At 34.5% G+C, this 60,948-nt stretch overlaps 3 protein-coding genes across 3 annotated transcripts; 2 read left to right on the top strand and 1 right to left on the bottom strand.

Annotated features, from left to right (window-relative positions):
* Window positions 1-457: 457 nt before the first annotated feature.
* Window positions 458-6,715, top strand: LOC145635844 (translation machinery-associated protein 22-like). The gene is made up of 7 exons (XM_081687211.1): window positions 458-686; window positions 1,020-1,082; window positions 2,556-2,620; window positions 5,077-5,158; window positions 5,661-5,728; window positions 5,818-5,901; window positions 6,346-6,715. The coding sequence occupies exons 1-7, from the start codon at window positions 539-541 to the stop codon at window positions 6,400-6,402; spliced, it is 567 nt and encodes a 188-aa protein (XP_081543337.1). The 5' UTR covers window positions 458-538; the 3' UTR covers window positions 6,403-6,715.
* Window positions 6,716-26,786: 20,071 nt separating this feature from the next.
* On the top strand, window positions 26,787-30,335 carry LOC145634580 (cytokinin dehydrogenase 3-like). The gene is made up of 5 exons (XM_081685999.1): window positions 26,787-27,540; window positions 28,063-28,190; window positions 29,033-29,326; window positions 29,436-29,704; window positions 29,932-30,335. Exons 1-5 carry the CDS (start codon window positions 26,850-26,852, stop codon window positions 30,257-30,259), a joined length of 1,710 nt encoding a protein of 569 aa, XP_081542125.1. The 5' UTR covers window positions 26,787-26,849; the 3' UTR covers window positions 30,260-30,335.
* Window positions 30,336-34,549: 4,214 nt separating this feature from the next.
* LOC145636662 (uncharacterized) lies at window positions 34,550-35,194 on the bottom strand. Its single transcript, XM_081688227.1, has one exon. The coding sequence runs from the start codon at window positions 35,192-35,194 to the stop codon at window positions 34,550-34,552; it is 645 nt and encodes a 214-aa protein (XP_081544353.1).
* Window positions 35,195-60,948: the final 25,754 nt, after the last annotated feature.

Genomic DNA, 60,948 nt, shown 5'->3' with positions numbered 1-60,948 from the left:
AACTTGATGTGAGCTTATGATTTGAGATAATTTTTATCAGGAATAAAACTATTTTAGTTAGGAATAAGATAATTTTTATTTTCACGTGAGTGGGGGAATAAATGTGTGCATTATAGACTGGACTCACGTGAGTCCGTTCTACGCAAAACCTGATTTGCATCCGACTTGTCCTATTAACATTCCCTACTCCCTAACTATGCTGATAAATATATACTAATCCGACTTCGATTTTTGTAATAACATGATCAAATTTTATGTGACCCGATAAAATCCGAATCTAATGTAACTCGACCCAAATCACACACCTGATTTGACCCCAAAACTTAAAAAAGATTGGATCCTTATTCAGTTATTCCTTTATTTGTGCGCAAGTATAAAGATGCACCAACAGTCCAACACTTCTTCATCGAACCCACTTTGGTGATTCCTTGCAAAACACAAACCCAACACAAAGAGAGCCCTTTTTGGCAGATTCCTCTGTGTGCTCATCTTCCTTCTTTTTACGCGCACACACAGAAAAGGAGAGAGAAAACTTTCAATGGCGGAGAAGCCAGAAGCAGTGAAGGTTCTATACTGCGGTGTATGTGGTTTACCTGCTGAATACTGTGAATTTGGACCTGAATTTGAAAAATGCAAACCCTGGTTGATCCAAAATGCTCCTGATATCTACCCTGATCTTATTAAAGGTATTAATTTTCTCTAATTCCATCATTTTAACGCCCCCAATTGATTGTTCTTCCCATTAATTTTTTAATTGAAATTTGATTATGTTCTTGCTATAATCAAACCCCACAAAAACCCATTGATTGTAAGTAAAAAGTTTCAATCTTTTGATTCTGGGTGTTTTCAATAATCTAATTTCTGGCAATAGCAAAAAAAACCCAGAAAATTTTGGGGATAAAGTTTTCAATTTTTCATAAAATAAAAGAAAAGAAAAAAAACGTTTTTGATTGTGTTCTGTCTATTTTAATTGTCAATTGATAGTCTTGTTTTTTTCCCCCTTTAATATGATTATTCAGAGAGCGGTGGCAATGAAGTTGATAAGGTATCTGATCAGATGCAGTCCACTTCAATTTCTGCTGGTAACACACTGTCCAAGCTACTTAGTTGTGGAAGCTATTGTTATAAATTTTCCTGTTTTTATTTGTTATTAAATGTACTCATTGAGTTGCTCTATTGGTTTTTGACTATTGATGCTAATTAAATTTCTCATAGTTTGACTTCTCATGTAGCTTATGTAGTAAATTAATAGAGTGGTGATGAAGTATGGTGAATTCTATGGTTTGAGTGTTGTGTGAAGTATAAATATGGTTTCTCGAGTATATTCGAATTTGGAGGCATTAAATTTTCACAGGCATCCACTTTGATGTTATGGTATAGAGTAGCCAATCCAAGACCATAGTGTTGGTGCAAAATACAATAGCTTAGGATTTGTTATATAGTAGATTTGTAGGTAGAAATTTGGTAATGAAATTTACCCCCCTTTGATTGGTTAGGCACACTTCATCCTCTCATCTATGTTGTGTATTTATTTGAGATTTGGGTTATCTTTACCCTCTTTATGTGGTCCTTTTTCTCGGTGATGAAGGCTTAACTCTTCTCATATTTGACCTATAATGAAATTTACAATACCCAATCTAGACACCCAACAGAAATAGTCACTTCGTGATTATCAGGATTCGCTATTGAAGATTCTCGCAAGGACAGGAAAATTGAGTAGAGTTGAATGAAAGAAATTAAGAAAGAAACAAATGATTGTGATCCTACTAGCTTTACATATGATGTGTGCCCCCTAAGATCTTGGGCATAATTTAGAGCAATCATCTCATGGCTCTTTCTAGAGCCCATAACTTGAGATTTGAGATCAACTTATTGTAGGAGTACTAACGCCTTCTATTCCTCGTTGGAGAATTGAAAAGAGCTTGTCCGGTAGGCCATGCTAATTGATGGCTACTGCTCATAGGCATAGAACGTGTGTTAGTAGAGTGCCATCTCTTTCTTTCTTCCTCAATTTATATAATAAAAGGTGTAGTGGGCGTTCGTTTTGGGAAGCAACAATTTTTCTCTCATTTTGAACTCTTTGAACTTTGCTTTCCCTCTTTATTGGTTAACTTTATTATCCCTGATTAAAATATTTTTCTCTGTTGTTAAATTTTTAATACCCCTGAAAAACTTATTTTATCTCATTAAAATTTCTTTTTCTTCCTGGGAACAAAATCATTTGTCCATTGAAGATATGAAAATGTCAGTTAGGAAGTGTATTTTTGACATTACATTAGGCTTTGTTGACTTGTAACAATATGTACAGAAAGCTCATGTCTTTCGAAAACTATCTGCTTGATGTTTAGCTCACATCATACTTTTACCCGAACAAGTAGTTGACTGTTTTTCCATGTGATTTGTGAACCTAAGTTGTATACTTTGGTTTCTTGCATCATTCCAAAAGTGACTAATGAGTACTCTAAATTGATGTATGTTAAAGGCTGTTGTATTTCCTTAATGATATTTAGGATTTTCTTGTCTACAACATTTCCTTATTCGATTGGCTTGTGCAGGTGGCTCTTCAACATCTCAACCAGAAGAAGTAAAAAGACTTCCTGGTGGGAAAGTGAAGAAGAAAGTAAGAATTGTGAATTTACCCTTATTTTATTTCTTCATAGTGATGCTACTAAGTGTAACATGGCTACATGAGTTTTATAACTTTACAATGACTAGCTATGAAATCCCTTAGGGTACACAGCTTTATTGGCTGAGGGGAGAACATGCTTGGATGATGTTTTTGTACATGCTATAAAGATGAACAAACCATTGTTATCTAATCTATCCATACACCACACTGAATTGCAAACTGAAAAACGTAGATTATACTTGCGAATTGACAATTTTTGGTCCACTTTAACAATTAGATAGAGTATTGCAAACCCGTACCGAATCTCATACTAGGAAATTAGGTAACATCGGCGAACTATAAATGGTGTCTCATGTATGATTTATTTGAGTTTCTTTATATGTTTCTTAAGTTTTGAAGTGGTGAATGAGTATGGATATCCTATGATGCAAGTGGGAATTGGACATGAGTCATGTTGTTTTGTTATCTTGAAGTAATCAGATTGTAAGCTGTAACAATTCATCATGAAGAACTGATCCTAGTTGAATTCAGTAGTGGGAGATATAAGAGCTAGATTTTATTTATCTATCTGTTTGAAGCTGAACAGAATCTTGGATGATGGCTTTTCCTACTAATTGCTGTCAAGGCTGAATTGATAGCTTTTCCCTTTTGTTTATAGTTTATTTTAAAAGCTCACATATCAGATCTACAATGTTTGAAATGCATTAGTTGGGTTTAGCTATTAGCCTCATGCCTTCCTCTGGTTATGTGACTGGCTCAGATAGACCCCTCATTCAAAATGCATGCTTCAGTTAACAAATCAAATGGCTTCCCCAGTATGTCTTCATCTATGATATCTCTTTTTTTGGTCAAGGGTGTTCATCTGGTTGGCGGTGGCCGGTGGTTGACATCTTGGGATTTCATTTACCTAACAATTAACTTTTGAATAACCACCATATATAATACTACCTATTATGAACGATAACAATAGGGGATGAGGGTTACAAAGGGAAACATACCACATTGTTATAGTTTGTGGGATTGATGAATTGAGTGATTATTGATTCTCTATGTTCCATGTGGAAAGTTTTCAATATTCTCCTAGTCCTCCTTTGTAGGGAAGAGGCTTATGAGAATTGTTAATTCCATTGCCAACCACATCCTTTACCTCCCCCTAGCAGTTACATCACTGCCCTTCGATCTTCCTTTTTGATAGTAAGAATCGTCATAAGTATAATTACGTTGGGTATCAACTCTATCGACACTAACCAAATCTAGCTATGATCTGGGAGTATGCATTGAAACCTGAAGGGGCATGTATAAATTTGATATTGTTTTCTTTCTACACCTTGCAGATCAATTTATTAATTAGATGCCTCAATCCACAAAAATCCCAAATGTAGATGCTATATGTGATGAACCAAGATCTATCCACTTTAGGCCTAATATGTGAAACCAATAATTCATTCATATGATTCATTAAGGATTTCCTCGTGGGTTGAAGAGTGTGTATTCACCTGTGTATTTCCAGGGCCCTTATTTTCTGCCCCCTTCGTCCTTTACTCTCCTTGTCTTGATCTCAAAATCTCAACAGCTGATAAAAGCCAGAATTCAGCAATATTATGTGTTCTTGTGCTGGCCCTTCTGAGTTTTATTGTGTGGCTGTCTTCCTTCTCTCCTCCATTGATCTCCTGCTATCTGCTCATACTTTGATGAAGTCCATCTGTCTATGGACCTTGCCCTTTATTAGGCCATGAATCTTGTGAGAGCAATCTACTTAATATCTACCAGACTAGCTCCTATTTAAGGTTTTTCTTTAATGTTACTTATATTCAATATCTCTTTTTTGCTTGCTTAGGGTTTGTATTCAAGAACTCTTTTCCTTTCACTTTATTCTAGCACTGAATTTTTGTGAAGGAATGAATTACTCCGTATATAGTTTTTCCTGCTTTGCTTCATAGATATTTGCTTACCGGCTTTAACCCCCCCCCCCCCCCTCCTTTCCTGATCTCCATCCACAATAATTCAACTGATGGTGATGCAGACATATTTATATGAAATGGGGGTTGATTATGATTATAGGCAAGGTTGACTCTTATCTTATATTCTATACGTTGCTCAGCTTTTTAATTTCTATGCCTACAACATACACAACGCACATGTGAAGTGTGTGCCTGTATTAAATAAATAGAGCACTGTTATATCTTGCTGAACTTCAAGTAGTAGGTGGGTGCTTGTCTAAGCTAATAAAGAGTCATGTAGATGAATCTCGTGCTTGTTTTCTGGGAATATTTGCCTTTCTTGCATTTTTTACAGTCATCAAGTTAGCATGAGTTTGGGTAACTGCTGTATGTTTACAATAGCAATTCTTGTTCTTCTTATTACAATTGCTCTGGTGTGGAGTTGTGCAGCATGTTTTTGAGTTTGGCTTGCATTTACACACTAACTCTATTTTTTTTTGCTTGTAGGACAAGAAAGAAGTTATTATTGAGAAGGTTGTACGGAATAAACGAAAATGTATCACTACTGTGAAAGGATTGGAACTTTTTGGTGAGATTTTCTGCTTGGATTATTACTTGAATATTGTTACATATGTTATTACACTTGAGTGATTTCATGTACAAGGTAACAGGTTGAAATTCCCTTAACCAACTCAATTGCTTATAAGTTATATTTAACAATACTTCAATGATGTTTATTAGAATTATTATTGAAGAAATTTGATTAATTACATAACCTTTTTCTGTCCAATTCCCAACTTTCTAGAATTCTAGTAATCTAGTACGGAGTATATTGATATTTCTTTGCTGGTTCAAAGTTTGCCAACTAGATACTCACCTATACATATATAAGTAAAATTTCAAAAATATCTAGCTAAATGTTAATGACTGCCATATGATCTTGCTTCAAAACTCAAAATGAATCAGACTTGATTAAATGGATTCATCTTGCTGACCTGTTTGTTAATATGTGTTTGTTCATCGTAGCTTTTAGTAGTAGTTAATTCATTGTCAGTATGGGTTCTGTATGCTAATTTTGTTGAATTTTTCAGGTGTCAAACTCAGTGATGCTTCAAAAAAGCTGGGGAAAAAGTTTGCTACAGGAGCGTCCGTTGTTAAGGTTATATGATTTTAAATGTTAGATAAATTATTCGCTTTGCTCAGAGCTCACCTACTTAATAATTAAATCTTGTGGCTGATCTATTTCAGGGACCAACGGAGAAGGAGCAAATTGATGTTCAAGGGGATATAGCCTATGATATTGTGGATTTTATTACAGACACTTGGGCTGATGTAATATACTGCTCAACAATTCTTCCTTTGATTTTTGCTCTTACCTTATAATTTGTTGCATGCTGAGCGGCAACGCAAGTTCATAGAAATTATACCTTTTCATTTCTGTGCTCTTTTTTGGTATCAGTCATGCAATTATTATTGGATGTTTAACATTTTGGTGTTAGAGTGGGCTTAACATGCCTTCCTTGCTCTCGTTCCTTAACAGTACCTATTCCCTTTGAACATTTTGATTTTAAAGTTGTCTTTGCTTACCTCTGAATTTTTTGCATCCTGGTGATTTTCTTGGTTGTCTTCTCTTTCTTAAATAAAGCTGTTGTTACCTCGCATTGTTTGTGCACCAGTTTCAAAATGGTATTGTCAGACTTTCTTCATTATGCGCATTTCCCCTATTAATATTTCTACCTTCCTTTCCAGATCTAATTTTTTTCTTCTGTATTGCAGGTACCAGAAACTTCAATTTTCTTCATCGAGGATGGAAAGAAGGTTCCAGCAGCTTGAATTGAAAGCCAGATGGGAAACTGAGAAAGCTCAATTAGCTGTTACTTCAATACATGGCTAGTTCCTTGTGAAACAGGAATCAAGCGTAGTTCATGTGGGGGTATCTGCATAGGAGGTCTGTTTTTTCTTTTATTCCGGCGATAGTTGCCCCCTTGTACTTCACGTTCAAATTTTACATCTTTTTTTTTGGTGAATTATATTAACAAGTATCCTATCTGTTTAAAGATGTATGCTAGTAGCTGCAATAGTTTTTCGTATTTTTTTTATTTTATATCTTTCTTGTGAGGTATATTGAAAATTCTTGAACCTTGTACGACTTGTTTGCATCAATAATCAGTAATATACCATTGTGATTGTAAACTAGAAAACTTAACCTTGAAGCCGAGTGAAGTGATCAGAACTCCCCCCTCTCTCATTTCTTTTCAAATGATTGGATTGAAGGATTCATCAGAATAATGTTAGGATTTGTTTGTTGTGAATTTTCGTGGGTTGGTATTATTAGCCTGTAATTATGTTAAATTAGTAAGCATATAGAATGGTTTATGAAGTACAAGGCGTATAGAATAGTTTATGTTAAATTAGTAGCATACATCATATGAACAATAGTTTATGAAGTTGTACAAGGTTTATCACTTAGTTTGTAAATAAATATTAATCCACCAGCAAGTTTGTGAGCTGTGACAAATCTTTACTAGAGACATCGAAAACTAGACTCAATTCATTCATGGATACAACAAATCAATAGACCTTATCGTTGAAAAAGGTAATCAAAGCGTTGTAATAGGGCAAATTTAATTATACAACCGGTTGAACTTAGGTATAATTTGTCATCATATTTACTCGTTTATATGAAATGGGCAATTTTTTTTGTTTGCTCACTTGTACAAATGATATATATTTTTTTTCTCTTCTTATATACTTTCTCCGTTTTCTTATACTTGCAACAGTTTGACTTTTACATTATTCATGTACTCTACTTTGACTAGCTTTGACGATTTATAGCTAAGAAAAAATATAGTCATGTGGGATCTTGTCAGATTCGTCTCGGTTTATATTATTTTAATATCTAACATTTATAATTTTTACATATTTGATAATTAAAGATATAAAAGATTGAAATAATGTATCGACAAGTGTGAAAAGAGAAGTGTTGCAAGTAAATAAAAACAGAGGAAGTATACAATAAGAGTAAAGAACTAAAAACCTATATTTCTTCTCCTCTTTCAAACTCTAAATTCCTAAGACATATTTCTCTCTTTAAATTCATAAGTGTCATAAGACCCATATTATTTCTTTAAATTCATACCCGAGTAGGGCTCTTTGTTCTCCTATTACATTCTCTAAATTCCTTGGACTAAATATTTTTCTTTCTTGACGGGAATATTCTATGTCGAGTTTGAATTTTTCTAGCTAAATGTACAATTTCAAATTTATTTACAGGTTTAAATTTTTATAGAGTATTTATTTTTCTTCTATATGTAGTATAAATAATGCTTTATTTGTAAAAATAAGCTTTTTTTTTTTTTTTTTTTTTTTTTTTTTGCTAAAATGCAGAAGTTAGCAAATGTTTCTGCTCATTTGCAGAAAATAGAGCAAAATTGTTCACGCACTTCTTTTCCCTCCTTTCTTCCCATTCTAACAATGTTTTTTTTTAATTTTTTTTTTATAATTTTAATGTTCCACTCGGTTCATCTTTTGAGTTAATTCGGATTTGGGGATCAGTTCTGGATGATTAGGTTTTAATCTCCTTCTAATTGTTTTTGTGGGGGATTAAACACGCGGTCCTTCTTATCAAGTGTAGTCTCAATCACCATTGCACCAATAACCAATTGATATTCTATCAATGGATTATGAATAAACAAAAATGCTTCTATATTAACTTAACAATAACAATAATAATTCTAAAAAATTAAATCAAGCAAAGTATACCGTTCAAACGAGCATTAGGTCTATATCACCTTTTATCTTTAAATTTTGATTGAATCTTGTTTCTTTAGTTAATTACTCTATTCATGAACAATTACGGTTAATTTTACATATTTCTGCATAAGACATTAAGGAAACTAAGGGTTACTTAAGATGTTAAGATCAATTCGCAAATAAAGTGAATTTTAGAATTCCCTAATTTGGATAGGCCGAGATAAGAAAAATAAAATCATATATGTTTAGATATAACAAGAAAAAATAAGTCCAACCAAGTTTATTTTAGGAAAAAAAAGGTTTAAACAAGCTCGATTTACGACTATAATAGGGAGAGTAATAAATTCATATAACATCAAGCATCTCCAAATTTTGAGGTAAATTTTTTTTTTTTTTTTTTTGGAAAATGTTATATATAGTACTTAAGGCTACATATAAGCATGAAATTTACACTTGAAAATCGTAAAAAGTTAAGAAATTATCAAAATATAAACACTAATAACACTGATTTACGCGTGTTTTTGTCATGAATTTTTAATTTATACAATTTCAAAGAGTATATTTAATGTTTATATATAGCCCTTAGGGCTACATATAACATTACCCTTTTTTTTTTTTAATTATATTTTTTTTATTTTAGTGTTTTGTCTGACAATTTATACATCAATTCTAGTTTTAGCACTTAAAACTATCGATTAGAGCGAAATCCATTACTTTACTAGATACATGAGCAAATTAAAAGATGAAAACAAAAAATCTCAACTTATTAGTATGAGATCACCTGGGCCAAATTTCTAAAAATATGCAATTCAATATTTCAATCAGCATATGATCAAGTAACTTGGTACTGTATATATTTTACCAGATTCTTTAATTTGTGTGTCTTCTCTTTTATGGTATTGATGACAGACTACAGACTGTAAGTCTGTACCAAGCCAATGTATGGCGTAAACCAGCATTTTTCCCACTGAATCTCCTAACATCAAAATATGTGTACTATTTTTATTTTATTTTATTTTGGTCATGTTAATTGTTGTACGAGTACTATGAATCTATGACAATGAGCAAGACTTTTATATCATGGTGCACCAGGATATGTGTAAGAATTTTCACATAATAGATAAAAGAAGACTGAAATTAAATACAATGTTCCAATAAATTTTTAATTAATTTATTGTGAACCATTATTAAAGACACTATAGTTCACTATATTAAAATGGCGAAGGTGAGATTATTAATTTTCAATTTTCCTAAGGAAAATATTTTATCATACTTATTCAACACCAGACACTAGGGTTCGTTTGGCATTGCTGTGGTTTTCTGTTTTTTGGTTTTTTGTTGTATAAAAGTATATGATATATGTCGCATAATGAATCAAAAATTATTTAAACTTATTAAAATCATAATAATTTTGAAAACTGACAACAAAGAAGTGGAAACACCTTTTTCTTGTTTCCTGTTTTGGTTTTTAGTTTTGAAAAAAAACAGAAAACTAAAAACCAAAAATGATGCCAAACAAGCCCTTGCTAGTAAGGTGAAGGGCAATGGTTCGCATTCCTTTTTGCATGCATCCACTCAAAGAGATAAATTATTTGCTACTTGTAGAGTTGTAGATTATAGGGTGTGTTTGGTAAAAAGCTTTTTAAAGAGCTTTTAGCTTATTTTGTCCAATTAGATGTTTAACCAATTAAAAAAACTAATTTGAGTGTTTGGTATATAGCTTATTAAAAAAGTTTTTTAAGCCGGGCTCAAAAAGCTCTTTTAGAAAAAGCTCATTATAAGAGCTTTTTAAAATTAGCTTATTGTACAATTAGCTTTTTGTTTCTTTAATACACTAAAACAGCTAACAGTTAACAGCTATTTAAAACTTTTTTATACAATCAGCTAATTATAACCAGCTAGTCAATCCAACTACTATAACCAGCTAGTCAAACCAGCTAATACAATCAGCTAACAACTAATTACCAAACAGGGCCTATGAATATTATCAAGAACAATATTTAGTTACAAGTTTAATTGCACTCAAAATTAAGGTACTTAATCTATTCAAAAAAAAAAAGGTATTAAATAATTAAATGAACGAATATTGCTTCTATCCATTCAAATTGACCCACTTTCTAAAAGAATCATGACTTAAATTATTTAATTTGAACTTACATAACTTTATAAGGTAAGAGACACTGAGATAAGCTATCTATTACCACAAAAAAAGCTAACAGTATTTAAAAAAAAAAATAAAAAATAACCGTACCTATTCCCTTTAACATTGGGAGTAATTCATCACACATTTACACCCCACAAGAAACAATAATGAATACTACGTATAATTTACATTTGAATAAACTCAAACAAAATGTTGATTAAACTAGATTTTACAAGAATTTTTTACTAGATTTAGAAGATTTGAAATGTGTTAACCAAGTAGTTAATGTATGATTTCATTGGATTTTGAAGATTTTGAAGATTTTGCAAGATATTCACCCATGTGAAAATTCTTCATGAGTCTCAAAACCTTATCCTTTCATAATTGATTACTATAATAGACCAAAAAATCAGCTTTGAAAGAGAATGTTCAAAGTTCAAAGAGAAAGTGAATGTAATCTGGCTAGTTGTGTTGAATGTTTTCCATGTTCAAACTAACAAAAGAGTCAAAACAACGCATGTTTTTCTTCCCCTAGCTAGTTACTAGTTAGTTGTGTTGAACGTTTTCTATGTTTAATTCTCTTAGCTAGTACGACTCCTACACTCCCTCGGCTTAATTTTAGTCGCAATGTTTTAATCTTGATTTTTTTAATACAGAGTAATATAATAATAATAATAATAATAATAATAATAATAATAATAATAATAATATATTTCGTTAGATTCATCTTAAAATTAAAGTTGATATTTTTACACTATTAGTAATAAAAACTATTAACAATTGATGTTAAAAAATGGCAAACATGATGAAGATAGATACAAATACAATGCAATAAAAAATCTATGGAAAACATATTTGTGTTGAATATGTATTTATAGTCATGATTATTAAAGGAAATTTATCTATTTATACGAATTATACCATTATGGTATAAAAATTCATTGGCTAGCAGCGAGCTGCATGATCCCCATATCCCTCAACTCGTAAAAATTTCTCGTATGAGTTATATTTTTGATTTATTTCTTAAAGTATACTTGTGAATGATTTTTCCAACTAAAACTTTCATATTATAACCCAGCAAGGCAGCAAGTTAGATGAAGTTGAAAGGGAATGAAGTCACCTTGTAATTTTAATGTTACTAGTTTGAGCCTCAACAATCATACTTCCTCCGTTTTCTTTTTAGATGCAACACACCCTTTAGCGCGGTAATTTAAGAAAGGTGGGATTTACATGATACAATAAACTTTAAAATAGGATGAGTGGTTGTTAGGAGTGTAATTTAGTCGGCCATGTGCTTTAAATAAGGGAAATAATATAGTTTTTTCCCTAAAGTAACTTTCCTTTTATAGTGTGTTGCAAGTATTGAGACTTTTTCTTTTTAGGAAAGTGTTGCAAGTAAAAGAAAACGGAGAAAATATATGATTAGGACTAGAGGGGTTATGATTACCTCTCCCCTTCCTTCTTTATCTACTCTCAAACGTTGACCTACGTAGCTTAGTTGGCAGACCTGTGAGAGGCTGATGCCCAATATAATCATATCATATATCTCTAATACTTCCTCCGTTTTTATTTTATTGCACCATTAGGACTTTTACACTATTCACTTAATCTTCTTTGACCATCATTTGTGATTTATATGTTAGGAAAAATGTAGTCATGTCTCATGTGGGATCTAGTTAGATTCGTATTGAACTCGATCTACTTTTCAAATATCAAAATTTTCTAATTTTTACAAAAGTATAATTGAAGATATTAATAGCTAAAGTAATGCATTGGGAAGCGTGAAATCTCTTATGGTGCAATAAAAAAAGAACGGAGGAAGTATATAAAGTCAAACTTTTTTTAAGATAAAATTGTTGGTTTAGAGTTTAATTTTTTTCGATAACAACACGTTTCTGGCCGCACCATGCGACAGGCTGCCAAATCAACAAATGACAAAGTAACCCCCAGACAAAGTAACCCTTGACCAAATGACCAAGTAATTTAACCCCTGACACTACAACAAAATAAAGCAAAGGTATGACAAAGTAACCCCTGACCAAGTAATTTAACCCCTGACACTACAACAAAATAAAACAAAGGTAACAGTGCAAAACCATTGCCTAATATAAAAAAAGTGTTGCCTATATATTCAAATATGTTTATAAATGTTGCCACTTCCAAGCATCTATATATTATACTAAAAGACAAGCGTCTCAATGTGAGGATGACAAATGTCACTCTTTCATTGGCTTGCTTATGTATAAAATATATCTATATAATTACTGTTTACATATTCAAGCATAGTTATTTTTGTTCAACCTTAAACAATAAAAGCAAGTTTCTATACATGCATAAGATTTTCATGATTTCCTAACATAAATATTGATTTAATTTTTAATAATAAAATAAATATTTTCCAGTACTCCAAATAATCCATAACATCTTTTAAATCTTTATTTATAGTCATTTAAAATATAGATTGAATTTTAGTCATTTAAAATGTGATTCTTTACAAATAAAGTGTATATTATTTTTATTAAAATTGGGTTACTTTTTTACATATTTGAGTAATATTAATTATTTTAAGGGTAATTTTTTTATCACTTTGAGAGATCTTTATAATGGATGTACAATAATTATTGTTCACCCGATTTCTTTGAAAGTTTGTGTTATAAAAGCTACCCTGTAATGAATGAAAGTTATTTATGCTTTACAGATAAAAGTTACCCAAAATAGTCTACAAGTTATCCTAAATTCAATACAAGTGGATGAATACAAAAGTTTTTGATAAAGATACAAAATAGTGTAAAAATTACTTTTATCGTTTGTTGTACTTCTTGACAAATGCTGAATGCTGAGCCAAAATGTTGTCTTGGAAAAAAAATACATAATCTTGAATATAAATTTAATTTTAATCGGCCTTTCATTTTCTATACAATGTTTTTTACAATGACCTTTTGTTTTTCTTCAATAAAAAAAATTAAAAAAAAAAAAACAAAACAAAAAAACAAATACAAAAAGTTGAACCAAAAACCAATCTAAAAAGAAGAATAAAAGTTAAATCGAATTAGACATTTGACAAGAATGGATAGATATAAAATGTATTATAACTATTACTCGTGTTTAAAATTGTAAAATTCGCATTAACAATGCTATTACTAATTATGATTTTTTTTTTTTAGAAAAACTAACATTTTGATTTAAAAATCGTGCATTGCTCATGCACTATACTAGATATACAACAATCATGAGCAATAATTTATGTTGTTTTAGACATAATAATACTTTTAGCTATAATTTAAACTTTCAAATCAACATTTTATTATAAAAGAATATACATGTCATTTTTATTACACCTAAACATTATATAATAAGTCATATTGTTAAAGTTCTAATTATATTATTGGAATGTAGGTATGATACTATTTTCATGTACTTTACATTCTATGTAATTAAGTATAGTATGAAAATTAATATATTTCATGTAAAATAGTATGTGTATATAATATAATATTTTTTTATAATATAAAAAAGTATATGTATATGATATAATATTTTATAATACGGGTTCTCCATACCAAGTATAGTCCCAATCACCACTACACCAATTAGGTGTTGGTGTAGTGGTGATTGACACTACGCTTGGTAGGGAGGACCCGTGTTCGATCCCCTGCAACAACAATCGGGAAGGGAGTGGAACCTCATAATCCAAAACTGATCCTTTAATCCTGATTCGCCCAAAGGGTGAAATGGATAGAATAGTAAAAAAAAAATGATTGAGCAACTCAATGCATGTATGACAGGAATTAACTTATCCTTTATCTATCTTATACAAAACTCCAAAGTCTATTTTTTTTTTTTCAAAATATAATAATAACATTTGTAAATTTTTGTTAATATGAAAGATATAAACCTATCAAAATGTATATATAGTTAAATTGTTTAATAACTTATATCAAATGCATAATTTTATTAAAATTATTTGCATGTAGTCATTTGTTGGATGTTGTGTTGCTATGCAATGTTCAAAACTTTAGTTGAGCTACTTTGGTTTAGTGATTGTACGGTAAAAAGATATTGACTTCAATCTTGAAACATAGTAGTCTAATAAATTCTAAATAGAAAAATTATAACAAAAGGAAATGAAAATAGTAAATGGCTTTAAATATTGAAATAAACATAACCTTTTAAATCAATTTAGCGAATTCAAGAGACAATTTTAAGCTTTTAAAATACATGTAAAAAGAACATTTCTAGAGATATAAATGTCCATGCACTATTATAAGTTGTTATCCTTTTTATAATTAAGGTAGGGATAAATCTTAATATATACTCCGTACATTTTATTTATATAAAATTATCAGTATTCATACCTATATACGAAGTATTTGTGTTATATACTATATTTAATCAGCTGTTGGTTATATGACTATTATATAATATCTAGTTTTTTTCACAATGCTTAACTTAGGAAAATATATGTACTTGTAGGTCAGATATAAAGTTATTATCGTGTCTATAGATTTGGTGAGTGCGACGGGTAAATAAAACATGTATATATTAGATTGATTGTGGCTACTGATGCGGGTGGTATGATAAGAAAATTTAAGTTTTTTCACAACGTGAGATATAAATGAATTAGTCCACTACTCTTATATAGTTATGTGGAGTATTATTCAATTATTTTCCATTAATAAAATAACATTATAAAAAATTAAAAGAAATTCAAATAACATAAAATACCATTCAAATAACATTCCTTTAATTTTTTTATTGACCATTAGTAACCAAGTCCTTTATTAGTAATTGAATTACCTTTGTTTTTATTTTATTTTTCCTACGGGTTTAATAATTTGATTTATATATAAACCGTGCATCGCACGGGCACTATGTTAGTTTAGTAATATAGGAGTAGTAGGGCTCGAACTTGTGACCTCAAAGTGACAAGGTGAGTTCCCCACCAACTCCACCAAACTAACACTTTAAGCGATTGTTGCCTTATATAGTCTAGAGCAACACTTTTTTTTTTCTGTTACTTTAGTTCAAGGTAATAAATAAATATTGTTGTGTTAGATTATTAAGAGTAACATTTCTGTAAGTGTTGCATATTCTCATTTTTTTTGTAGTGGACTGACGTAGTAACCCTGGCGTAATAACCCCCAGTAACCCCTAACTGACCTAGTAACCCCTAACTAACCTAGCTTAGTAACCCCAAGTAACCCCTAATCGACCTAGTAACCCCTGACCGACCAAGTAACCCCCGACCTAGTAACTCCCGACCAACCTACACCACCTATTGCACATTCACTCCCGTACCCACTGCCCCACGTCACCAACAACCATGCCACCACCACAATTCACCGAACCCACAACCAAACCACACCTAAACCACACCCACATCACAATAGCACCCAAACCACACCAAAACCACACCCAAACCTTACCCACCACTAGATCACTACCCAACCACACCTACCCAAACCACTGCACCTGACCACCGCACTTGACCACCTCACCTTCCTCACAACCTGCACAAACTCAAGCAAAAATTGGAGCTTCAAAATTTAGGGGAAATGTTAGGGATTGGAGCTTCGAGCAATTCCTCATAATCTCTCCTTCAAATTTGCAATCACCACAAAGATGAAGACGAAGGCAGAGGTGGAGGTTGATTTGGCTGATTTCCCCGGCAAAGATGAAGATGAAGACGATGACGGCGACGGAGGTCTGGTTGGTTTGGAGCTTTTCGCCAGGAAAGATGAAGACGAAGACGACGACGACGGAGGTCTGGGGTTGGTTTGGAGCTTCGACGACAACGAATCAAAGACGGCGACGACAATCTAGGTTGGAGCTTGGAGGACAGGAGAGGAGAAAGAGAGAGGAGAGAGAAAATGAAAAAAAATTACAAAAAAAATTATATTATGGCTTGCCACGCGGTACGACCAGCCGTATACGAAACTTTGTGTTTCGATAAAATTATACTATTTCATATGTATAAATTTAATTATTACTCGTTTAAACCATTTTGAATTAGGAAATTTTTCAAATTACCACCCAATAATATAACCATTTCTGAACTAACCATCCGTTTAATATTTTATTTTAAATTATCACCCATTAAATTAAATAGATGCTCAGATTACCACCTATTTCGAAAATTCGGTGGATTTTCCGTCTATGGGCCCCACCTAACTAACTTCCATCCTATTTTTTTTTCTCTCGATTTAATCATCTCACTAATATATTTCACTCAACCTATCATCATTTCCTTCATTGAATTCAACACACCAATTTAATTTCATTTATAAACCCTCAAAGTTTACAACTTTAGACAAAAAACCAACATATCACCACCATTACAATGTCACCCTTCTCATATATTCTCTCTCCCCCCTCACTACTAAAAACCTTCCTTCTTCTTCTACAGCACCGAACCTCTCAACCCATTACAACAACAACTCAATTCCACACACCAACAACTCTGTAGCACCTAACCTCTCAACCCAGCCAATACCCACCTCTGACCCCACTTCATTTGCAGCCGCAAACAACTGCCCAACGACTCGCATCCCCCTCTCCAACCGTAACAGCATCCCACAAAAAGGAGCTAATTGCAACAGCTAAGTGCCGGCAAGAGTGAATCGCATTCGCAACAACTTTCAATTTCAGCCCCAATTCGATTTGAATTCAAAGCGAGCACTCCCTAATTAAGATGCGGTCACTCCAATTTTCATCCAAATTCATCTAAGAGGCAGAATGTTTAGAGCGCTCTGAAATCCCAAGATTCCATGAACCCTAATTCCCAAAGCTACCTTTTTACCCCAATTATAGTGAAATTTGGTAGAATTTGGTGATGGAAATTTGAATTGAAGTTTGGAGAGCGTTTTTAAAGAGAGAAATTGAGGGAAAATCGGTCAAAAGAGTCAAATTAAGCATTAGGTGGGGTCCACAGACGGAAAATTCACCGGATTTTTGAAATGTATGGTAATCTAAGCATTTATTTAATTTAAGGGGTGGTAATTTAAAATAAAAAATTAAACGGGTGGTTAGTTCGAAAATGGTTACATTTTTCGGTGGTTATTTAAAAGTTTTCCTTTAAATTACCTTTTAAAACAATTTTGTATAAATTATAATACTACACGTCTATACATGTCAATTTTATACTAATTTAGTATATAACTGACATGTATAGACGTATAGTATTAAGTCAATGAAATATAATACTCCCTCCGTTACATATTACTCGCAACAAATGAATATTTTATGTCTCACAAATAATACCCCTTTGCGAGTAATTCGTAACGGAGGAAGTATTGGACGAAATAATAAAATCAAAATAAGAGAGGATATTAGAGTGCTTGACTGCTTGGATACGAGAGATATGAGGCAAAAATGAGGTTTCATGCTAAAATGGTTTATAATTTGTTGCAATATATATATATATATTTTTCTACATTGCACTCTTGCATAAATCAATGGTATTTAATTCAAAGGGATGTACTCCGGTACTCCCTCTGTGTTAAAATAAATGAAAAATACTGACTTTTATGGAGTTTTATGAAAGTTGAATTATTAAAATAATAGGTAATAGGGTATAAGTTTGAGGAGTGATAAGAAAGTAAAGGGTTTTGCAAGGACTATTAGTTAGTAGAATATTATTAAAAACAAGAAATAAGTCACTAAAAATGAAAATGTTTCATTTATTTAAACACGGTTGTAAAAGGATTACGTTTCATTTATTTAAATATTGCTGAAGAAGGAAAACGTTTCATTTGTTTAAACACAAAGGGAGTATATCTTATAAATAACATTGGTTGCATTAATTATGTGTTTTAACATTTTAAAATTTAATAAATAACACGGGCATCGCCTAGGGTAAAAAACTAGTTGTGAGGTTTATAAAAATATGGTTATTGTTTCTAGATGATTTTTTTTTTTAGGATGCTCACCCGGTTCACCAGAGCTTAGTTCCGACTACATCCGGATCCAACTCGGGTAACACACTCGACTTATAATAGGTGATTCTTCTGAAAAGAGTTTTTACATACGGCGATCGAGGCTTAAATCCGAAACCTCCCTTAATCGATATCAAATTGCTTACTACTTGAGCTAACTCCATTGTTTCTAGATGGAGTAAGTAGGACATTTTCCCATCAAAATCTATCTTGACCAATACAAATCATGAATTCCGAATTCGTTTTGTTTAGATGTCAATTGTCACTAGTACAATTGACAGTTTGACAACACTCAATGAAACATAATTTTCATAGTGCAACATCCAACTTGTACATGCACCAATAATGTACGTCTTTCTTACTTCGTATTAAATTTTTTTTTTTTTTTAAAAAAGAAGGAAAATCACTAAGCTATGTATCTATCTTATTCATACGACACATAAGAAAATAAGATCCTATATTCCAGGCTTCATAAATGTATTTCGTCGAATTGATGAAATAAGTTTCACTTTATTGCACCCACATTATAGCTGATGTCATTAAATAAAAAAAATACTCGTATATAAAAAACATATAATTTATGCATATATACTATCAATTCTCTATTACTCGTAGTTTCTAATCTTTTTACATATTAAGTTGTACTTGGTACGTCAAGAATCGTAACTCAAATTCATAATTATGATTACTAATAGGTGAAAAAATTCAACAAAACTTTCCCAACATAATCATAATGTACATGGAGATAGTCCATTTTACACAAATGCACGTGTGAGTAAAAGATCAAATTATTGATAGATAAAAAGTTCCATTAAGCAAACATATAGAGGTAATTATACTTAAAAGCTTCTTTTTTCTACCATTATTTGCACGCTAGATGTGATCATATATAGTATAGAGAGGCTTTCTTTTTGTCGTGAAAACAGCATAATAATAATAATGCATGTTAACTTTTTAGACGTAGAAAATTTTGTTAACATTCTAATAAGTCATGAATCCAGCACACTACCTAGCTCACACACACACGCTCAATCGGAACACTAGTAGAAAGTGGCTATATATGTTCCCTCTAGTTTAGCTACCTTTCATCATTGTGTCTTGTAACAGTAATTGTGTTACTACGTGCGCCTCTTTTGCCTTTAATTTGCTTGCCTTATTCGTGAGCAGCTAATTGTCGTTCTGAATCTATCCTAAATCTAAATGCAACTAAAAAAAAAAAAGAATTGAATGAAGTGTCTTGCCTTAGGGTTTGTTCTCATAGACATAACTGAATTGAACTGAACTGAACTAAACTAAACTAAATTGAGCTTAACTGAACTGAACTGAATTGAATATTTTATAAGAGAAGGAAATTAAAAGCTGAACTGAACTGAACTGAAAATAAACGTATTAGAACAGGCCTTCGTAAATTTGAATGAAAAGAATTGTCGGCCCTTTCAAAACCAATTCACGAATCCGGACGCTTTCGATTCCTTAGTAGAATTCGATCTAAATGTCATGAAATTTTGTTGATTGTTGACTCGTTTGTTGTTAATGGTTTAAAAACATCATTATAGGTGATCATACCCCACTATTTAAACTTACATTATATTCATCGATTTGGTGTTAATTTAATTTATATATTTCTCTAGGGACACATATTAGATCAAATTTCACTAGTCTGATCTTGTCCATAACTAAAAATTATATAGTTTGTTTATTACGCATGTCATATTTGAACTATAGAAAAACAAAGGTTGGAGAGGGACACGAAAAGTGAGAGACTTGCGTCTTCTAGATTTAATTCTTACACTAATAGCGATGAAAGAGCTTGCTCTGACCATGGGTTTATAGAATTTGTTATATACATCCGGGTGTACTGTACACCCGGGGGTCATTTACTCATTCAATCAACAAATGAATAAAAATATTTATTCATTTGTTGATTGAATGAGTAAATGACCCCGTGTGTACGGTACACCCGGGTGTACATAATAAACTCTAATGGGTTTATCTTGGCGGCTAAGAGTTAGAAGAAAATGTGTCAAAAGTGTAGCCATCAATTCAACTATGCATTGAATTGAACCATGTTGTACGTTAATTATGTTGGTGGAAAACGTTACATTCAAGCAAAACTATAGCTTGGTGATTAGTGAATGGTGATGTATTCATGCATGTATCCCCCGTGTAGCAACACAAATTAAAATTACATTTCTTATTGACCTTCGATTCCATTCCACACATTTTAGTCAACAATCTAAAAAACTATTTGGGACTAATCAATAAAATTGTTTTAAACGATAGTTTTAAACAATTGAACTTAATTGTTATTGCTTAATTAGTAACTATTATTGTTAGAATAGAATTAAATTCCTTCAATTTTGTAAGAGTGATAAGAGTATGAGAAAATGATGAGATCTCTGATGTAAACATCTACGGAGGTAAATGGTTTGAAATTTAGTTATTTTCCGAACCACTACTTATCTTAATTAGCTCGTAAAACATGCAAGCAATTTGCTATTAATACCAATGGAAATATATTACTAGCTATGGGATGGACACACAGAAGACTCATCACCTACATGCAACTAGTATTGAATTGATATGAACGAAAACATATTATTACTACGGGCACACACGAGTCTCATTAAATACATGCAATCTAAATTGATACTCCTTTCGTTTTAAAATATCTGAAATATTGCACTTTTTTCACAATTTATGTACTTCGTATTAGATTTGACCGTGATTTTTTACTAATATAATTAAAAAACAAAACATATTTTATCATAAAATATGTTGTTTGATAAGCATTAGTATAAAGTTTCATAATATTAATTTTAAAATAATTTTTATTAATATTTAGGGCATGTTCTCATACGTTTATTTTTAGTTCAGTTCAGTTCAGCTCCTAATTTCCTTTTCTTATAAAATATTCATTTCAGTTCAGTTCAGTTCAGTTAGCTCAGCTCAGTTCAGTTCAGTTTAGCTGAGTTCAATCAATGAGAACAGACCCTTAGTTATATAAAAATAAAGTCAAGCTATTGCATTGACATGTGAGCAATGTTAACTGTGTCAAATATTTTAGACAGAAAGAGTATGAAGGAAAATAGTCAAAATACTTAAATGGAGTAACTTTTTATTACTGTTACCATTACCATTCTGTATTAATCAATTCACTATTGACTAGTGACATTATACCCAAATAAAAGAGACATGATTGTAATTGTAATTGTAATTGTAATTGTAATTTGTAAGTCATATTCTTGTCAGAAAATGGGGAGAGGTGAAATTAGGTTAAACATCAAAATCACGAGGGAATTAGAGATATCATGCTAGATTACTAGCTGGCAGCAGCCGTAGGCTCGTTGCTTCTTAAAGCACAGGATCATTGCTCACAGTTTTTTCCTTATGTTTCACACGCATGTTATAAATCAATATGGTAAATCGATCTTATTTTAAAATCAACCTTTTCGTCTTTATTTGTTCATGAATGAAGTTGGCAATTGTTGAATATACAAAGAAAATTAACACATGAATAATTTTACTTTTGTGAGAAAATTTATTTACCACAAACTAGCCTTTAGTAACTTTAGATGTGTGTTTTGAATAGAAGAAGAGATATTTTTAAAATATTAATATAATACTCCGTAACATTTTTTTAATTTTCAATATAAAATGCAACTAATATTATTGCCGTACATACTTTAATTTATTATTATTGTATACTACGTATATCAAACCAATTGTTTTCCTTACAATACATGTATGATCGAGTACGTTGTCCCTTTTTTGGGATAGAGATATTTTTAAAAATGCAATTTCAATTTATCAAAAAATAATAATGTTAATTGATAATTTTATATTTTCTTCACCTTACTTAAGGTCGATCTCAAATTACTAAAATAATTTTCAAGATACATTATTCACATGATCTCACATTTTTTTTTTTTTTTTTTTTTTTTTTTTTTTTTTTTTTTGAGAACATGATCTCACATCTAGGTATACATTTTTCACCGAAGTTAATTAAATTCAGGTTAATAGAACCTAACCTCAAATAAATTAAATATACTACTTTTTTGCGTCTCTACTTTTTCAACTATATAGAGGATTAGGGAAACAATAATTATAATTAAAACTTAATAATGCTAGGATATATACTAGATGGGTCAAGTGATTATGGTATAAACATAACTTTATAGATTTGCATGTAGGCATTAATGCACACAAAATCTATGGAATGTAGAAAATCTTTGATGGAAATGTCTTCTTCATCACTTTACATATACAAAATTGTATAGTATATGAATATAATCTCTAAACCAAGGCTGGATGCATAAAATCATAATAATGGTACCCATTTCAAAGATTCTCATAATCCCTTAAGATGGGTTGTAATAATACCCAATTTGGCCCACTCAATTTTGAAACCCATACTTTGGCAACATACCAACCCTCTTTTTAATAAGCTACCTATTCTTTTTTTCATTAACCGTGTAATAACTAATTAGAGAGAGAAAAAATCTATAGGGTGTTACTTTTCGAATCTTTGCATAATTATGTTTAGAAAAGTGTGCATAATATGTTCCTAATTCTATTTAGCATTGTTTTTTCAATGTATAGTATGTCACACACTCATAACGGATAATGATGTGTATAAGATCTAGCTTGATTCTATTTCTTGAGTATTACGATGTTATCTTTGATACTCTCACAACGGATAATGATGTGCATAAGATCTAGCTTGATCCTATTTCTTGAGTACTACGATGTTACCTTTGATACTCTCACAGCGGATAATGATGTACACGGGTTCTTAAGTTGATCGACTTGATCCTAACCCTATTGACTACTACGTACGATGTTACCTTTGACACTATATCGTTATCCAACCAAGGCATATTCTTTTTATTATGGTGTACTACTTCATAAGAGAAATATAGAAAGAAAATCTATAGGGAGTATCTTTCAAATCTTTGGATAGATATGTAAGAGATGTATGCAAAAAATGTTTCTATTTATGTATAAGCATATAAGATCTAATTGATATGAAGTTGAAAAAGTCATATGACGTGAGAAAAAAATTGGCATAACAATTTAAAAGCTAAATATTGGTTCGTCCTTTCATATCTTTGGAAAAATCTATACTAAGTTAGGTCATGGCATTGTCGCTTTAATAAGATCTTTCTCTGTCTAACCAAGATTTTCTTGACTAATCTACTTAATAGCAATTTGCAAAGTGTTTGGAACTCAAGAAGAGAACAACAAGTGGATCTAGATTACAGATTTTATCATTAGATATGGATCATGCATGTGAATAATAAAAGCTTGTTGAAATTGTGATTTTTGTGGGACATTTAAATTTATAGGTACGTATCGAGTAGTATTTGGTCTAATGGATGGTATATATTAAAGTTTGACCCTTAGCTATATATCTATCGTAATCTTAATGTCTATATGTGATCAAATTGTACTAAGCCGAACTCTTTAATCTAGCGATAGGGATTTAGACGTACTTTTTTCCTTGCCCCTCACTTCTAAGGAGCATAGAGGGACACATGAAAAATTATGTATGTTCAAATGAGTTATATATTTTACTTGTCCAAAAATATATTTATGTCAATGACGTTGACAATTTATTCCACTCAAAACTAGAAATTATCTAAGAAGTAATCTGTTTTTCTTGGTGTCACCTAATAGTCAAATTATTCTTCTCTTTCTTGATGGAAGGGTAGTTGATCTAGGTATAGGTTCTTCTCTTTCTTGATGGAAGGGTAGTTGTTCTAGCTTCTAGGTATAAGTAACAAATACTCAAATAACCAACAAGAGTTGGCTCAAGTAGTAAGCAACTTGATGTCGCTTAAGGGAGATCTCGGGTTCGAGCCTCACCATATGCAGAAACTCTTGTTGGAAGACTCACCCACCATAAGTCAGGTGTGCTACCTGAGTCGAATCCGGATGTAGTCGGAGCTAAGCTCCGATGAACCGGATGGACAACCTTTAAAAAAATAAAAAAAATACTCAAATAACTCCTTGTTCAACTCTACTTGATCCAATTGACCTAAAATATGTATATAAGTAGCGATTTTGGGGTATTATGTGTGAGATATAAAATATTTTAAATTGCAACTAATACGAAATGGAGGTAGTATAAGTTCTCACATAATTATTTAAAAATGAGTCGAGTAATTAACATTTGATGGACATTGGTGACTCAAGTTTCAGACTATACATGCATATATCCATAATCATGTTATAATTAGATTAAAATTAGTATTAACATAGCTAATAAGCTAGGTTAATGATGAAGAGAATAACTGCTGGTTACAAAATTTTAAATGTTACTACTGTATGTACTAGTAAAATTATGACCATCACTTACTTAATATCTACTAATGACCATGCATAACTCCATAAGTACAGTTATATATATAGTTGGCTGGGGAGTTGGGACCATATGTTATAAATTTTTGTCATGCACTCTTACGTTTCGAAATATAAACCACTAAGGCACCAACATACATCTTTAAATTATTCATTGCCACTTATTTTAAATCAAATATATCAAAATTACATCGCCAATAAGAATCCTTATTATTATTATTATTATTATTTTTTCATTATAACGTATTTTAGTTTTTTTTTTTTTTTTTTTTTGTTTATTATTATTTTAAATTATACAATTTAGTTGGATTTTTTTTTCTTTTTTTTTTAATTAAAAAAAATAAAAAAAAAAACTTTTAACTCTATGCTGGTACTTTTGGTGAGGTGTATTGTAAATAATAAATCTTTCGGTAATTGCTTTTTTTTTTTTTTTTTTTTTTTTTTTTTTTTTTTTTTTTTTTGTGTGTGTGTGTGTGTTAAGAGAACCACAAGGGCGTGGGGGGGTAAAAATCGATCCTAGAATCTCCTAAAATCGAAAGGAAAACTCTAACTACTTGAGCTACCCTTCACTCTCATAGTGAATTTATCAATTGACAAACTTGAAGAAATGTACTAAAATATAAAGAGTACTTAAAGAAATGAAAGGATTATGAGTTTATTAAATTTGGACTTATTAGTGAGTTGAATAGTTAAATAATAGGTAGTAATATATACAAAGTATAAAGCATCCTAATAATAAGGTTCTTTTTTAGAGTGAGAGATAGTTTAAGTGATTAGAGCTCCCCTTTCGATTTCAAGAGATCTTATTAGAATCGATTCTCACCGCTCATCGTTGTGGCTCTCTAAAAAAAAAAAAAAAAAAAAAAAAAAAATAATAATAATAATAATAATAATAATAATAATAATAATAATAATAAAAAAGTAATCTTTGATTCCAACTCTACCTTTTTTTTCTTGGATTGTATAATAGGATAAGCGTGTTTTTAGATTGGACTTAAAGGAATGAGTTGACTACGGTTTACTAAGGCATGACTTAATTAGCCTGTACAATTTAGATAAGAAAAAAAAAAAAAATTATAATACCCTTCTTACAATAACTACTCAACACGTGTTATATATGTAGTAAATTTCATACATTATATAATAATATAATAGAAGTCATGGTGAATTGGTGGGGATAAACTCTATCTTGCCAAAATTAGTAAATATGATAAATTAGTGTTATTTTAACACACACACACACACACACAAAAAAAAAAAAAAAAAAAAAAAAAAAAAAAAAAAAAAAACCTAGCAATATATCAGTGATAGACTGATAGTAAATTAGTAATTGGTTAAAAATTGATATATATAATGGATTTAAAAAAAAAAAAAAAAAATGATATAATGCATTTCAAAAAAACAAAGGACCATAAATCTATAGTTGGGAATATATGATGGAATAAATGTGTCCGTAATAACTCTTTAAAGTCAGATAAATTTGTTGATTGTAATTTGACAAATTTGTCATAACTTTTTTTTTAATCATTTGCAAAATTATGAATGCAATAAATCAAATATATTGTGGGATAACTCAAGTGGCTGGTTAGAGCTCCCCTCCCAATTTTAAAAGATTTTGAAATCGATTCTTATCACCCGCTCTTCTAACTCTCAAAACACTATTTTTTTTAAAAAAAAAAAAAAGAATAAAAATTATTATAGGAAGTTGCATAGGAAAGTACCTTTGACTTGAGATCTTGAGTACTTGAAATCACATCTCCCTTTGATATGGTACATACAACTATACAACATACTCTACATTACTAAACATTATTCTTCATGGTAAGTTGCATTGGTAACTAAAAGTCTTAAAGTAACCATTTATCAAAGGACAAATTAATTAAATATAAAGGAAAACAACTACATCCACATATCATAATTTCATACCTCTTTTAATTTATTTTCTTATTATAATATTATTTTTTTGGGTATATATACACCCATCAAGCTGATCTGAGCTTAGATCTCCTACATTATTTCCCAATTCCTCCTATTTTCTTCTTCATTCATCTACAACAATTCAACATCATTTTCTCTTGTCAAAAAATATGGCAAAAACTACTCTCACATATTTATCTTACTTCTTCATAATATTCATGATCAGCCGTTTAATACCAATCATAGGTGTTAATCAAAGGTTATGGACCGACCTACTTCCTCTTAATCTCTTAAGTTTAGACATTTCCTCTAGGTTAAGCCTAGACCAATCATCTCTAACCATGGCTTCCACTGATTTTGGCAACCTAGTCCACACGAACCCGGCCGCCGTGTTACACCCTTCTTCCATTGGTGATATAGTTTCCTTACTCAAATTCTCTAACAACCATTCCTTTCCATTTAAGGTAGCGCCTCGAGGCCGAGGTCATTCTTGTAGGGGACAAGCCATGGTTGACAATGGTGTTGTTATAGACATGCCATCTTTAAACAACCCTATTACACGTAACAACTTTGATAATAATAATTACGATGATAAAAATAATAATAATTATTATTATTATCATAATGATAGGATTAGGGTTTCTCATGATCCTTTACTAGGGTTTTATGCTGATGTTGGTGGTGAGCAGTTTTGGGTTGATGTGTTACATGCTACACTAGACCACGGTGTAGCCCCCGTCTCGTGGACGGACTATTTGTACCTTAGTGTTGGCGGAACCCTATCAAATGCCGGGATTAGCGGTCAAGCCTTTCGTTATGGTCCTCAAATAACCAATGTTCATGAATTGGATGTTGTTACCGGTATATTATCATATTCTTCCTCTAATATTTTTTTCATTACCTATTTCTATGTTCTTCTAAACTACTAATTAATTACACTTTTCCTCAAAAACTACTAATTACACTTTATATTAGTTATATTTTTTTGGTGCAAATAAGGGGAACCAAATTTTGTATTATTAGATTATATTATACCGTTAACTCTAATTCATAGGGACTTAGAGGTTTTATTTAAGATCTACCGTAAACTTAATTGGATTTTATTAATATACTAGGGTACAAGTTTTTTTAGAAAGAGTTTTTACAAAAATAAATTTGATACTTATTGAATTCATAATGTTATCAAAAAATTGAATCCATGGAATTTGTTTTACAAGAAATTTTGTACTACAATCTATGGGTTTTTAATTTTATTTTATTTTGGTAAAAAAAAAAAAAAATCAATCATATACAAGTAGTTAATTATTTCAAGTTTTCAACAGCTAGCTTAAACTTATCCTTTTCTTTGGTTTAGAAGATTTACTTTAATTTATTTGTTTTCAGGAAAAGGAGAATTAATCACATGTTCAAAGAAGATGAATTCGGAGTTATTTCATGCGGTTTTAGGCGGACTTGGACAGTTTGGAATTATTACTAGAGCAAGAATTAGACTAGAAGCAGCACCAAAAAGGGTAATTAATTAAATTATACACTTTATATATAAACTCCTTTTATATTTGTTGAATGTGGTCCGGCTTATCGACCATATGCAACTTGGTGTTGCACCAAATTTATTTTTGTGGTAAACATTAGGGAATCTAGTACGTGCTCCGTGGTATAATGACTTATATACGTCTCTGTAGTATAATGACTTATACACGTCTCTATCATATAATCATGTGAAATGAGTCGGAAATATTATAGTGAACACTGAGGAGGATTTAAATATGTGACCTAATTATACACGGACATTTAGTTGACATCCTAGCAAGTGCTTCTAGTGAGCTTTGTAAAATCGTAGATGAGGATATATGTGGTGTGGCCTTGCCTTGCCTAGTTCTCTTTATTTTATATTCTTCCATTAGTTTAACCTCTTTATCATCATCACAATTAAATTTAAAATTTTAGCTTTGTCACAAAACTTGATTTGATTTAACAAATTCCCAACTTTGAGCTAATTTTCTCTCTGAAAAAGAGGACAATAAAAACCTCCTTTTATGTTGATCAATTACTCTTATGAAATGGTCTGTCACATAAATGTTTCACATGATATATAATGTGGCTAATTATTATGAGTGTTATTGCTTTCCTACAAAGTACATACAATAATCACAAGACTAATTGTACTAAGTAATTAAATACAAAGCACACATTAATTAAAACTTAGCTTGGAAAAGCCATGACAAAGGTGGACCTCTTTTGTTGTACCTTTTTCCATCTTAGTGTAGTCTATAACATGTGCTTTTACGTCAATCGTCATCTTATTAATTAATTTGTGTTTTAACTTAAATTAATTGTTTGATTAATTTTGTAGGTGAAATGGGTCCGGATGCTTTATGATGATTTTTCAAGATTTACTAGAGATCAAGAACACTTAATCTCACTTTATGGAAATTACCAAGAGTTAATCAACATCAATCATGGTTTAAACTATGTTGAAGGTTCTATTATTTTGCAACAAGCTAATCCAAATAACTGGAGATCCTCTTTCTTTTCATCTAATGATCAACTTAGAATTACTTCTTTGAATGTTCCAAATGGTGTACTTTACTTCTTAGAAGTCGCAAAGTTTTATTATGATCATGATGATGACACCAACACGGATAAGGTAATAATTAGTTGTTACATTATTCCAACCTCTCGTAATTTATCATTATATTATGTACTTGATTTCTTTTGTGTTTGCTTAACATGTTATGGTACACGAACATTTGTAGGAACTAAAGAAGCAACTTAAGGGGCTAAATTATATCCCGGAATTTATTTTCACTAGGGATGTATCTTTCGTCGAGTTCTTGAATCGAGTTCGAAAAGGAGAGTTAGAACTTCATTCCAAAGGATTGTGGGAAGTTCCACATCCATGGCTTAATATCTTCATACCGAAATCTCAAATTGAGGATCTTCACCATGTTATACCTAACATCATTGCCAAAAATAACACGGATTTAGCCGGACCAATCCTCCTTTATCCATTGAACCGTAACAAGTATGTCACACTTATAACTTTATCATTAGGGTGCGTTCTCTTCACCTGAATTTAAATGGTTTGAACATATCAGACTTAATTAGTCTTAAATTTTTTTAAAAGTTGAAGAGAACGCACCCTTATTACTTAAACACTACTAAATCAAATTAAATTACACCAACAACGTGATTATTATTCAATTCATAACATTTTTAACTCGGATTTTTAACGGGGTACCTATAATGCAGGTGGGATGACAAGATGTCCGCGGTTACACCCGAAGAAGATGTGTTCTACACACTAGGGTTGCTCCATTCTAGTGGTTATGATGATTGGGAAGCATTGGAGAGAAAAAATGAGGAGATATTAAAATATTGTGAAGAACATGGTATTAAGATTAAGCAATATCTTCCTCATTATACCACAAAAAAAGAGTGGGAAAATCATTTTGGACACAAAAAATGGAGAATATTTCAACAAAGAAAGAATTCATTTGATCCAAAAATGATTCTGTCACCTGGTCAAAAGATATTTAATAGTGTAGACCAAGGTGAAGATCGAAGTAGGTCCATGTAGAAGACTTACATTATGCCTTTAGTCGTTGTACATAGAATATTTTGTAGTTGTTATGAAAATTCTCTCCATTTTGTCTAGTATAGTAGTATATGGATGATCAAATGCATGCCAATATATAGATATAAATTATAGGTAATTATGGATAATTGGTTATGTATTTGTTGTTGTAACTAGTTTTATTTAGACATGAGAGAATTAATAAAGTATATGTATAGGGATATTTCTTTATCGTGATGGACTTATTCAAAAGCATACTACGAATAAAACAACCGATTTGATGCACTTATATAAAAACTACTAGGTAAATAAATTGGTTAAAATATTGTTACTGAAGGTGTTACTCTATATTTTATAAGGATGTGTACACAAATTTGCAACTCGTTAAAAATGTACTACTTTTCGGAAAAAACAAATTAAGATTATTCCGAAAATCTAATTTAATTTCAAAAATATTTTTAGAATTGCACTTCTTTATACAGTGCATGCAATGTGAATAAAAGAAATATGTATAGAAAAGAAGTAGTAGCTAGTACAAGTGATATGCAAATAGTCAAACGAAATAAATAACTCATTCATCAAATCAAGTAGGGAGAGTAAAAAAAGGAAGAATTATTATATGATTTGTAATAGGTAGTAAATTCATATAATAGGTGTGAAATAAATAACGGTTTGTTGTATGTTGAAGGTATGTAGTAAGTTAATTTAAGGGAGTGTTGTCTTCTCCGTCAATAAATTCAAGAATGTCGAGCCTTTAATTTGAAAGTACAATAATTCATAAACAATGACGACTTTGATGGCTTGCTAGCATGAACTATCAATATCATATACAAAGACTTCGTATTCTAGAAGACAATGAGCTTATATATTTGAATGGAATTAAAATTTTGAGAGGATGCATGTCCAATGATATACTTACTTTGCAGTTCGTCTGTTTGTGTTTTGTTAAAGGATGCACCATCAATAACACGTGTTATATCAGTAGCATTTTATATTTATCTGATTGCCTGAATAGCATCATGTTGCTACTACGTCTGTTACATATTATTTGCAATGATTTGACATAAAGTAAAGAGGAAAAATGTCTAATCGTTGCAAATAATATGTAACGAATCGATGTAGTATTTTTATTATCTACATGTTGATGGATTGGTTTATTATATCTGTATTATCAAAGTCAAGGGAGGGGGGGGGGGGGAGTGAAAAGTTGGTATCTAAAATAGGAAAATTGACTTAAAATAATACCAACTATCATCCGTGTGTGCAAAATAATACAAACTCAACTATTTGCTATTAGTGGTACCACCTTTTATACTATATGTGTAAAATAGTAAGCTAATCTCCGAAAATGTATTTCAATGAATATTCTGTCTATCTTTGTAATTAATAATTATTTTTTATATTAATTTTTTGTTTTCTTTTCAAAATACATATATAGCATTACGTTAACAATTTTCTTTACAATCCAAATTGATAATGCATTAATGGCCACCCTTTTGTTAGGAAAAATCAACATGTAATTAATTTTTTTTTCATAATACATATAGTAATTTCTACATCACACAATAGTAAATAGGGTATTTAAATGCTTTATTATTATCATTATTTTGATATAATTAGTTTCAAAATATCCGAAATTTTCCCACATTCACCAACCAAAATAATGTAGGGAATTTTTTGGATTTTTAAAATAAAATTTGAAACTAATTAAATCAAAAATACCCTATTTACTATTGTGTGATAGACTGTTAGTAGAAATAATCACTACATGTATTTTGAAATAAATTATATAAATACATATTGACAATTAAAAAAACCTAACAAAGGGGTGGGGCATGCATTATTAATTTGACTATAAAGGAAATTATTAATACAATATGTATTTTGAAAAAAAAATAAAATAATGAAAATAAATAGATACAATTTTACTCAAAATACATTTTTGTTGACTTGCGTACTATTTTGCACATATAGTATAAAAGGTGGTACCACTAATAGCAAATAATTGAGTTCGTATTATTTTGCACACACCGTGGATAGTTGGTATTATTTTAAGCCAATTTTCGTCTAAAATATGGACTATTAAAACACAAAGTCTTATATGTGACTGGCCATACCGTGTGTAATAGGGGTTACTCGATATGTGTTAAAGGGATTACTAAATTAGTATTACAAGGGTTACTTGATCAGTGTTATAAGGATAACTTGGTTTTTTTTTATAATTGGCCACACGGTAAGGTCAGCTATACACAAAACAGACTGCTATTAAAAAATAAAAACACCCCAAATCAGGGTTGATTAATTGACATAGAATACAAATTAGGGTATGTAATAAAATATTATCAAATCTAAAACTTGAAAAAGCAATCAAATAAAAATTACCATATACATAACCACAAATAATTATAAGAAGCCAACTCCTAAAAAAAAAAGGACAAACTCTTATAATTATTGAATTATACACGCGAGTGTACCATGAGCATGATCCCCTGAATTGTGGAGTTGAAATATATATATATATGTGTGTGTGCGCGCGCGCGTGTGTGTGTAAAGTTGGCAGATTCCATATTAATTTGATGTAAATTCCAGCGTTTAAAGCAGGGTGTACCATGAGCGTGTATTATGTAAATTTCAATACTTTTATTTCTAACTACTAAGTTAAACCACGTACAATAGATGAACGATTGTTAAATAATTATAGTGATAACAAATTTTAAAAGTAGCATATAAAAAAGGACTCAACACATAATTATTAGAAGTATATGAAGTTTTGAGCGGATGAAGTGTAAAATATGGATTATTCCCTAAATTTTAATAGGGTTAGTATTAAAACTAAGGGCATGTTCACTTCAGCTTCATTTCAGTTCAGTTCAGCTCTAATTAGTTCACTTCAATTCAGTTCAATTCAATTCATCTCCTAATCTCCTTTTCTCACATAAAATATTCATTTCACCTCAGTTCAGTTCAATTCAGTTCACTTCAGTTCACTTCAGCTCCATTCAGTTCAATTCAGCTCCTAAGTTTTCCTAAATTTTTTTTAGTTATTAGAATGAGGTCAGTATTCATTTTTCTTTCAAAAAAAAAAATGCTAGTACGTATTATTCCCCTATAAAATAAATTAGTTTGATTAGTAAGTGTAATATATTCTACATTTTTTTCTAATAAATGACAATTTAAAACTACTCCCTCTGTTTTTTTTAATAAGCTAGGGTTATATTTGCACATTTGCCAAGACACAACTTTGACCGCAGTATCTGTAATTCGAGGCTAGTAAAAATTATGTAAAAGTTAATTTATAAAAGTAGCCATTATGATGAATCCAACAACATATTTATATGATCATATTTATGTATTATATATTGGTAGAAAATTAAGTCAATGACACATATAAATAGTGAAAAATCCCCACTCTAGCATATAAAAAACGGAGGAAGTACAATTTTTTTTTTTTTTTGAATTATTAATATTGATGATGTCGAACTTTATTAAAGATATTCAAAAAAAAATTATTAAAGATATTGATTTTTGTAATAGTTTGTAATTTAATTATTGCCCATATTTCAATAATTATATTTTTTAAAAAAAGTCTTTATTTGCAAATAATTTAAAAATGAACTTACTAATGCAGTACGAAATAAACTAAATGCATGATTTAATTAAATGTTCAAAAGACCCTATTACCTTTTTTATAAGCTCCCACTCTAATCAATAACTCTTATATACTAAAAGACACACCAACAATGACATGTGTCATCTCCTGGTGTGTCTTTATTTTTATTTTTTATTTTTTGTGGAAAGCACTAATTAAGTAAAGATTTAATGAGATAAAAAAAATGACTAATAGGTCAATTGCCTTAATTGTTAAAAATTAATTATTATCTAAATATTTACTTTTAGAAAGAATAACTCTTTTATATACTAAAAGACACACCAGCAATGACACGTGTCATCTCCTGGTGTGTCTTTATTTTTATTTTTTATTTTTTGTGGAAAACACTAATTAAGTAAAGATTTAATGAGATAAAAAAAAATTGACTAATAGGTCAATTGCCTTAATTGTTAAAAATTAATTATTATCTAAATCTTTACTTTTAGAAAGAATTAAAAAATCAATCACAACACTAGGAAAAATATCATAGATTATAATACAATCCATAATAATAATAATAATAATAATAATAATAATAATAATAATAATAATAATAATAGATTATTATAAATTATTTTGTCAAGCTAATTACCTTAATAATCAATAACTACATTTTTTTTAAAACAAGATAAGTGCTCATATTATTAAATAAGGTCCAATTCCGCCAAAGTTGTTATACTTTGAGGAAAGGAACATAAATATACAACTTCAACATTGTTTCTGGTGTCACCTTTAGCAACTAAATGAGCCACCGTATTAAATTTACGGTTAACATGAGCAAAAGAACAATCATCAAAGAGCAACCTATCTTGTCTAATATCATCATAAATTGAGTGAATTGAAGACACACCACCATCATCCACATTCACAGCTTGAACCACATTCCAAGCATCAAATTCAACTTGGATCTTAGAGAAACCGAGCCTCCTTGCAACCTGTAAGGCAAAGCGGACTGCCAGAGCTTCAGCACACTCTGGAGACGTTGAATGGATTTTTCTTGTAGTCGTAGCAGTAATAGACCCCTGAGCATCCCTGCATACTACCCCTAAACTTGCCATACCCATTGTAGGCACATGAGCATCGATATTGACCTTAATATATCCAATTGGAGGGGAAGACCATCTCGTCACACTTGTTCCAGGACCAAGCATCATAGACGGCTTGAAGACACGTTGAGCATAAGAGTTATACTTTGAAACCATACGGAGGAAACCCGCAACAACCATGACAGGATATAAGCACTCTTCTTCGAACACATCAAGGTTTCTACACCTCCAAGATGCCCACATGAGAGTGATCAGCTGCCTCACCACCTCCCTACTGAATTTTCAGTTCAACCAAGTCCAAAGGTCAGCAAATGAGGAAGTTGGAGCATCAACCAAGCTGCTAAAATGTTCACAGTGCGCCCAAATGTCCTTTGCAGCCTTACACTCGAGCAAGGAGTGTATGATTGTTTCCTTCTCCGCCCCGCATACTTATGTGGGGAATAGTTTCAAGCCTTTAAAATCCCACTAGCTTGAACCCCACTGTGATCATACACTAAAGTACGGTGGCGTCCAAAAGGGAAGAAGATAGAGCAAAAGAGTCGCCAACAAGTTTTTAAGGAACTTGTAAACCGTTCACGAGGTGAAGGTTACACCCCTTAACGATCCAAGAGATCGTCAACTCAATAAGGTCATGAACCAAATAAGGGTTCGGGGATGAAGGTACAAATCCAACCTAAAAGAGATCGAACCTGCCCTAATAATATGCCTCTACTTTATTCTGCTCGTATTCATGTGCGCTTTCTGATTAACATGCAATCAATAGGATTAACCCTAAACCTGTTTAATCTATGTTGGTTGAATTTAATGCACAAATAAACTATTATTGGCGATCACTTGAAATTATAATCACAATTAACCTAACAAGATTATTAATTATCTTATTAAGCGTGATTGCAAGTACCAATTCCCTTTAAACATACAATAAAAAGGCGTGATCAAGCAATAAAGAAATAAATCATCAAGCAACATAATAAATAATCAACATCATGAATAATAATAATATCAATCATAATCATAATCATCATAATCATGTTAAAGCATAGCAAGATCCTAGGCATGATACTAACAAGATTAATAACAAACCCTAGCATGTCACTAAACAATAAAAATCAAATCTTTAGCCCTAACATGATACTAACAATCATAAATATTAGGAAGAAAATAGGAAGCATCGCAACAATCATATTTAATATTAAAATTACCCTAGACATGATACTAGGAACATCATAATGATATAAGCATGATTTCTACATCATAATATCAATTAAACCAATAAAGTACTTACTTGGATGCCTCGTACCTCTTTCTAATTACAAAATACACACGTTAGTAACTTCAAGGAAAATAATAATCAAAGCAATTAAATTAAATAATTGAAAGAGAGATTTGGGACCAAACCCTCAGAAATTAAAACCTTTCACGTCTAGGGCGAAGGCAACTTCGAATATGGCTAGGTGTTTCAAGATCTTGCGAATGCGGAATTTTGTATTAAAAAGAAAAGAAGAAAGAATGCATGAATGTTATTGAAAAATTGAATGATAATTGACAATCCGTGAATCTCGATTCCTGAAACCGGAGTTTTTATACGATATTTATAGAGAAAATCATCCAAAAAAGATAATTTATCAAAACAGAGTCTGAAGACCACAAAAACACCTTGGCGTCAGCCCTGGCTCATTGGCGCCAGGACCAGTGGCTAGCGCCAAGCGCCAATACTGGCGTCTGGCGCCAATCCTGATTCCAGGCGCCAAGGCCTGGGGTTGGACGCCAATTTGGATTTCAACGCATTTTCGAAAAACTGATAAACTTACCGTACTGGAAGATAAAATAATATAATTTCAGTCGAAAATGCTATTTGATCTAATTAAAACTCTGAAGAATCCTAATTGAATTAAGAATGATAAAACCTTCTAGAATGTTCTAGAAGACCAAAACCATTCCTAATTACATTAGGAATGATAAATCATATTAGGCCCTCCCCTAGATCATTGGGCCGTACTTAAAACTCAAACCGGGCCCAGTTTAGTAAATTGGCCATAAATTCCTCAATATTCATCGGAATTGGGCTTATAATATATCGTTGGAAAGGTCTTTGCAAGCCCCATCCAACTACACCACTATTGGACCCATATTATGGACCAACCAAACTGGATTGGCTGTTTTCTTAAAATAAAGTTTTCAAAAACAGAGAGAAGAGAAAAGAAAAGAAATAAAACTTTCCGCAACACTAGACCTTTCCACACTTTCGTTTCATTCGATTATGATTCGACGTTAAAGGTACTCATCACTGGGTTTGGTTTTGGGGAGACACAAATGGGTGTCTAGAGAAGCCCCCACTTTGACTGAGTTTGGAGAAACGCAAGTTTCGAAAACGAAAGCCAAAGTGACGATAGGGACGGAGAATGATTCAGAACGTTCTGCGATCCTAAATCAATCTTGTAACGCCGATACCTGCAAAACTAGCATTAGTTAAACAGATAGAAGAGTTAAGAAACGCGTATCTTGCACCGTCGAGCACACGTCTCTGAAAGTGATAACTTGTTATTTGGTACGATTTTAGGGTACTTTTGAACCTTGTTTTCGTGATTATTCGACATCAAAGTTCATTATTTATCCTATTTTTATACAAATTTTGTACCATCCATGCTTCATGGGTTGTTTGTGTTTTTGATGTAATGTAGCTATTTTTAGCACCATATATGGATGTGATCAATCATGAGTGAACAAGGAGAAGGGCAAGCTTGGTTGATAGAGCAATGGAGGAAGAAGGATGAGTGCCTTAAAGAGAAATGGAAAGCTTTGAAGGATTGTTTGCACAAGGGTCAACTTCAACTGACTCTAACTTTTGTTCTACTTAACATTTTGAAGTGATTCAAATTGGAGAATAAAGTTCATCTCGAGAGCTTTCCAACGACTGGTCACATGCCTTATTCCGATGAGTAACGAAGAAGTTATGACCTTCCGAAAATAAGCTGTTTCGCCAGAAAAGGGCTGCACGTCCGTGCCAATAAGTGGCACGTCCGTGCAGGTCCCTGCACGTCCGTGCCAAATGAAGCACGTCCGTGCAAGGTCAGGCAGTAGCTACTGCTCGTATTTTAACAGGTCTGCACGTCCGTGCAACCTTTGGCACGTCCGTGCCGACCTGTAGACGGGTCGTTTTTCTCGTTTTCTCCGTCCTTTCTATTTGGGGTAATATAAATACCTTCTTAGCTCCGATTGTAAAAGGGAGAGCTTCTTAGTGTAATTTTAGCTTAGGTTAGGGTTTTTAGAGAGAGAAACTCTCATTTTCTAGAGAGAGAAAGTGGGAAAAACTTGTTGAAAGCTTGGAATATGAAGAATTGAAGGAAGGAGACTTGAAGATTTGATTATTTCTTGCAATATCAATGAGAATTTCTTACTCTCTCTCTTATTTTATTGCTTTAATTACTTATTTTTGCATATTTTCTAGTTTAATTACTTGTTTATGTTAATTTAGTGTTTGATTTCATGCTCTTAGTTGTTAATTCCTTAGCTTTTGCAATTTATAATGTTTTGTGAGTAGTTTATTTACTTGGGATGGTTGAAACCATTGATGAATTCACAAATACTTGTATGCATGTGTTGATTTAGCTAATGAGGGATGTTAATTAGTTGAGCTTAAGTGGTTTCATTGTTAGTTCTTGTAAGTGGCCATTGCTAGAACTATTTATCTAAGCTTTCTCAACGAAGGATCGAGAGATGAACTTGAGTTAGCTCCATTATGCTTAATTAACTTGAAATGCCATGAGAATAGGAATTTCCAGTCAAGGGAATGTTTATGTCATCGTGATTATGCTTTAACACTTGCTTTATGCTTTGTAACCACGAGAGTAGGTTGTATTCATGATTCAAGTAATCCCTCTAGCTTGAGAGAGTAGTTGGGTGCCTTAGATGACTTCCCCTAATTTATTCCCAATTGCTATGTTTTGTATGTTAAATTGTAGTTTGTGAATGACTTAATTGGTGGATACCTTCCCAAGATCCTTTTTATATTATTGTTTGTAGTTTTTTTCTTTATAACTCAAAACCCAAAAAGACTTGTCTTAGCTTATCACAAATCAATATTTGTTAGTGCTCCCCTTAGTCCTTGTGGGATCGACCCTTACTTGCCCTTTCTACCCATTAGAGAGACCAAGTTAGGTTTTTATCTTTGGTAGGCTCGACGACGGCCTATCAAAATTTTGGCGCCGTTGCCGGGGACTTCGGTTGACATTGGTTAAATATTGATTAGATGAGTCTAGGTGTTTGTACATATTTTTTTTTTCTTTATTTCTTTTGTTTTTATTATTTTTTTTTTAATTTTATTTTGGGGTTTCTTCCATTGAAATAAATGGCAATTTTTTCCCTTCCCCAATATGAGAATGAAACATTTTGGAGATATTTCCATAGGGTTAATGATTATATTGGTTATAACTATGGTCATAGACTTTTAAAGGTGGATATTTGTGAAGTAATTTTTGAAGGTTTAAATGATGAAATGCGAGTTGTTGTTGAATCCATGTCCGAAGGTCAATATATGTCTAATACCATTAATGAGAATTGGAGTATGTTTGTGTGGCTAGCTAAAGATACCTATGATTGGGAGATGGCTAATTACGAGACATATGATAATTTTAATGATGCAATTTCATTTGAAGAATGTGGTGATAATGTTTTGGATTCTAATGTTCCGAGTTTTGGTGATGCAAATTGTCAAAATTCTCCAAATTTTTTCTTGGATTCCAATTTTATGTCATATACTCCTTATGATGTGGCTAATGTGCATAATGTTGACACCTCTTCCCAATGTGATTTTCGAAATTTCTCCCATCCTCAAGAACCCAAGTCTTCTTTAGAGCTTGCTCTAGAACGTTTTGTGGAGGGTTGTGAAGAGTATAGGAAAAAAATGGACATAAACAACACTTGTACATCCATGAATCATCATAGTGAAACTTCTAGGGTTCAAATGAATGAAAATGAAAATTTTGAGAAGCCTCTTCTTGAAAAACCATTGCTTGATGACCCTATTTTTCCAAATATCATTAATTTGCATAATGAGCTTAATGTACCATTAATTATGAATGATGACAAAGTTGATGATTGTTTGTTGAATTCCACTAATGATATAGGCCTACTAAAGTCCCAATGTAATGTTGATGGTATTCTTCAATTTGATTATATTGATGAATTTTCAAGAGTTGTTGAGGATAACTATCAATTTGGAAAGAGTAGCCTAGATATTCATGATGAATTTTGGGAAAGTAAGCATAAAAGGAATGAATTTGAGGAAAATCCCTCTTTTCAGGACCATAGAGTTGAGAGTGAGGTAATTGTTGAGTCTTTACCAATTGAACATTCTTTTTTTGAGCCTCATGTCCCTTTCTCAAAAACTCTTGATATTATTGTCTCATTTCCAAACCTTTGCCCCCCTTCTCTTCCCAAGTTCACTTCACATGAGCCTCTTTGTACTTCATTCTATGATTTGCATGACCATTTTCCAACCAATGATACTCAATTTGGTGAATTTGATGTAAATATAGTTTTTGATTTACCAAATGAATCTCCAATGTGTTTTGTTGATAGTTATACTTTTATTTTTCCTTCTTTTCAATCTAGGACCTTTTTTAGATCTTTTCATTTTTATTTTAGGAAGCTTTGTAAATTAATGTATATTCTTTTCTTCTTCTTATTAAATTTTCTTCTTATTTTTATGGTTTTAATTTATGAAATGTGCTCAAGTGCATATGATAAGCTCCTTAGGAGTTTGTCAAATTACTTACTAGCTAAGGTCTAGCCAAAGACCGAAAAGAAAGGCAAATTTTCTTCCCTTTTTTTTTATTTGTTTATTTTTGAATAATGATGTGCATGAATTTTAATTGTATGATGATTTGAACTAACGAGCTTTATGAAACGATTCTCAATTAGGTACTCTCTATGATCTCTCCACTCCAAATTACATCTTATAATCTCAAATTCACAAGAATTTTGGAGTTTTAATTTTGCTACATTGGAAGACACATCTTACTCTACCAAATTTTGAAGATTTTATGAAGAATTTTGCGTCAAATTGAGTAATATCTCTTCCTCTATTCATCTCTTCTCAAGCTATTGATTTTATAATTATTTTTGCCATTCATTGGTTGCTTGTTTAAGAGTTTGGCTTGGGGCTAGATTTTATTGTATGTTGTGGTTTTTCGTTGTAGTTATGGATGTTGGACTAGATGTACTTGTTGAGATTGATTGTGTTCCTTCCCTCCCTCTCTCTTGATTATCTCTTCTAAGCATTGGGGACAACGCTTCGTCTAAGCTTGGGGGGGTACCTTCACGCTTTCATGAAGGGGGGTTGATTGTTAGTTTGATGCTTGAATTTGTTCATAGTTGTACATTTGGATATTCATGCTTTTTCTTCTTTTCTTTATCATAACTTCAAAAAACAAAAAAAAACACAAAAAAAAAAAAGCCCAAGGATGAGACTCAAATGATGATGCTTATATGTTTTGCTTGCTCGACTCTTGAGTGATGAGTACTAGTTCTTTAGATGGGTGTATGCTAGAGTTGGGGTCATTTAGAAGCTTATTAATCTTGATTGCATTAGTGTATATGGAATGAAAGCCAAAGAATGCTCAATTGCACGTCTAGCATAGGATATTGTCAAATTTGCCCAAAGTAGGATATGTTTGAATCGAATTGCGGTCCCTTGTGCCCTTGATGTGCCTCCTCTCCTCCCCAAAATGAAACTCTATTAGGGAATTGGTTCTACTTGTATCATGTGTAATAAGTGGCATAATAAGCCACATGTTTTGAATAAAGAAAGAGCCGCTCACAGTTAAAAGAGGCGAGGGCAATGAATGTTGAAAAAAAAGAACAAAAAAAAAAAAGAGAAACCAAAAGAAAAATTATATAGAAAAAGAAAGGGAGATAAAAAAACTCCTCCAAAATTCTCAAAATTTTCACTTTTTCTATTCTAGAGGTCAACTTGTGGATGCCTCCCACACATTATCTATTTTGATGTTTATTGTGTAATTCCCGAGTTAGAGTGTAGTTAAAGGGGCTTGGGTGTGCATTTTGGGAGGGGGACTTGCATTTTGAGATTTTATAACCGAAAGAGGGCTTGTTGCAACTTTGGAATATCTAGATGTGCTCTAATGAACTAGTAAAAGGTATAAAGAAGTATCCTAGTGCAACCTTGCTTAGTTTTCCTCTTTACCCCCAACTCATGTGTACATTTGTATGATTGGTAATTCTTGAGAGTTGCTCACTTGTCTTGCTTGTGTCTCATATCCCGATGAGTTGACTTGGGTGAAAAAAAAAAAAAAAAAAATTGAAATTGTATGCATGATTTTTGATGATGTGTTGTAGTTTGTGTGAGTTGTGGGTTAAGCTCAATGGAAACCCTCACGAGATAAAAACTCGTCCTCTTAGGCGACTTAGGGGTTTAAATTGCTTTTCACTTGTGCTAAAAGTGTTTGTGGTTGTTACCATGCGGATTTGTGTTTTTGTGTTTCCTCTTTATTACCTCTCCTTGGTTTGATCATTAGCAAGTTATCTTCCTTCTTGATTTGACATGTTTGTTTTGCTCGAGGACTAGCAAAAGCTTAGCTTGGGGGGATTTGATAACTTGTTATTTGGTACGATTTTAGGGTACTTTTGAACCTTGTTTTCGTGATTATTCGACATCAAAGTTCATTATTTATCCTATTTTTATACAAATTTTGTACCATCCATGCTTCATGGGTTGTTTGTGTTTTTGATGTAATGTAGCTATTTTTAGCACCATATATGGATGTGATCAATCATGAGTGAACAAGGAGAAGGGCAAGCTTGGTTGATAGAGCAATGGAGGAAGAAGGATGAGTGCCTTAAAGAGAAATGGAAAGCTTTGAAGGATTGTTTGCACAAGGGTCAACTTCAACTGACTCTAACTTTTGTTCTACTTAACATTTTGAAGTGATTCAAATTGGAGAATAAAGTTCATCTCGAGAGCTTTCCAACGACTGGTCACATGCCTTATTCCGATGAGTAACGAAGAAGTTATGACCTTCCGAAAATAAGCTGTTTCGCCAGAAAAGGGCTGCACGTCCGTGCCAATAAGTGGCACGTCCGTGCAGGTCCCTGCACGTCCGTGCCAAATGAAGCACGTCCGTGCAAGGTCAGGCAGTAGCTACTGCTCGTATTTTAACAGGTCTGCACGTCCGTGCAACCTTTGGCACGTCCGTGCCGACCTGTAGACGGGTCGTTTTTCTCGTTTTCTCCGTCCTTTCTATTTGGGGTAATATAAATACCTTCTTAGCTCCGATTGTAAAAGGGAGAGCTTCTTAGTGTAATTTTAGCTTAGGTTAGGGTTTTTAGAGAGAGAAACTCTCATTTTCTAGAGAGAGAAAGTGGGAAAAACTTGTTGAAAGCTTGGAATATGAAGAATTGAAGGAAGGAGACTTGAAGATTTGATTATTTCTTGCAATATCAATGAGAATTTCTTACTCTCTCTCTTATTTTATTGCTTTAATTACTTATTTTTGCATATTTTCTAGTTTAATTACTTGTTTATGTTAATTTAGTGTTTGATTTCATGCTCTTAGTTGTTAATTCCTTAGCTTTTGCAATTTATAATGTTTTGTGAGTAGTTTATTTACTTGGGATGGTTGAAACCATTGATGAATTCACAAATACTTGTATGCATGTGTTGATTTAGCTAATGAGGGATGTTAATTAGTTGAGCTTAAGTGGTTTCATTGTTAGTTCTTGTAAGTGGCCATTGCTAGAACTATTTATCTAAGCTTTCTCAACGAAGGATCGAGAGATGAACTTGAGTTAGCTCCATTATGCTTAATTAACTTGAAATGCCATGAGAATAGGAATTTCCAGTCAAGGGAATGTTTATGTCATCGTGATTATGCTTTAACACTTGCTTTATGCTTTGTAACCACGAGAGTAGGTTGTATTCATGATTCAAGTAATCCCTCTAGCTTGAGAGAGTAGTTGGGTGCCTTAGATGACTTCCCCTAATTTATTCCCAATTGCTATGTTTTGTATGTTAAATTGTAGTTTGTGAATGACTTAATTGGTGGATACCTTCCCAAGATCCTTTTTATATTATTGTTTGTAGTTTTTTTCTTTATAACTCAAAACCCAAAAAGACTTGTCTTAGCTTATCACAAATCAATATTTGTTAGTGCTCCCCTTAGTCCTTGTGGGATCGACCCTTACTTGCCCTTTCTACCCATTAGAGAGACCAAGTTAGGTTTTTATCTTTGGTAGGCTCGACGACGGCCTATCAGAAAGTAACCGATTTGTTTTGATGACCTCCTGCAAGCTAGATAATGCCATCCCGCTTGAAAACCGCTACGCCTTGTAACTGCTTCCAAATTAGAAGATTGCTTCGCCTGAAACTACCTTCTCCGCTGTGGTAATATTCCACGTCCAAGGGAATATCATCGAAAATCATTTCTCTTGAAATAATTCTCATCCGCATTATGATCATCTTCCATGCCCCAGGAATTATGATCGAAGACAATTTCGCCCTGAAATTACCTTCAGTTGTTTGTGACAAGTTTCCGTAAGCTAGGGAATGATGCCGAAGACATCTTCTCTTGAAGTCATCCTCACTTGATGCGATAATCTCCCAAAGGAAAATACCGAAGATCCACGCCTGTCGATCTTTAAAAGTTCGCCTGAACTTCGCTTTTGCTATGCCTGTATGTCGGCGCTCTTCTGCTCTTGAACCTATATGTCGGTGCTCTTTGCTCTTGAACCTGTATGTCGGTGCTCTTTGCTACTGAGCCAATGCTTAGGCGCTTTAAGCTAAGTGAGACGATCTTTTCATCAAGTCGATCACTTTATGTAATCAAGCCGATTACTTAATCATGTCAAATTGCTTAGAGGGGCTAACTGGCGTACCAAGGAACCCAAAATATGTTGCAGAAAGCTAGCACAACCCCAACAGGTGGCTGGCTGCTTTGGCGTCGCTGAAAATCAATCAGCGCTAGCTTTATTGCATTAGCGCCATGCGCTGATATTGGCGTCTGGCGCCAAGCACAGAATGTGACGCCAATGCCTAGGGACTGGTGCCAACACGGGAATCACTTTAAATTCCCGTTTTCAGTTCATTTCGTGCTCTGGTTTGTTGCGAACGCTGCTCGAAAGAAGTCGAAACTTCAATTGATCGTTGCTCATTCGCTTCTCAACCGAATTCGCTCAAATTTGTTGCAAATCAAAGCTCTTCCCATCCATATTCCCGATCTATGTAAGTTTTTGTCCAACTCACACCGGTTTTTATGAATTATTGGCATGTTCATTCACGAATTTCATGAAAATTCGAAACTTATGATGCTCAATTTGCTTTGTTTATGAAATTTTATGCCATGAAATTGCTTGTTTATGTTTGTATATTGCTTTGGGAGTAATTTGAGACTTGTTTGACTCAATTTGGTGAAGAAATGAACAATCCACCATTGTTGAACCTCTTAAGGTCGTGAAGAACAATGCGGCTCGTTTTTGTTGTTTTTGCTAGCAATTCTTGTTCAATTTGTCACAATAATCACTATAGTGTTGCAATAAATTGTTTGATTGCTTGAAAAAATGTTGTCATGCTCAATTCGAATTTGTGCTCTGTTTTAGTACTACGTACTCTGTTTTTTGCGAACATAGTATCATGCGGCTAGGCGAACCTTGAGATACTATAGAACCTTAATTTATGATGATTCTGCACAATGTAGCATGGCTAGACAACGAGGCTCAGGTTCACGGTCCCGAAACACTAGACGGGAGCATGAGCCCGTGGAGGACGACACTACACCGTCCACTTCGCTTGGTCAGCTCCCAGAGTGGGATGAGCAGACCTTGTTCTTTGCCCCTGTCCACCACATTTTTGAGAGGGTGAGACGGGGAACCGAGCCTGGGAGGACACGGCATCACGGCTCTGACTGTGATGGCCTAGGCGATTTGTATAAGGATGCATATCGCCAGAGATCGAGAGACGAGACTCCTATGGGAGTCTTGCGGACTGGTTGCCCTGTTTGAGACCTCCGAGGCTATGGTTGCCTCCAGCGGGGGTCACCCGTAGTACGCGCTCTGGTGGAATTCTTTTGGGACACCACCAACACCTTTCATTTTCCTTGGGGTGAGATGATGGTCACTCCTACAGACTTCAGTCTCATCACAGGACTGGAGTTCTCTTCTGTGCCGCTGCCATTCGACGGCAGTATCGATGTATTTTCTCCAGAGGTCGAGGAGCTATTGGGGCCGATTGCTGTTCGGGCCCGAGCTGAGGTCGAGACGACTCAGTTCAGTGCTAGGGGGATTCGCCGCTCGACGCTGGCAGCGGCTCTTGATGACGATGCGACCACCCGAGAGCAGCGGGTGCGCATCTTTGTGCTGATGTTGTTGTCAGGGACATTCTCCCCTGACAGGGGTAGTAGGGCGTTGATTTATTACCTCCCTGCTGTTCGCGATCTCCGACGGATCGGGACTTATGATTGGGCCAGCTTGGCCTATACTGACTTTGTTCGCGCACTGAGGGACTCGTGTCGCCACCGGTCCTTTAGGACGAATGTTGCTTTGTCTGCTTTCTGGAAAGTCGTAGAGGGAAACATTATTCCCTATAAAGTCTAGCCCTATATGTTAGGCAGCATTTACTCATACTTTAGCCTTTTGTAGATCTGGTTCTTGAGTACTTTCCTTCCATTGCGCCGGCGAGACCATTGCCGAGGGGATATCCGGTGAGCGCCTCTTGGGGCGGCCACCATGTGGACCTGTCTACTGCACGTGTCCGGATTCGGATCATCTCGGTACGAATTTTAGTGTTTATCTCGCTCTTCTGTGGTGTTTTAGACATGTTTTTATGTGATTGGTGCTTTTATAGGGACCTGAGGTAGTATACCGACCATGGGGTGGTTGGACAGTCCCTGGATTAGCCGTGCAGTACTCTGCTGAGCGTCGCTACTTTTTGGGGACCTACGGAATGTTGTGTACTTAGGAGAGAGAGTTGCTAGACAGCACTCTTCCGATATTTTTGTTGTTCCTGCTCCTCCACCACGTCACATGTTCGACGAGAGAGAGTTGTCGAGCATGGCTGAGGAGCCTGGTTCCCTCTGGCGGTCCCATGTGATCCTTGGGCGGAGTTATGCTGGGGAGCTGCTTCCTTTGTTAGCTCCAGCCCCCGTGCCGGCCGAGGATGTGAGGGTAAAATCCTTAACTTTTTGTTTTTCGCTGAGTAGCCCCCGAGTAATGCTTTGCTGATTTCTTTATGTTTCATCAGGATGGTCCCACTGAGTTTGTGCCACCTCGTATGTCCATCCACTATCAGGGGATGTACGGGCCGATCGAGGAGATGATTTCTCCAGCTCCTGAGGGCGAGCGCTTCGTGGAGCGGTCGATTCCTCGTCATCAGACCAGGGTAAGTCTAGTTCTAATTCAGAATCTTGTATTTAGTTATCATGCATTTTTACTGACTTAACTTTCCTTGACAGTTCTCATGCGAAGTGGTTTCGGCTATGGCACGATGCATAGATGCCTTCCGGAGCCAACTCGTCCGGATGAGGAATGCGGCTACCTGTCGTCGAGACGACGCTATCCGAGAGGTAACTTTTCTTTACTCATTATATCTGCATTATGTGGTTTGTTTTTACCTCGTTTCTGATTTAATTCTTCTTGCAGGGTCAGCCGATTGCTTCTCACACCCGTACGAGGCCTGAGGGGCGGAGAGAGCCGGCGAGGTCTAGCTCGAGACGTCGTCGCACTTTGTCCGGAGGTAGAGGTGGTCGTTCTGAGGCTGCTCGAGCCGATGTTGCTGAGTGCTCAGGGTCTTCTTCTGAGGGTGCTCCTGCTGCACCGGTAGGAGAGGCTACCTCGGCTTTCATAGGTGGTGGGATGTACGAGGTTGGCTCGTCATCGCAGCAGCCTCCGCGGTCTCAGCCTCAGGTTGACCTTGGCTGGAGCGGTCCTGTTTTGAGTTTCCCTCCTCCTACGGAGACTGGAGCTGGTGCTGAGGCCGGAGCTGGTGGAGAGGTGACTCCTCAGACGGCGCAGTTTTATGGCATGATGGGCCTACGTCCTCCGGTGCCGTAGTTTGCTTCTGTATATGCATTTTATTTTGACTTTTTATAGAACTTTGCCTTTGACTTGTTATTTAGACACTTTGTACTTTCTGTTATTGCGAATTTATCTATTATTATGTTAGTGTATGTTAGTGTGTGTAAATGTGATGACAATTATGCGCAAAAATTCCGTCATTTTTATTATTGATGGAGGGTATTATCCGACTCTCTCCCCCAAAAGGAAAAATAAAAAGGAAAAATAAAACGGAGAAAAAGGATGATGTTTGAGAATTAATATAAACTCAAAAGAAAATAAAAAATAACTAAAAATAATTGCTATATTTAATTAATTAAAAAATGTTTAGAAGAAATTAAAGCGGGGTCATAAAGCCATTAACCGACTCCAATTTAATATCAAAACGCAAATTGAGCACGCGCGGCCGTCCTGCTGACTTGGCGCCAGCTGGCGCCAGACGCTACACATAGCGTGTGGCGCCAATAACTGATGGGTGACGCCAATTTCGGGTGTGTGACGCCAATTGACGCCATCTCCGTATTCCAGTCAGGTTGAAATTCCTCGCAATTTGTGCATAAATAGCCCCCTGCTCAGCCGATTATTCACATAATTCCAGCGAAAAAAAATAAATTATTCTTCTCTTTAGAAAAAATAATTATCATGTCTTTAGCCACTAAAACCTTCAACCAATATTGTCATGAATGGTGTCGATCTCTTAATGCTAGAGAAAGAAAAGAATTGGATTTATTTCACTTGGGGGGAATATATGGCATAAAAGGGGTAGATCTAGACATAGACTTCATACATACCGCTTTAGAATATTGGAATATTGATACTCATTGTTTTAGAATAGGGTATGATGAAATTAGCCCTTTGCCAGAGGAATTTGGTGCTATTTTAGGCTTCCCTGCAATAGACCTGGTAGTAATCCCTAAAGTAGATGCATATTATTATAAGGATTTTGAGCGCTTCTTTAACTTGAAAGAAAGGGATTTATCAAAGATAGTAGATGGCAATGCAGTGAACTTAAAAGAATTCGCACGCTATTATTTTGATAAACCGCTTTCTGAATCTTTTCACATATATAGAAGAAGGGCGTTTTTATTCTGCATGCTTAATCAATATTGTCTTAGTAGTGGTAAAATTAACGAGGGTCAATCAATTATAACCACTGTGCTAGAACAAATTGAATCGGGGAGAAATCCAATGCCATTGATAGTTGGAGAGACTATGATTAGTCTAGATGAGTTGAAAAGGGACCCAAAAGCACCTCTTCGCGGTTCTCCAATTTTATTACAGGTAGAAAAATAATATTTTTAATTACAGAAATCAAAAAATATATTTTTGTATTGTAATATTAATTTATTTGCATTGGAATTTTTTTACAGATGTGGCTAATGGAAAGGTTAGGATTAATTAGCCCTCCAGATGATATTGAAAATTATACGCCCACTTGCTTTGTAAGAAGAAAGAAGCGCATCCCTAAAATTGGGCGCCATGGGTGGAAGAAAGTCTTTGAATCACGTGATTTCGCTATCAAGTGGGTCATCCCATGGTGGAAAATAAAAAGGATGGTTGGTGTTAACAAGCAACCTTTCTGCCGTCTTCCAAGCTTATCTCGCATGACATATTATTACCCTTGTAGTGTAAAAAGACAATATGGCTTGCTTCAAAATATTCCTTCCGGGGATCTTCGTCCTCCTTATGAGTATCCCATATCTCAAGAAGTAGATAAATTTGACACTTACTGGAGCGCTAGACCTTTATGGGAAGTGATTACCCAAAAGGTTCCCCCTTCTTTACCTAATGATGTAAAGAAGTGGTTGTTAAAGAAGTCTTCAATTGATCAGGGTAGAACCGACGTGAAGAATCGTCTAGGTGACAGGGTGACACCGGCCAAGGAACGCTTAGCTGCAAGAATTGAGTTCAAAACACCGACGATGGCTAAGAAAAAGAATACTACTAAAGACAAAGGGAAAAGGAAAACTATAGACAAGAAGACTTGGGTGGAAAAGAAACATGGGGTGCTAGCTGAAGGAGAAACAATCTATTCTAAAATTGAATGTAGGTCCTCTAAAGGATGCCTACTGGCTAAAGTAATGGATGAAGAGGAGGAGGTGGAAGAGAATTGGAAAAGAGCAAAGAAGGAGAAGAAAGACTAGAACATTGCTTAGCTTTAGATTTATTAGATTGTTAATTTTTATTTAAAGTTAATTTATTTCAGCCTTATTTAAATTCCATTAACAATGCAATTTTATTTCATTAATGAAATTTCAGCTTTCAATTAAATTGTTACTTTAAATTTATTTTATTAAAGCAATGAAAAACCGAAAAAATTGATTTTCCAGAAATCTTTCGAGTACGGAAGTCGAAAATTATCCGAAAAACACCGAAATTCGCCCAGATTTTATGACTGAATTGGCGTCAATAATTGCAGATTGGCGCCAGCTATTGAGGTCTGGCGCCAGGCGCCAATTCCATCGTCTGGCGCTAATGGCTTTTGGCTGGCGCCAGACTCTGTTCTGTGACGCCAGTTGCTTTTCCGACTTTTGTTGACTTTTTGTTGATTCTGGAACGCGAAGGTGTCGAAAAATAAAGTGGCCGCACCCATAATGGGTTGCCTACGTATCCTTTCCTAAGGAATCAGGCCGAACGTAGCTCTCTTGAGTGTCCTACTCAAGTAATTATGGGTAGTATTTTTTAAGTTGGTCAAGATTGGTCATGTTTGAGAATTCATTGCCATCCACATCAGTTAATTTTGCTGCGCCACCTGACAGGATTGTTTTGACAATGTAGGGGCCAGACCAATTAGGTCTAAACTTTCCCCTTGGGTCTAAAACATTTTTCCTTAGCGCTTTTAATACCAAATCCCCTATTTTGATATTTCTTGTCTTGACCTTCTTATTAAAATGTCTAGCCATACGAGTTTGATAGCACTGAGTGTGATGTAGAGCTTCTAGTCGTTTTTCGTCGAGTAGGATCAATTCTTCATATCGTGCCCTAGTCCATTCGACTTCATCGAGTTTACTTTCTAGTGCAATACGTAGAGATGGTATTTCTAGTTCGACAGGTTGTACGACATCCATTCCATATACCAAAGAAAATGGTGTATTTCCTGTTGACGTACGGATTGACGTGCGATAACCCCACAATGCAAAGTGAAGCTTGTCAGGCCAATCCTTATAATTCTCTGTCATTTTCTCGATGATAGTCTTTAAATTCTTATTAGCTGCCTCGACTGCTCCGTTTGCTTGAGGTCTATAAGGGGACGAATGATGATGTTGGATACCATATTTATGTAGCAATTCTTCACATTCGGCTTGAAAGTGAGTTCCGTTGTCACTTATCATTTCATGTGGGACTCCATATAGACAAATGATATTCCTCTCGATAAAGAGTGCTACATGTTTTGCAGTGAGTTTAGCATATGATTGCGCTTCAACCCACTTCGTAAAGTAATCAATTGCTACTAGAATAAATTCATGGCCTCCTGTCCCTGGAGGAGCAATCTTGCCAATTATGTCAATTCCCCATGTAGAAAATGGCCATGGTGATGTGTAGGTGTAGAGCAAAGATGGAGGAACGTGTTGTAAGTTGGCATAAATTTGGCACTTAAGGCATCTTTTTACATATTGATGGCAGTCCCTATTCATGGTAGTCCAATAATACCCTTCTCGCATTATTTTCTGGACTAACATTTTGCCATTTATATGAGTTCCACAGATTCCTTCGTGGACCATTCTCATTATTCTTTGTGCATCCACCTTCCCTACACATAGGAGAGCTCGACCTTTAGGTACCCTTTTATGTAGCTCGTTGTCTATGAGTACATATTGAGAAGCCAAAAGTCTCAAGGCTCGTTTTGCTCTTTTGTCAACATGAGGAGGGTATTCTCCCTTGGTGACATAGTTGAGAATGTCTGTATACCATGGTTCTTCTTCTTGTTCTTCATCTTCGTCTTGGACTGGGTTGTCGTCTTCTATAGCCTGTATATATGCTGGTTTGTGCCTTTTTTCGATAGTTAGAGGCATTTGCTCAATATCCGTGGGAATCCTAACCATTGAGGCTAATCTTGCCAAGGCATCAGCAAATTGATTTTCTTCTCTAGGTAGATATGTGTATTCCACCTTCTCTAACTGATCGGTGAGAGTTTCCAGATAAGTTTGGTAAGGGGCTAGGCTTTCGCTCCTTACTTTCCACCTTTTAGATATTTGATTGATGATCAGAGAAGAATCTCCGAATATCATTAACTTCTTTACTCCCAATGCTAGAGCTATTTCAAGGCCTACCACACATGCTTCATATTCAGCCGCATTGTTGGTAACGTCGAAATCAAGCTTTATTGAGATTGGGACGTGTTCTTCCTTAGGTGATACTAGTAGCACTCCGACACCACATCCCTTTTGGTTTGAGGCTCCGTCGAAATACAAGGTCCAAGTATCATCTTCGATGAGCATCAAATCTTCATCTGGAAATTCGTTGTCCTGTATTGGTGTCGAGTCTTCTATTGGAAAATCTGCCAGAAAGTCTGACACCACGGATCCTTTAATAGCTTTTTGTGGCATAAACCGCACATTGAACTGGGCTAAGTTGACTATCCATCTTGAAATACGTCCATTGAGTGTTGATTTTTCGAACAAGTATTTGAGTGGATCTAATCGAGATACCACGAAAACGGTATGCACCAACATGTAATGTCTCAACTTAGTCGTGGCCCACACCAAAGCGAGGCACAATTTCTCGAGTGGTGTATAGCGTGTTTCGTATTCAAGCATTTTCTTACTTAAGTAATAGATTGCATTCTCTTTGTTTTCTACCTCTTGTGCTAGCATGGCTCCCATTGTCTCTTTGGTAACCGTCAAATATAACCTAAGAGGTATTCCGGGAAGTGCTGGTGCTAATACGGGAGGATTTGCGAGATAGGCTTTAATCCGGTCAAAGGCTTTTTGACACTCGTCATCCCATACTACTGGTACGTTCTTCTTGAGCTTTTTGAAGATTGGTTCGCATATCGTTGTTAGTTTTGATATGAACCTGCTTATGTATTGCAACCGGCCAATGAATCCTCGAATCTGTTTCTCGGTCTTGGGCGGTGGCATTGACATGATTGCTTTAATCTTGGTTGGATCTATCTCTATTCCTCTAGAGCTTATGACGTACCCCAAGAGCTTGCCTGAGGTGACTCCAAAAGCACATTTTGATGGATTCAACCTCATATTGTATTTTCTTAGCTTTTCGAAAAATTTCCTTAAGGCTACTTGATGACCTGGACGGTCCTTTGATTTCACAATCATGTCGTCGACATATACTTCAACTTCTTTGTGCATCATGTCATGGAGCAAGGCAGTTGCTGCACGTTGGTAAGTAGCACCTGCGTTTTTCAACCCAAATGGCATTACCGTGTAACAGTAAGTGCCCCATGGTGTGATAAAAGTTGTCTTCTCCATGTCTTCTTCCGCCATGAGAATCTGATTGTACCCTGCGTATCCGTCCATGAATGAGAGAAGTGCGTGATTTGCTGTGTTGTCTACCAGAATATCGATGTGTGGCAAAGGGAAGTCGTCCTTCGGACTTGCCTTATTTAGATCTCGATAGTCGACACACATCCTTACTCTTCCGTCTTTCTTTGGAACTGGGACGACGTTGGCGACCCATTCGGGGTATTTGGATACCTTGATGAAACCTGCAGTTATTTGTTTTTGAACTTCTTCTTTTATCTTAAGTGCTACGTCAGGTTTCATTCGACGTAACTTTTGTTTTACAGGTTTCATTCCTGGAATTAATGGTATAGTGTGTTGAGCTATTTCTCTGTTAATGCCTGGCATATCTTCATATGACCAAGCAAATACATCGATAAATTCTTTAAGCAAGTTAATTAAATCGGTTCTTTCTTGTTTATTCAATGTTAGTCCGATTTTAACTTCTCTTTTATGAGTTGAATCATTTGAGATGTCAACTGTTTCAGTCTCTTCAATTACCGGTGTTTTCTTTTCAAGTGTTTCCATTGCTTTAATAAATTCTTTATCTTTTTCATCGTTAGCTAAGCAATGTTCGTCATCTTGGGTTAGGGAAGAACACGAGAAGTAAGAAGAATGAGCGATATTATTATACTCTGAGACCATTACATCGAAGAGTGATATGTCCTCAGGGACTGGATCATTAACTATCCTAGGAGAAGAACAAGGAAGGGGAGGCGTTATATCTAAAGACCTAGAAGATTCTAAAGGGAAAGACTCTGACTCAGACTCTGACTCTGACGATTCTTCAAACATTGGCCCTTGTCCTGTCGTGATTGATATCTTCCTCCCACTCGGAGTGGTCACCTTGATAGTCTTGCGCCACCCTTGCAGTGATCCTTCAGCTGGAGTAATTAGCTTTGAGGGGTTGAAGTTTTCGCTTTGTAGGACCGTTTGAATGAGTGAGGAGTTATCTTCCTCATAAACTGGCTCATTCTTTTCTCGCCCAAACAATAATCCCATGATGTTAAAGTCAAAGCATGGAGGTGCTTTCTCCTTATGGACGGGAGTTGGGATTTCGTCAATGAAGTAGCAATCCAAAAAAATCTCGAATCCTGGTTGTCGTATGCCATTTACAACAAATGGTTCGGGAAATTCATGGCATGGATAGTCCTCTCCCTCTTTTATAAACTGTCCATTAAGCGTAAGAGGGTACTGATCCATTGGAATTGCTTTCTTTTGAATGCGAGCGTCCCTACGTGCTTTCAGTTTGTCCTGGGCTCGCTTGAGATCTTTCCGAGTCGGTTTGAAACCAAGTCCGAAAGTATCTAGTTTAGGGAGGCCAGGTGACTCTATCGATTTTGCTATCCCCTTCTTCTTTCCTAAGGTCATCCCAGGGAAGTGCCCTTGTTTCTTTAGCATAGTGTTAATAATCATGTTGGAATGGGGGTCGTGGCAAAGAGATGTCCTTTCATCCTCTTGGATTAAGGAGACTTCTTCGTTAAAGCCCCATAGGCCTTCATCATCTTCGTCGTGCTCCACGTTGATGATTGGATTCTCTACTGATTTGATCCTCATTGGCGAAGCGTCAATGGTGATGGGAATTTGTTGTACAGTAGGCATGGGTTGTGTTGAAACGGGAGGTTGTATTCTCCCGGATCTTGTGAGGACGTCTATTGATGAATCTTCTTCACCCCAAATGTCGTCCGTGGTGTATGATATGGAAGGTGAAGGTTCTAATATGTCTTTTAGATAGACATCTTCTTCATCACTGTCCCATACTCCATTAACATTTATATCCTCTTCTTGTTGAACTTGGACTAATTCCTTTCTGTCAATCATTTTCTGCACCAAATCCTTGAACTTGAAGCAGTTTTCTAGGGTATGTCCTCCTGACTGATGATATTGACAGTAATATCTATCTGTCCTTTTTAATGATTCAAATGGTCTCGGTTCGAGAGGTTTGACCTTGCCACTCTCGGAGAGCATTTTAAACATTTGTGCATACGGAATCCCAATTGGAGTATAAACTTTATTGCTCTTCTTGGGTTTTTCGGTGACTTGTAAGGGAAAGTATTTTGCCTCATAAGTCATTTTTACTGGCATGAATTCTCTCTTAGGTTCTTCATCATATTCCTTGTGGAGTTCATTCAAAATTTTGAGATTTTCACATAACAGATGCGATGTCTCCCTCAGATACAGTGTGAGTATTCGTGTCTCTACCTCATTTGCTGGTTCTGGAAGATTATCTTCGACATCGAAAAAGGTCTCTTCTTCTTCTTCTTCGACGTTGGTTACTTTGACAGGCTTAATGAGAGATGAGGGGTCAACTTCGCTTTCTTCATCGGAGATAGCCAATGTGTGAGCTAGAGGTGCATTGTCAATACTCGGTTTCTTACTGGCAGGAGGCAACGGCAGCTTGTTACTGTCAATTAAGTCTTGAATAGCTTCCTTAAGCTTCCAACAGCTTTCAGTAGAACGGCCCCTACCTTGATGATATTTGCAATGCGCATTGGGGTTCCAGTTAGGCGACCTCTTCTCGACTGGTGGATCTCCGAATGGTCCAATGGGAGTTATAAGAACTTTTGCATTTAGCCGATCAAACGCGGTGTCATAACTCATGCCAATAGGAGTGAAGTTTCTCCTAAACGATTTCTTTTGTCCTTGGTTGTTCATGGCGAGGACTTCTCCCAGATTAAAGGCGCTAACATTATTTGAGTGGGCGGTTTTGGAAGAAGAAGGATTGTCGTTCTTCTTTCCTTTCCAGCCACTGTTGGAGTTATTGTTGGCGGCTTTAGATTTAGCTAGGTCATCTTCAATATTAATCCCAATATCATAAACAGCCTTAAAGGTATGAAGGTTATTTTGATATTTAAGATGTTTTGAATATTTTTCTTGGAGGTTTTTAATGAACAATCTCACGGACTCTTTCTCACTTGGTACCTCAATCATTTTAGCTGAGGTTTCTCTCCACTTGTTAAAGAAAGATGTGAATCCTTCATTCTCTTTCTGTTTGAGGATTTCAAGTTCTCTATGGTCAGTTTCGACTTGAACGTTGCACTTGTACCTATCAACAAAAGCGTTTGCTATGGATTCCCAGGTAGAGGTCTTTTCTTTTTCAAGAGAAAAGAACCATTGTTGGCAAACGGTCTCGAGAGATAGCGAGAACAGAGAAGGGAAAACTTTCTTATCGATACCCTTGATACTCATTATCGTTTCAAATGCCCTTAGATGGAAGTAGGGGTTGTCGATTTCCCTAAACTTTGGGATGTCGTTGGCATTGAACTTCTGCGGAAGAAGATCCTTATCCACCGAGACCCCTTGGGATGTGAGTTCTTGAAATTTGTAGTCGCTGGACAATTTGCTTAGGCTTTCTTGCATGAGGTCCATTTGTTGTTGCTTCGCGGGATCTTCGATCTTAAGTGCGAGAAGCTTTAGTGTCTCAGTTACAGTAGCCAGTTGGTTCTTGAGATCATTAACTTCTTCCTGAGTTGCCATTATAACTCTTGCTTTCCTCTTGCGAGCTATAGGTTTGTCAAAAAGTTGGACTTGTACGAAGAGGTTATCTTTGATTAATCGTCCTTCCTTTCTTGACCACGCGCTGTAAATTAAGCAAGTTTGCGTTTTAATAACTTGACTCGAATCAGTTTGACTTTATGGCTTTTATATAAAAAAAAAGAGTATGCTTATTTTTAGGGAGCAATAATGTACATGCGTTTTAAGTATTATTATTTATTTGGAGGATTAATATCCGACTTACCCCCCTAAAAAAAATGACGAAAAAATAGCGCGCGCGCACACAAGACTCCCTTAATCATGGTCAAGACATGTGTATTGGTGTGTGTATTGAGTGTAAGTGACATGCTTGGACTCTTGTGTAAGACCATGGGACTTAGTGCCTAAACTCGAATATTAATTCAATTAAGCATTATTGCCAGCAAAATTAACCGAATTAAACAGGAAACTGATTAATTAGACATTAGGTGATGACTCGACAAATAATCCGAACTATCGGCCAAGCGACAGGACTGGCGTCACAATATGGTGGTTGGCGCCAGACTTTTTAGTAAATGTCTGGCGCTACACACCATACAGTGGCGCTACAGCTCAGATTTTGGCACCGACTTTGGAGCCTCGATCCGGGACTGTTTTCGGTATTATTAGTCAACTGGGGTATGCCTAAAGTCGTACTAGGTCAATTCCGATTAAAAGAAGAAAAAAAAACGTTATGAACTCGATTTAATTAATTAATTAGGCAAAGATCTTTAAGTCATTAATTTAAATCTCAACACTAATCAACAAACGGTGGTTAGGAGGAGCATAGAATATATGCACAACAAATAATGCACAATTAGGCAAGTAGGCACAATATGATGCAATGAGTTCGCAACCTAACCATGGCTCTAGTTCTCTAAAGTTCGGGATATGGTTTAGTCAAATAGGGTCCATGGTTAATTGTTCAGATGCACCGCGTAGAAGCCTAACCGTGAAGGGTTAACGCGTGTCGATAGAACACAGCGAGTTTTTTTAGAAAAAACTCACTTCCATGGTTTGGTGAATTCAACCTCTCAGATGTACCCTTTGTTGCCAGGAGCGTTCAATCGGGTAGATAGAGCATGAATTCCCAGAGGGTTATGTCCATATGTAGAACACATATGGGTTTCAGAAAAATGAGAAAAAATTCAATCAGGAAGTAGGATCAAGCAAACAATACGAAAAACCGGTCGAAATTAGAACGCATATTTCTGGCTCGGTATTGGGGGAAATTGGCGCCAGCAAACAGAGACTGGCGCCAACTTTTAACTGTAGCGCCTGGCGCCAATACTGGCGTCTGGCGCTACGGCTAAAAGTTTGGCGCCAAGCTCTGGCCCCTGACGCTACTTCCCACATGCCTCAGCAGCTTTCTGTGCTCAATAAAATCATCCAGTTTCGCGCGGTGTTATTTCAGTCCTAGTTGTGAAAGACATTTCTCAAATTTCCTACGTGTAAAATCCTATATTTTTGACTCATTACGGATGGTCTTTCCAATGAGAACCTTTTTATGCATATGCCACAATATTAATCAAAATTACGCACATGAAATACTTAGAACTTTTCGAGTCTCATCCACTCATTCTAAATCATTGCCGAAACAAATTCAGGAATTAAAATAGAAATCCTCCCCAGTGGAGTCGCCAAAAACTGTGGGGAATAGTTTCAAGCCTTTAAAATCCCACTAGCTTGAACCCCACTGTGATCATACACTAAAGTACGGTGGCGTCCAAAAGGGAAGAAGATAGAGCAAAAGAGTCGCCAACAAGTTTTTAAGGAACTTGTAAACCGTTCACGAGGTGAAGGTTACACCCCTTAACGATCCAAGAGATCGTCAACTCAATAAGGTCATGAACCAAATAAGGGTTCGGGGATGAAGGTACAAATCCAACCTAAAAGAGATCGAACCTGCCCTAATAATATGCCTCTACTTTATTCTGCTCGTATTCATGTGCGCTTTCTGATTAACATGCAATCAATAGGATTAACCCTAAACCTGTTTAATCTATGTTGGTTGAATTTAATGCACAAATAAACTATTATTGGCGATCACTTGAAATTATAATCACAATTAACCTAACAAGATTATTAATTATCTTATTAAGCGTGATTGCAAGTACCAATTCCCTTTAAACATACAATAAAAAGGCGTGATCAAGCAATAAAGAAATAAATCATCAAGCAACATAATAAATAATCAACATCATGAATAATAATAATATCAATCATAATCATAATCATCATAATCATGTTAAAGCATAGCAATATCCTAGGCATGATACTAACAAGATTAATAACAAACCCTAGCATGTCACTAAACAATAAAAATGAAATCTTTAGCCCTAACATGATACTAACAATCATAAATATTAGGAAGAAAATAGGAAGCATCGCAACAATCATATTTAATATTAAAATTACCCTAGACATGATACTAGGAACATCATAATGATATAAGCATGATTTCTACATCATAATATCAATTAAACCAATAAAGTACTTACTTGGATGCCTCGTACCTCTTTCTAATTACAAAATACACACGTTAGTAACTTCAAGGAAAATAATAATCAAAGCAATTAAATTAAATAATTGAAAGAGAGATTTGGGACCAAACCCTCAGAAATTAAAACCTTTCACGTCTAGGGCGAAGGCAACTTCGAATATGGCTAGGTGTTTCAAGATCTTGCGAATGCGGAATTTTGTATTAAAAAGCAAAGAAGAAAGAATGCATGAATGTTATTGAAAAATTGAATGATAATTGACAATCCGTGAATCTCGATTCCTGAAACCGGAGTTTTGATACGATATTTATAGAGAAAATCATCCAAAAAAGATAATTTATCAAAACAGAGTCTGAAGACCACAAAAACACCTTGGCGCCAGCCCTGGCTCATTGGCGCCAGGACCAGTGGCTAGCGCCAAGCGCCAATACTGGCGTCTGGCGCCAATCCTGATTCCAGGCGCCAAGGCCTGGGGTTGGACGCCAATTTGGATTTCAACGCGTTTTCGAAAAACTGATAAACTTACCGTACTGGAAGATAAAATAATATAATTTCAGTCGAAAATGCTATTTGATCTAATTAAAACTCTGAAGAATCCTAATTGAATTAAGAATGATAAAACCTTCTAGAATGTTCTAGAAGACCAAAACCATTCCTAATTACATTAGGAATGATAAATCATATTAGGCCCTCCCCTAGATCATTGGGCCGTACTTAAAACTCAAACCGGGCCCAGTTTAGTAAATTGGCCATAAATTCCTCAATATTCATCGGAATTGGGCTTATAATATATCGTTGGAAAGGTCTTTGCAAGCCCCATCCAACTACACCACTATTGGACCCATATTATGGACCAACCAAACTGGATTGGCTGTTTTCTTAAAATAAAGTTTTCAAAAACAGAGAGAAGAGAAAAGAAAAGAAATAAAACTTTCCGCAACACTAGACCTTTCCACACTTTCGTTTCATTCGATTATGATTCGTTGTTAAAGGTACTCATCACTGGGTTTGGTTTTGGGGAGACACAAATGGGTGTCTACAACTTGGCATGACGAATCTTGAGTAATATGCCTAAAAACCAATCTATCCTTCATGGCCAAACTACCCTTTACAGCACTCCAAATGAAATGTTGTAATTTCGGAGGACCACGAATGCGCCAAATTGACTGCCATATAGCATCATCATGAGTCTGCTGTGATTGATATTCATTGCCCAGTTTAGCCAACCAATAACCCGACCTTATTGTATAAACACCTCTCCTATCCTATTGCCAATACATAGTATCAGCACGCTGCCTTGATGACAGTGGGGTTGCAAAATGCGCGCACGTACCTCCGTAGTAAATAGTCTTCCAATTTTCCCCGCATCCCATTCAACATAATCATCCCTAAATAGATCACATACCTTCATTTCTTCATCACAATCAGTCGGCTTATTAGGATATATCACACGCCCCTCAAC

Source organism: Chenopodium album, chromosome 6 (genome assembly GCF_948465745.1).
Source record: "Chenopodium album chromosome 6, dcCheAlbu1.1, whole genome shotgun sequence".
Taxonomy (NCBI): domain Eukaryota; kingdom Viridiplantae; phylum Streptophyta; class Magnoliopsida; order Caryophyllales; family Amaranthaceae; genus Chenopodium; species Chenopodium album.
Note: the sequence above shows the minus strand (reverse complement) of the source record. Positions and strands in the feature narration are given on the sequence as shown.

Coding starts and splice junctions, on each gene's coding strand:
- LOC145634580 (XM_081685999.1), top strand. CDS start 26,850: ATGGCAAAAACTACTCTCACATATTTATCTTACTTCTTCATAATATTC. Junction 27,541..28,062: donor TGAATTGGATGTTGTTACCG/GTATATTATCAT, acceptor ATTTGTTTTCAG/GAAAAGGAGAATTAATCACA. Junction 28,191..29,032: donor TAGAAGCAGCACCAAAAAGG/GTAATTAATTAA, acceptor TTAATTTTGTAG/GTGAAATGGGTCCGGATGCT.
- LOC145635844 (XM_081687211.1), top strand. CDS start 539: ATGGCGGAGAAGCCAGAAGCAGTGAAGGTTCTATACTGCGGTGTATGT. Junction 2,621..5,076: donor GTGGGAAAGTGAAGAAGAAA/GTAAGAATTGTG, acceptor TTTTGCTTGTAG/GACAAGAAAGAAGTTATTAT. Junction 5,159..5,660: donor GAAAGGATTGGAACTTTTTG/GTGAGATTTTCT, acceptor TGAATTTTTCAG/GTGTCAAACTCAGTGATGCT.
- LOC145636662 (XM_081688227.1), bottom strand. CDS start 35,194: ATGTGGGCATCTTGGAGGTGTAGAAACCTTGATGTGTTCGAAGAAGAG.